Raw genomic sequence first — 60,948 nt, forward strand, 5'->3', positions numbered from 1 at the left:
TTATTTGCTGATAACACTGAAGAACACTAATCAAATTGTTATAAACTGGGTTTCTATGGTAGCTGGAAAGGCCGGCTGGAAAGGACCAGATAGGTGTTGAGTACAGGGCTGAACGTAATACTCTCCCAGCTTTCAATATGTGCACGGGGTACTGCAGGCATTATTCGTCAAGAAGTTATGAATATAGTCAGTAAACGTAATGTATTAAAAACACGATTGGAACTAATTTGGGATAACTGGGTGGTGAAGTAATGTTGATGTAATCTGCAAATGTAACCTCGTCTGTTTTTCTTTTTTAAGTTACACACTTGTTTCTATAAGTAATTTGTAATATCGCGACATTCAGCTATAGAGCACCTAAAACTTTTGAGAAATTTGAAAATTATAAAGATCCAATTATCCCAAATTAGCTAACAATGGTGTTTTAAACTTTTTTTTCATTATACAACGCGTTAGCAGCAGGTGCACCCAGCGAACAATGCACTTTTAAAGGGGTCCTTACTATGATAAGATATATTGTACATGACAAGTAATGTGAACTGACTAATTTTAAGTAAAAGGGTAATTAATTAGCTGTTCATAATTTGCCCTCCCACTGAAAATTTTTCGACCTACAAATATACCCTGCCGCACTCAAACTTATTTTTACCCGCTCCCCACATATTTTTGCCTGTTTCCCCTCCCACTGTGAATGTTTGAAGCTCCCCTGCCCTGTGGCGAAAAAAAATTTGCCGGTTTCCCCTGCCCTGGAAAAAATTACCCTCGAAATTTTGTCATTCCATTTCCCCTGCAGACATGAAGCTACCCTACGCTGTGATGAAAAATATTCTGTTGATTTTCCCCTGCCCTGAGAAAAAAATTCCCTGAAAATTAACATTCCCATGCAGAAACATACTGCAGTGGCCTTCTATTTGGTTTCCATCTCGCAGTACATAGAGTGAGATGTGGGGTCAATCGATAGGCTAAGTAGTCTGGGTAACCTTTAAAAGGTATAAGTACTTGCCCTGTGTCCCCATCCCCGGAAACACCATGGCTGAAATTCCCCTGTCCCCGTTTTTAAAGTAGCTTCCCCTCTCCTCGTTTTTCGCCAAGCCCTGTCCCCAGGACAATCAACCAATATCTGCCCTGCCCGACAAAAAAAACTAAAATTTGCTCCCCTGCCACCTAAAAATATGTCCCCTGCCCTAGTAAAATTAAAATTTACCCTGCCCTCAAAAAATGCTTCCGGAATAGCTTTTTCGATGAATTGCTCCGTTGGCTGCACCTGTAGCAGCTCATAAGGTGAAAGATGGATTCAGCCTGCTAACGAGTTATTTGATTAGGGCGATAAGCTCTCTCAGTGGTGATCGGCAGAACAAATTAATGAACGGGACCAGAATGGCTAGCGACGGTAAAGTAATACTAGTAGGTACACAAGCGACACAGGTAAGGCTTGTAGAAAGATAAAAAAGTACTAGTTTAAACTTAATATATGACATTTATTGATCGTATTAATGACTTCTGGACTTCTAGAGAAAATATGAAGGAGTGTAAATTTCGGCTGTGTACGCAACACCTTCCTGTTATTCAAAGCTATTTTGTTCTTCATTTTATAGATAACAACAACGACAGCAATAACAACCAGATAACTGTACTCGACTCAATTTGTACACAAACCATTGCACCTGATAAACTTCTTTGGTTTTGTTCTGTTCATATTCAACATTGGCATATAAGATTGCGATCTTTTTGAAAAAATAAAGGCCCATCAAGTGCCAGTCTAAAGTCAAGCTGACTCTGAATAGTTCGACTTCTCTGAGGGAGCCTTTACTTTTACGGGAAGGGAGGATGTTGGAAATCGGAGGGAGTGAGTTTTACAGAATATTTATGGAGGGGTCAAATTTTACAATCGACAGTTTGAGGGGGGATATTTTACAAATGATTTTTATAGAACTGTGATATTATAAAAAATTGAACCGAAAATTCAAAACAATTGGAATATGGTTATTTTTTATTTCACTTTATTTCGAACTAAATCAGTCCATATAATTCTTATTTCACATGTAGGAAATAAGTTTCTTAGAACATTACAAAAATATGTTTCCTTTGTATAATATTGTGTTGATAGAGAAAGACAAAATCAAAGGTACAGGAAATCGATCCACAATTTACAATTATCAGAGGTGAAATAAAGACCATATATTATATTTGCATGGAGTCTTGGAACAATAAAGATAGGATTCTATCAGTAACAATGCTGGCTGTAATGGTAAACAAACAACAAACTGCACAAATGCAGGCTTTTACTATAGTTAGGATGGTAAATACTGGCTTCTTGTGCCACTGTGATAGTTCTAGCTTGAAAAGGGGTAAATAGCCTACAATAGATGCAAATCAAGTCAGGTGCAGCCAACGAACAATGCACTTTTAAAGGGGTCCTTATTATGATAAGATATATTGTGCATGATAAGTAATGTAAACTGACTAATTTTAAGTCAAAAGGGTAATTAATTAGCAGTTCATAATTTGCCCTCCAACTGAAATTTTTTCGACTTACCCTCCCGCACTAAAACTACCCACTCCCCACTTATTTTTGCCTGCTTCCCCCACTATGAATTTTTGAAGCTCCCCTGCCCTGTGGCGAAAAAAAACTTGCCGATTTCCCCTGCCCTGGAAAAAATTCCCCTCAAAATTTTGTCATTCCATTTCCCCTGCATACATGAAAAGTTATAAGTACTTGCCCTGTGTCCCCATCGCCGGAAACACCATGGCTCAACTTCCCCTGTCCCCGTTTTAAAAGTAGCTTTCCCTCTCCTCGTTTTTCGCCAAGCCCTGTCCCCAGGATAATCAACCGATATCTGCCCTGCCCGACAAAAACCCTAAAATTTGCTCTCCTGCCACTTAAAAACATGTCCCCTGCCCTAGCAAAATTAAAATTTCCCCTGCCCTCAAAAATTGCTCCTGGGACAGCTTTTTCGAGCTCCGTTAGCTGCACCCGTAAGTTGTAAAACCTTAGCTGTTTACAATCTCATCATGGGTTCACGATTTACAGTCTATATCAAAGCAGCTGCAGCAGTTTACAAACTTTCCAGAAATGGGACTACATCAGCGTGAAAACTGACGAGAACAGTAGAATGGTGAAAAACGCATATAGTTCACCTACGATTCATCAGCTGGTTCTGATTAGTCACTTGGAGTGTCAAGTTCACGGAGGTCAACCGCATCTTGTACTCTGACAGGTAGTTGGTTCAAAATTAATTTGAACGCATACTTGTCAAAATCTTTTAACTTATACATAGATACTAGTAGTTTTAGTATCTGCTACAGTTAAAGTTTGGCATGGCGGGGTTAAAACAAAGGTGGCCGGTGCTGATGCTATACAGAATGGATTTCCGACGTTATGATTTTGTAGTAAACATGGTAAAGGGTCTCGTAACGCTTGAGTGTTTGCGTCCATATGGATGCCAGACTAGACTCCATGACAGCGCTGTAAAAATAAGCACATCGCTCAGTCGAATGCTCATTTACCTGTAAAGCTAGTTTTTCAGTATTTTGTGTTTTGAGTATTAGCTTTAGTTTCTCTATGGTTGTGCTATGAAATTCAAGCGCTACGTCTTCATGGCTACATTACAATTATTTTATTAATTGATCAGATCAATAGTTTTGACAAGTTGAGGGCGCATGTTTGAGAACGAATACTGTGAGAGAGTCAGTGTCAGTGAAGGAAATGTCCTCTTTTATGAAAAATGGTCAAAAAGTGGAATTTTAAGGCTTAGGGACATCTGGAATGATGACAGAAATGACTTGCTTCAACAATGGGAAATAATTGCAAAAATTAGAGGAGGTACCAATAGACATGTGCAAGAGGAAATCAAGACAGAGTATGAAACACTCCTCAATGCTATTCCAGATTCCTTGAAACAAATCATCTCTTCAAACATCCAAAATGAAGAAAACTATGATATTTTAGACTTAGAGAATTATGGTCTGACAAAAAGTGCTGTCAAAACCAAGTCACTCTATTGGAAATTAGCTGATAAGAAATGGCATGCAGTCAAAGGTCAGATTGGTCAAAAATGGGCTGAGAATCTAAGTCTCACTGACAGTTACAATGCTAATCTATTCAGCCGTCTTAATTCAACAGGAATTGTCAGCAATTCAGTATATGATTTAAATTGGAAGATTTTCCATCGAGGCCTAGTCACAGGAAGCTTGGCCAAAACTTTCAATTTAAGTGATGGGAAATGCCATATTGTGGCCAAGAAAAAACACTGGAACATATCTTGTTTGAGTGTAAATATGTTAAAGAAATCTGGCAGAAATGTATTTCTTTCTTTGTCAGAAAACATGTAAACAACTTTGATAATAATATCAATATCAAAAGATTAGCAATTGCAGGAATCGAAAATGATAATAATGCAACATCCGACATTATTTACTGTATTACTTCCTTTGTAAAATATACAGTTTGGAATATTCGAAATTCGGTTACTCTTGATGGGATTAAAGTCTCCCTTCAATCCTATGCCATGCAATTGAAATGTTATCTCTCCTCATGGATGAATACATTGTATTTCACTTATAAGATGATGAACAATACTGAGGATTTTATCACAAAGTTTTCAAGCCTTGTAAGACTTGAAGGAGGAGAATGCATCCTGAATGCATTCATATGATGATCTTTGTAATTAAACAGCTAATTATTTTGGTTTTTTGTTTTCAGACAAGACGCATTGTAATTTTAATGCATTCACAGTTATGTAGATTTGTTTTATTTGTGGAAATAAATTTATCTTTTTCAAAAAAAAAGAGAGGGTCAATGAATAATAAAGGTTCCCTATAAATATCAGAATTGCGTTTTATCGTCGTTACCAACACTGTCAAGAATCGGAGTAAATTTTCCGAGAGCTCAACAAAACAGGGATTACTTATATTTATTTATTTATTTATTTATTTATTTATTTATCTATCTGCTTATCTATCTGTCTGTCTGTCTGTCCCTCTGTCTGTCAGTTTGTTAAAGGGACATAAGCTGTAACTTGTGGCAAGTTTTTCAGTATTCTGCTTCTGTATATCAACTACCGTGTCTGACCCTAATTAGTTTGTCATGCTGAAATTTCGCGCATTCTTTTTACCAACACAGCTTGTATGTGAGTGGTGATCATTGTTTATTGTTTACGAATAATTCTAGTCCGGACTTGAATACAATTTTCAACAATAACAATGGAGATTATACTCATATACAGTAGGTTGCGTTGATATGCTAAATACTTGGCATTTGATTACAGTTTAGGGATTCAATGCAGAAAGTGTAGGGAAACAAGACAAAAGTTCTGAAAAAATAGCCAAAAGATACAACTTATGGAGCTTTAATCTATCTATCTTTCCATTTATCTAAGCTTATCTATTTGTCTATATATCCATCCGTTGCAAAACATTTTATGTGTCTTAGATCACAAAACAGATTACACTCGAAGAAGATATCAGACACTATTTTTGAAGAGTGACTGTGAATTTTGTACAAAGTTTTGAAGGCGTTTTAAGTTGTTTTCAGTAACAAGGGGGGAATTTGGGGAAATAATACTAGTATATAACAAAATACTTGCACCATTGGCCCCTCAACCGGGGTGAGGCACTGGGCTCTAAACAGGAAAGATGCATCCTTGGAAGTTGAAACGACAAAGTGCGGCATAAACTCCACAATTAAAATAGGGGTGTGTCACGAATCGTCATTTTTGGCCAAGTACTAATTTCACCACAGGGAACAGATGAAAGGACCCTGGGTGGGGAGGAGGTTTTTTTGTGCAACGGTTTACATTATTTGATTTTATTAATTTTGACTGTGATATTTCAAATAAAGAGTTCAACTCCACACCGTCTGACTGCTTTATAATATTACCGACAAGTCCTTATCTCCTCTTCAACTTGTGTATACACCACTGTACATAATTGCTCCGAAAACATTGCCAACTTGCAAATCCGCTGTCCGTATCAGCGGATTAAGTGATTGAGTCAACACCACAGCCGTCACACACGTAGTGAAATAAGGGGAGGGTTGAAAATCACAGACACAGTATCACAAGAAAACGCAAATCTGAGCAGATGTAGAAGTCAATCGAAATTTAACGACTATCAAAAGCATCGCTATACAGATGAACTGTTACATGCCAAAGTACGCCGTCTAAAATGGTCATCTTGAGCCAGAAAACCAACCTACATTTTTGAGTCGGTCATGGTCCGATGTCGTCCGTAAGAGCGGAAGTCGGAAGTAGAACCTTTTGACCTCAAACCTGTTTATTTCCAATCCAGAAGTAAACATATTTCCCATAATGCGTTTGGTGTTACATAATGTCAAAGTTAGTATATCATGCTCAAAACCACAGGCGTACGGAATGTTTCCTAGATCGTCGTGAAGGGAAGTGACGGACACTGCATGCACCGTGAGGCCGAAGGCCGAACCTCGGTACTGTATAACAATACCAAGGTATGTCACGGAAAATCGACCGGCGGCCCGAAACAAACGAAATAAAGCATCTACCTCAAAAAAAATATACATCGACCGGTCGGAAATACCTTCAAACTTTCAAATCTTTACTCTGGTTACAGAATTCTTTCAAATCTGCCAGTTATGGGCGATAATTGACTGTCCGGCGAATACTCGCACTTGCATTGCCACTCAGCCATTTTGAATAGCTGTTTTTACTCCCAAAAGCCTTTGCAAGTGGACGAGTGACCCCGTGACCCCACAACCACTAAATTCAACCGTTAACCGTTAGGTAAATTTCATACTGTCAGGGAATACAACTTCAGCTATCTGGCAACAAGGCAATCAACGCAAACCATTGCCTCGGCAGCGTGATGTTCAAATCCCGCCATCTGACATTTGTAAACAAACTCTTTACGGGGTCACTCGTCCACTCGCAAAGGCTTTTGGGAGTAAAACAGCTATTCAAAATGGCTGAGTGGCAATGCAAGTGCGAGTATTCGCCGGACAGTCAATTATCGCCCATAACTGGCAGATTTGAAAGAATTCTGTAACCAGAGTAAAGATTTGAAAGTTTGAAGGTATTTCCGACCGGTCGATGTAATTTTTTTTGAGGTAGATGCTTTATTTCGTTTGTTTCGGGCCGCCGGTCGATTTTCCGTGACATACCTTGGTATTGTTATACAGTACCGAGGTTCGGCCTTCGGCCTCACGGTGCATGCAGTGTCCGTCACTTCCCTTCACGACGATCTAGGAAACATTCCGTACGCCTGTGCTCAAAACGAGCAAAAGTTTTATAAGATCACGCTACACGACTGGTTTTAATCAATCCTACAAAATCAAAACAAGGATTCAATTTGTATAACGATGAGTTCGAGAATATAACCAAAACTTCTGTAAATCCTGCACGGAAAGAGCTGAAGGGCGAGGTATCACGTTTCCTGCCTCTGCATCTACACGAACCTCCTTGGTCAATCGAGGTGGTAGCTTCAACAGCCACAGACAAGGAGAATTTTTCTCCTTGTAGCGAGGCTCAGACAGCATCAACCGAACCGAACACCGCTGCAGGCAGCTCAATATAGATTGATGTCATCATGTATGCCAGTATTATACACTATCCATATTATTCGATGCCACCATCGATGCATCGTCACCGTACATCTATAGCGTCTATCGTAAACGTAGCACACCGTCATCGACTGTGACTGACTCGTTTGCCCGGCCTCCCCGCTAATACATCAGCGACTATCCATACCAATGAAGTTCTCACCTACAGGTACTCCAAAAGAACCTCCACAATGTGCAAATCGTATCAACAAAACATCTTGAATGGCAAGGAACACGATTAGACTTCCTAATATTAACCCCAGTTATTACCAGGATTACGAAAACTGACATTTTCTTGCCCGTTCTCGTTTTAAAATGTTATTGTGTTTTTCACTTCCGCGTCCATGTGTAGCGTAAGTTATAGTATTTTCCCCAAAGACGGACAGCCCTCGCTTCACTTTCCGAGAACAAGATGGATAAAATCATCAACTTTTTATTCAGTTTTTTGTTTGTGTGCTGGTACTGCAAGCACGCCTTTTCAATAAAAACGATTTCATGGTATTTGATACATTGTCTGTGTATTCTGTCTGTAAAAACGTCAGCGGCTGCGTTTAGGTTGTTGCGCGGCACAACAGAGAGTCCAAGCTGACTTTTATATATTTTCGCTGTATTATTATGCACTTTCCACCAGTATCATTCCTCAAACACGCAACTCAACGACGACAGTACATAATCTGAATGAACTGAAAGGATGGACTTAGCTTTTTAAAGTTCTAGGGTAAGAAAATGTAGTCAGGAACTTAACCTATGTCATCAAAAAATTTGTAACGTTACGTTGCCGTTCTCCTTCAGGCCGCCCAGATCATGTATTTTAATTTTTTCTGAGCTGTCTCTCCACATGGCTGTTGTTAGTGACTTTTTAACTTTTCTACATTTTCTCTCCTGATCGGTCGGACGGTAGCCTAGTTGATTTCATCACAGACAAGGAGCTTCAATATCCCTCCACGAGAATAGTTTAAGCGTCCACGGTCGTAGATTTCAGGTTTCCGATTTTTCCCAATGTTTTCTCTCCACAACGATCGCACCAGGTCGTGGCTGTAAAGTGTTGAATTTTCACGACATTTTTCTCAACGACCGTGACTTTCATGTATTCGACTTCATTTTCTGTCCACGACCGGTTGAAGTAGTGGCCGTAAAGTGTTAAATTTTTCCCGACATTTTCTCAACGATCGGTCATGAGGTTATGGCTTTCAAGCTTTGAATTTTTTCCCCGGTATTTTTTTTCAACGACCGGTCGTGGCTATAAAGTGTTGAATTTAGCCCGAAATTTTCTCAATGATCGGTCATGAGGTTATGGCTTTCAGGTTTTTCTTTTTTCCCCGGTAATTTTCTCCATGACCGATCGTGAGGTCGTGGCTGTAGGTATAAACTGTGGAATTTTGCCAACATTTGTCTACACGACCGGTCGCGAGGTTGTTGCTTTCAGTAATTTCTCTCAATGGCCGGTCACTAGGGAGCTCCTTTCGTTTATTTATGAATAATAAGTTGTGTACCTTCCTATTTATTTACGAATTCATGAATATTTTAAGCGTCCACTAGTTTTACGGACGACATCGTGACACTGTGTCTGAGATCTTCAACCCTTTCCTTATTTTAATGCGTGTGGGACGGCTTTGGTGTTGACTCAATCACTTAATCCGCTGATACGGACAGCGGATTAGCAAGTTGGCAATGTTTTCGGAGCAATTACAGTGGTGTATACACAAGTTGGAGAGGAGATAAGGACTTGTCGGTAATATATAAAGCTGTCAGACGGTGTGGAGTTGAACTCTTTATTTGAAATATCACAGTCAAAATTAATAAAATTACTTGTAGCAATAAAGGAAACAGTCAGACGGTTTGGAGTTGAACTCTTTATTTGAAATATCACAGTCAAAATTAATAAAATTACTTGTAGCAATAAAGGAAACAGTCAGACGGTTTGGAGTTGAACTCTTTATTTGAAATATCACAGTCAAAATCAATAAAATCAAATAAGGTAAACCGTTGCACAAAAAAACTCCCTCCCCACCCCATGGGACTGATTTCTTTCCCCTATAATTTCACAACTCTAGACTATGTCCGTTCAAAACTTCGTGCTAGGGGTCAAAAGTCTATTTTACCACATGTTTTCTGATCACAAGTGTGCGAAAAGAGGGTGTTCAAAGCCGCAGCACATTATGAATCTATGTGCATACCATGGACGGAGAAGCGAGACACATTCTATGGGTTTAGCATGCCCCACCCCCGCGCCAGTAGCCTAAATGTGCTCGTTCTATTTTTTTTATGTTTGCACCCTGTGTGTTGTGTTGCGTTGTACTACGACTGTTATCGCATTAACCTGAGACGATAATACATAAGTACACATCACACCACAGGCGGCCCAAAAACTATTACTGAGTTTTTCTCACTGTTTTCTCTATCATTTTCTCTCCTTTTCTTCATGCTCTGACTGATCGGAGTAAATAAAATAAATGGTTATATAACCTAACCTAGCCTCTGTGACTCTTTATCTATTTTACACTCCATTACAAGGACGTATATCTCTCATACCATGATGTTGTAATTAATTAGTCAACACAACTAATTATGCTAATCCGTGGACTTATCAGGGATTTTACGGGTTGGTCAACATCGCGAAAGATAGGAAAGGTTACTAAAATTGACTCCTTTTTCCTTTACATCTCTATCTTTGCAATGTTGACCAACCCTTGATAAGTCGACGGATTAGCATAATTAGTTGTGTTGACTAATTAATTACAAGATGTGTATATGAGAGATAAACGTCCTTGTACTGGGGTGTAAAATAAATAAAGATTCAAAAGGCTATAGGTTAGGCTATAAGCTTTAAAGTCGTTTATTTTATTTACTACGATCAGTCAGAGCATGAAGAAAAGGAGAGGGACTGACAGCGGCAGAGAAACTGAGAAAAACTCAATAATAAGCTTAATATTATATAGGGCTCAGCCCTTGGTGTCGCGCCAGGGGTTAAGATTGGCAATGTTATTTGTATTGATTCATGATAAACTGTAATTGTTACTTCATAAACGTTTATATGACAACTATGCCCAGTTTCCCTCTGATGAAAGCAGTTCACGTACGTACACGACGTCAAACCCTGCAGCAGGGCAGGTATAGATTTTCTGTAGCGTGTAAACATTTTGGACAAAAATTGGCAATTTTTACAATGATAACAGCCTATTGCGTTAAACAAGGGACGTATTATGCAATCATTATCATTGCAATGGTAACCGCACTGCCCACCTTCCACGTGCAAGCTGAAAACTATAGCGTCCGTCTAAAAACTGGCAATTTTTGAATCTAATTATTGACACAGGGGGCGCTCTTCTATGATTCCATCCCAGCATTCTTTGCGTATGCCACCGTTCATATGCACGACAGTTTTCTCCCTTTATCTATATTAACGATATTTTGTATCAGCGACAAGGTGCATAATAACATTTACTGGCTAATAAGAGAGGTATATTTTATAAAAGGCATGTTATATAGTAGTAATTTGTTTCGTATTTGTTTATTTACGAGTACTCAAAAAAAAAAACATGGCGGCGCCCATGAAAGAAGGGTACACTTCCGGTTACTCGCATAGTATATTATGAATAAGCGCATGCGTAGTCAGTAAGCCGCTGGCGCGACTAATATTATATAGGGCTCAGCCCTTGGTGTCGCGCCAGGGGTAGATTGGCAATGTTATTTGTATTGATTCATGATAAACTGTAATTGTTACTTCATAAACGTTTATATGACAACTATGCCCAGTTTCCCTCTGATGAAAGCAGTTCACGTACTTACACGACGTCAAACCCTGCAGCAGGGCAGTATAGATTTTCTGTAGCGTGTAAAATTTTGGACAAAAATTGGCAATTTTTACAATGATAACAGCCTATGGCGTTAAACAAGGGACGTATTATGCAATAATTATCATTGCAATGGTAACCGCACTGCCCACCTTCCACTTGCAAGCTGAAAACTATAGCGTTCCGTCTAAAAACTTGCAATTTTTGAATCTAATTATTGACACAGGGGGCGCTCTTCTATAATTCAATCCCAGCATTCTTTGCGTATGCCCCCGTTCATATGCACGACAGTTTTTCTCCGTTTATCTATATCAACGATACTTTGTATCAGCGACAAGGTGTATAATAACATTTACTGGCTAATAAAAGAGGTATATTTTATAAAAGGCATGTTATATCATAGTAATTTGTTTCGTATTTGTTTATTTACGAGTACTCAAAAAAAAAAACATGGCGGCGCCCAAGAAGAGAAAGAAGGGTACACTTCCGGTTACTCGCATAGTATATTATGAATAAGCGCATGCGTAGTCAGTAAGCCGCTGGCGCGACTATTAATAGTGATTGGGCCGCCTGTGATTACACTTCTCACTGATATACATGAATCGGCCATGCCAGTGAACCTGCGTCTGGTCGGCGACGGAAATTTTGGAGAATGGTAACAACGAACAAACTAATACTAAAACATGGCGGCTATCATAAGCAAGCATGATTTCATCGTGTGCGTTAGCCAGGAGCGTTTTAAAGTGTATCAAAAAGGGTAAGTAATGTTCTTAACGTGAAAACTATGCAAACAGTGTATTGCATTGTTCTTTAGCTTCATGGATGATAGCTCTGTGTGCTTGTCAGTGTGTTGTTCCCCGATCATACGCATGTATGCCGCGTCCGTTGCTACATTTGATATGTCAGATGAACAACAACAAACCGTGAACAGCAGTACCTTCAGGGTTTGGTGAAAGTGTACCGCCAACTCACCATCGCACAGTCGCTAGCGCTCGACTCGCTGATACACGAAGGCCATGTTTTACCATGAGGTAGCAAAATTTTGTTTAAGTACCGTAAAATAACCCATAAAGGTGCGGGATTGCTGGATAGCCAAAATAGCCAGCTTTGACATATTTAGCAGCTATTCAGCAAAGAGGGTTTACAGCTATGACACAAGGGATAATTAGCGGCTATTCAGCTATTAATGTTTGGGACCTAATGACGGAAACTTAATAGCTGCTTCGGGGTTGTTGAGCAGCTATTCTGCTATGATGATACTACCAGCAGAATTACACAGGAATTCAATCGCCTCCTGCAGCACGAAGTGAGACAGTAAGGACCTGATGTAGTGCTGGTTAAACACCAAGAGTTATCCTATACTCGAGGATTGTACGATGAAGATGGAGTGCACATCAACCAACGAGGAACAGGAAAGCTTGTTGAAGACATCAAAAATGCCCTGCGAAAAAGTCACTGCCAGGGTCAACAATCGGGTACAAAAACCCACTATACACACAATTTCCAAAACGCAAGAATGTCTCATCAGCGTGGATTTAATAGTCAATATCGTGGTAGACCACGCCAAAGTGCCAATAACACTAGAAATTACAGATTCAGTGACTATAAAAATAAAACCGCCTACCATCATGATAGGGTCCAGTAACAATCATACCCATCCATTGATTATACCGCACCAGAGATGTTCTCTAAATTCTTGAAATTTTGTTCACTATTCAGTAATCTGTGAACTGGACTTTGGATATTGCCATTGTTGAATGTGTTTGTTTTTTGTTTTGTTTTTTTCTAACTGCAGTATATGCACAACTAAAGATAGAAAGAAAGAAAAAAAAATGTATCGAAAAATATCTACTTATTATCACAGTCCGAAAAAGTTACTGTGTTTAAAAATTTTGGACTTTATTCCCTTTTACCAACTGAGTTTTCTGTATGCTCGCTTAATTACTTGGTTACTTTGTAATTTCTTTTTGATGGACAACCGAACCTCACATGTACCTGCCCTAAAGGTGGGAAGCTGGAACATTAACCCTTTTCCTGCCGAGCGCCCTTGTCCGTTATTCTCCCAAGTCAGTAGAAAACCGCCCCATAATATGTGCCTGCAAAAGATTGGCTCTATTGCATGTTATCCTGCCAGGCATTTGGCAGAAATCGCCCATTTTCAGGGTAGTTTTAGCCGTACTTATACGTGTTAGACTTCGATAATTTCTACATGCCCGTAGACAGGGGAAGGAGCTCAAGGGTTGCTGCAGAAAAAAATTGAGGTCACCGGCTTTGTTTGCCCCTGGAGTGCGTCATTTTATTGCCGTTTCATGTTCATTTTTTCGGAAATAAACTCCTTCAGTATTACGTACGTCCGCTAGGCACAAACATCACCTCACCGTCTGTTAGTCAGAGACCCTGAGGGTCGTGCTAGGGGTGCAGCAGCACCGTCAAACCTGTCCTGTTTCCCCAGGGTAGGGTCAATTGAATACGTACCTCCAACGACTTGGCAGTGTAGCACAAAAACTACGTTTTTGCCGTTGTATTAACGACATGGCTGAGCCATTGAAGCACAGCTTTACGTCGTTTTGCCAGCTCAGTTGGGAGTTGGCTTACGAGTGTTACCGTTCATCTACTGACTTAATCGAGTGGTCCTCAGTCAGGTACGGGTTTGTACCGACATGGCTTGGGCTGCAGCTAACCAGTGATAACCAGTCACTACCCCCAAGTCTTCAGTTCACTTTTGCGATGCACGGGTGCAACGCAATATGCTTCCATTGTTCTAGCCATCGACGTGTCCACATGCTGGCAGCCATATTGTACTGCTAGCTGGTTTGCATAACAAAAGCAGTCCCTGCTAAATGCAGACGGTATCCCCGTACATGTAGCATATTGACCTCATGTGCCCTTTTGAATTCTCTGTACGCAAACAGCGTACGTAGTTACCAATGCATCGGCAAGAGGATACGTTTGCCTGCAAACCAGAGCCAGTACTTCGGACGGTGGAATAAATAAAAAATCCAAAGCTACGTCCATTGAATGGCACGGCCAAGGCAGTGAAGGACATTGCCTGGCTTGAACTTGCAGAGCTGAAGCCCAGCTTAGTACGTCGGACACCAGTTTGTAATGGTATTTCCGAGTCGTTCATATCCGTTCCATGGGAGGAACAAGTCGAGCCGTCCCGTCAAAAATACGTTCTCATTTTCAGTCACGCACAACTGAATAAGTGACTTTCGTCTCGCACCATCGGCATATCTGCCAAGTCGTTTGCAAGAGGTAGCCTTCTAGATTAGCATTGCCGAGTTGGTCAAGTTCGGCAGCAATCTGTATAGTGCCAGGCAGCCAAGTACGTCCAACTCCGCCAGAAAACGTCACCATGCTATCCTGCCAAGTCCGCTAAAAAGCGGTAAAAAAAAAACAGCCCCCCTCGGGTGTGGGGGACTGGCGGACAGGTTTCTGCACCTTTCCCTGTCCTTGGACTCCCTGTGAACCCATTTCGAGAGCAAACGCCGTTCCTCGCCCAAAACCTGTCCTCGAACGACCCCTAGCGTGAGCAAGGGTTTGCTACACGTAGTTCCGTCGACTAGGCAGGAAAGGGGGTACCAAAAAGGAGCCCGATTTCCACCGCCTTAGGAGGATAACGGCCGTGGCTGCTCAGCTTCTAGCTACACCGAATTTCAAGCGGATTTTCACCGACTTGGCAGGAAAAGGGTTAATGGTCTGGCAAAAACATTGTCTGATCCAGTTTTTATTAATTTTGTGAAGACTTTTGATTTTATTTGTATTCAAGAGACTTGGCTTAACTGTGATATTATTATTAATCTTCCCACAGCTTTAGCTGATTTTGAAATCGTCCGTTTAGATAGAGCTACTAACAATCGTAGGAGTTCTCGTTGGGGGGGGGGGGGGGTCGCTGTCTTGTACAAGTCCATCTTTAAAAAATTTATTTCAAAAATTCCTGGTTACTCATCCCATTTTCTATGGTTGAAACTAGACAAAAGTCTGGTATCAAACACTAATGACCTGTTTATAGGATGCATTTATATAACCCTGGAAAATTCAAAAATTTACAGTAAAACAAATCAAAATATCTTCGATATTTTAGAAAAAGACATAATTACATTTTCAGCTGAGGGAAACATTTTACTTTTAGGGGACTTCAATACCAGAATAGAGAATTTGAATGACACAATTTGTGATGATGGTAGTCAGTATCTGCCTCTCCCGGCAAATTATTCGATAGACTGACAATTTCATAAAAAGATCAAATATGGACACTAATTCAAGTCACAGTGTAAACAAATTTAGAAGACAATTAACACAAATGTGTATTGATTGTAATTTGGTGATAGCAAATGGCAGAACAGTGGGAGATTCAGTTGGACAATATACTTTCCACTCCCCAAACTGTAGCAGTGCCATAGAATTTGCAATAAGTTCAAAGAACATTTATAAATCCATTCAGTATTTCAGAGTTCATGGCCTGACAGAACTTTCAGATCATTGTCCCATATCCATTTCTATGAAATAGTTAAAAATGTAAATTATATATTTCATAAACAGATAAACAATAATTTGGAGCCCCTTCCGAATAAGTATATATGGAATGACTCTGCAAAACTAAACTATAAACACATGTTAACACAAATAAAGGATTCTGAAATAAACCCATTTATTGCTCAAGATTATGATAATCCAGATAAAGCAATTGCAGATTTCCAGACATTACTAATTAATATTGCCGATCAAACAGCAACTAAAATAATTCCAAAGAGAAGAAGAAAAGAAGTAATTTAAAACAAAAAAGATGGTTTAATCAAAGCTGTTTTTCTTTAAGAAAGGAATTGAATAAATTAGCAAAATTAATGGTCAGATTCCCTGATTGCTCTCATATTAGAATATCATATTTTACCTTAAGAAAACAATATAAAAACTACTTAAAAACAAAAAGAAGGAATTTAAACCTAGACAGCTGCATGAAATAGAACAATTGATAGGTGACACTTTCCAGTTTTGGAACAAAATCAAAGAACTTGATGATGACTTAGTTTCACAGTCTACAGAAGAACTAATATCTGCTAATGAATGGGTTGAACATTTTCATGGGTTACTAAACCAGAATGAAGATGATAATACCTACTAATAATGGTGACATTAAACTTGAAGAATTTGAGAGAATATATTCCCAAACCAGTTCATTGAACCCTGAACTAAATGGTCCAATCCAAGCCAGTGAAATTAAAAAAGCGGTGATGCTTTTGAAAAATCGTAAATCCTCATCTGAGGATTTGGTCTGTAATGAAATGTTGAATGCGGAGATAGCATTATTGTACCTGCTTTAGAAAAACTTTTCAATTTAGTCTTTAATAATTGTAAATTCCCAACTTCATGGAACACCGGCTTAATTGTACCAATTCATAAATCAGGTTCTAAATCTAACCCTGCTAACTATAGAGGAATTGCAATTTCAAGTTGTCTTGGAAAATTATTCAACAGCATTTTGAACCAAAGATTAATTTCATATTTAGAAAGAAATAAAATATTGAACGATGAACAATTCAGGTTTAGAAGAGGTAGCTGTACAACCGACAACCTATTTATACTAAAGTCCATTATCAATAATCACCTGTACAGTAAAACTGACTGTAAATCTGAAAACCAAAAACACAACAGAAATCTAAACAATCAACCTAAAATTTATGCTTGTTTCATTGACCTAAACAAAGCGTTTGATAAAGTTTGGCTTGATGGCCTATTCGGTAAACTGTTAAAAAGTGAAGTCATCGGTAAAATGTATGAAATCATAAAAATTATGTATATGAATGTTAATTATAAAATGAAAACTAAGACCGGACTTATACAACGTTTCAACTCTACCGTAGGGGTTCAACAGGGGTGCAATTTAAGCCCAACCCTATTTAATATATTTATAAACGATTTGCCCACTATTTTTAATAACCAATCATGTAATGCCCCTTACATATGTATATCAATAATGTGCCAGTGAAATGTCTCCTTTATGCAGATGATATTGTTATTTTATCTACTTCCAAGACTAGCCTTCAAAATAGCCTTGATCGTTTTTATGAATATTCAAAAAAATGGCAACTAACTACCAATACTGAGAAAACTAAAGTTATGATTTTTAATAAAAGTAATAGATAACTTGATAAAAATACCTTCTATATTGGAGGAAAAGAAATTGAAACTACTAATAGATTTAATTATCTTGGATTAGTATTATGCCCTAATGGAAAATTTAAAGAAGCCATGAAAAACCTCAAATTAAAGGGACAAAAGGCAATGTTTTCTCTGAAAGGAAAATTAGCATCAAATTCAAATCTTAGTGTACCATTGATGCTGTCTTTATTTGATAAATTAATAAAACCTATTTTGACGTATGGCTGTGAGGTTTGGGGAGATGAATGTGACACCAACTCGCCCATTGAGGATGTACATCTGAGCTTCTGCCGCTATATTTTAGGTGTTCCTAGATCAACTCCCAAATTGGGTATTTACGGAGAACTGGGCCGCTACCCACCGGACACTTGTGTAAAAAATCAATTACCTAAATATTACAACCATATAGTAGAATCACACAACAATTTTTTGAGTGAATATTTATTTAATTCAAGTGTAAAAAGTAACCGGTATCAAACAACTGAGTCACTTGGCAAACTGTCTGGTATGGACATTCAAGATTGTCCTTCCACTAAATTATCAGCATCTATATTGAACAAGCAAGATACATTGTAACATAATAGACTTATTTATAACACAGTGGAAAAGTGACCTTAATAATGATTATAGATCAAACACTAAATCAAAAAATAAATTAAGGACATATAGATTATTCAAACAAAAGTTTGGTCTGGAAGAATATTTAATAAAGTTACAAAACTATGAATTAAGAAATATAATGAGCAAATTTAGACTTGGTTCACACAATTTAAAAATAGAGACAGGCACACATTCTAAAACCCCTGTGGAAAAAAGAATTTGTCCCACTTGTATAGACCAGTTAGACGACGAGAAACACTTTATTATGTATTGTAAATTACACCAAAAAGATAGATTCTGAATTTCTCCTCATTGGATGATGATACAAAATTTATAGAAATTATGAGCAAGAAATATGCACAATCAAACTTGTGCAGTTCATAAAAATTGGTCTTTTGACAAGACAGAAACCCCCCTAACTTGATTTTTTTTTTAAGTAAGATTTTCTTCTCTCTTCTTCTTTTGTTGTATGTTTTGTTTTGTAACCTTTTTTAATTCCCCAGGGAATTATTACGTGTTAATAAAGATGATGATGATACCAAAATCCTTGGCTATTCAGCTATTCAAGCTAATAGCCATTTTTAACCCCTATCAGCCAATGTTAAGGGCTATTAGCTAGCTAATCAGCTATTTTCTTATCAATATTATTCATGCAAATCACTGTCATGTTTTCCCGTATTAATTATTGCCTTGTCTGGAAACTTATACTCTCATCATTAACACGCCGAATGAGGTGACATACAATTCGTAGGTGTAACGGTGTATTTTCTGACTTCTTTATTACATTTTCAACATTTGCTTACAAACTTTTAAACTCGAGAAGTCTTGCAATGTCTTACAGTGCGATTACTCTTGAAATGCAGCACCTGCTTGTCAAGATCTTTCTTATTTAAACCAATTATTCCCACTGCCGATCTGAGTGATCTTGCAACTGTGCTTCTGCTTTTCCACATGAACTTACTGGTTGCAGTTCTTTGTCTGATTTAGAACCTGTGTAATTAGTCATTCATGTTTGATGCCGGGATTGGTATCTGTTAAAACCTGTAAAGTGGGCATAAACATTACCAATTCTCATGTACAGCGACTGCGTGATCATTTGGCATGATTCTACCTTTCGCTTATAACTTAAAGACAATAAACAAAATAATTACCACGTTCACCATTTCCTCCGTAGAGCTCCGCTCGACAAGAAATGCACAATGCAATTAGGTATTTCTAAAGTAGCCTGACATTTGATATTACTTTCTTGGTTCTACCCATATTCTTGCACATCTTTTATTCAATACACTGTACAGAGGTCAAGCCAAAACAACAGCTTATCATCCAAACGCTTGTGTAACTTCCTATGTAAGTACTTGTAAGTTGTGGAAAGTCTTCTACAAACAACTTTTCTGTTCCGCTGCAAACTGACATGTATATTTGATAAATCTTTGAACAAAAGACAATGCAAAACCCGTCACAGGTATTTGGTAAAGCCTCTGTTGGTACATGTAATCACATGAAACTTTTTCAGACACAAGCAATCACATGACACCTTTTCAAACAGAGACTAACTGACCATAACTATTCTACAGCTCAGCCAGCCATGTGACTCCTGATCATTTCGTTTTACAACAACTCTGCAATCTATACTTCCCTTGCGATCTATACTTCCCATTGTGATCCAAGCTTCTCAAACATATTTATTATTACCCGTTCAATATATAAATTTGATTTAAAGCTAAATCATACCAAAACAATTATCCGGGACATTTGATCGATCTTGATGTCACAAACCTCGCAAAATAGATTCACTGGCATGACCACAATAGCTGCCAGTGTTGATCGTAGGAAGTATATCTCGCAGCTAACTCTGCGAGCTATACTTCCCTAGCGATCTATACTTCCCACTGCTATCTATGCTTCTCCAACCTATTTTATTATTACCATTCAGTTGATCAATTCAATGTAGTATTAAATCATACCTAAACAATTATCCGGGATCGATTGTCGATGCCACAAGCCTCGCAACATATGATTCACTGGCATCACCACAATGGCAGCCAGTGTTGATCGCAGGAAGTATAGTAGCTCGCAGGTAACTCTGCGATCTATACTTCCCTTGCAATCTATACTTCCCTCTGCTATCTACGCTTCTCCAACGTATTTTAGTATTACCGTTCAATTTATAAATTTGATGGTAAGCCATGCAGTGTTGGTCTCAGGAAGTATACCTCGCCGATACCTTTTCGATCTATACCAAATACATTTTACTGATTCCATTCAATTTATAGACTCCAGTTAATACTAAGCCATTCTAAAACACTAATTAGGGGTTGGTTATCGATTCCAAAATACCTCACAACATACGAGTCACAGGTGTCACAGCTCTTCAGTGCAGCCAGTGTCAATGGTCGCCGGGGAAGTGTAGTTCGCAGGTATAGCTTGAGCTTGGCAACCTTAACACTTCCCTTGGAGACCACGCCAAAAGATAAAAATCTGAATTCTTTAAGTTTTTGGTGGGGTAGGGTTTTGTGGTGAAGGGGCGGGGGGTTTAACCCAAAAAAGTCTTTCATCCTACAAAAACTTGTTTGATTTGGTTGGGAATTCTTAAAAATAATGACGTAATTACATAGTTCCGCTACTCACATTGCTGTAGTAGCAACTCGAAAACTTTTTCTTCTGGTTTTGAAAGACATTTATATATTGACATGCTTATATTACACTGACTTATCTTACCGATAAGCCTTTTTATACAGAAATAAATGTTTTTTCATTAGAATATTGTCATTATTTGCAATTTTCCATCCTGGTAATGTTTAAGGAATGATTGGAATTATCACAGTAAAGATTACATGTAACGGTAAATGGGAACCTCTTATTATTGATATTCATCAATTAAATTTCAATGGAGGTGGGGGTTTGGGTGTTGGGTCAGAAATTTTGAACTTTTGACGTTGTCTCTTATGCAGGTCATCTATTTTCCCATTGTTGTCTATATTCCCATTGCCAGCTATCTTCCCTCTACTCAACCTATGATATGTTACAGCAATAGAAATATACAATTTTTTACCAGACATTGAACTTTTGATGTTGTCTCTTATACAGGTCATCTATTTTCCCATTGTTGTCTATATTCCCATTGCCAGCTATCTTCCCTCTACTCAACCTATGATATGTTACAGCAATAGAAATATACAATTTTTTACCAGACAATGAACTTTTGATGTTGTCTCTTATACAGGTCATATAGATGGCAACCCCACTGTCAACAAAATAAGACAAAATAATTTTAAAGTGTTTTATTTCCATGTCTTCACATGGGGTCGAGATTTGATCAAATAAAAAAGATAAAAAGTCTGAACGGGAAGAAAAATATATTCAGTTCCAATAAACTTGTAGTGCTTAATTACAATGTAAAATGTCCTCTACATAGTATATTTATCACATGTTAATTCATAGCTTGCAGATATATGGACTACATAAAGAAGAACATGACAGTCATTGAAGGAAATACACCTGACAGTTTGTAGAGATCTTCTACACTCTAACAGAAAATCATACAGCTGTGAGGGCCAAGATAGGGGCAACACAGAATTCACAAATGATTGAAAGAGATTTAGCTAGCATATGCATTTTCTGGTGAAATAGGATAGGCAAAAGTATCTATAACTTATGGGTGTATGTCAAACAGAACTCTTCTGATAACAACTGTTTAAAACAATTAGTCACAATATAAAACATTTGCTTACAGTTTTGCATTTCTAATCCTGACTATAAATGGAGAAACTAAATTATACCTTCCAAAAATCCTAAGGAGTGAGAGATATAGAATATTTATAAACACCAATGAAAGGTACAGTACAGAGGGATGCTCATCCAATTCAGTCCAATTCACATTTGGGATTTTGCCACCCTGTACAGAAACTGACTGATATAGGGGAAGAAGTATACAAGACAGAAAATGTATTTATTCCAATGATAATTCAGTAGAAGATGAAATACACCATTTATAGTTCTTTTACCGGTTCCATGATGCAGTGCGCGCCAGGGTATACAAAGCGTACGTTACGCATAGAACTCTATGGTAGATTACACCCTGACCTACATTGTATATTTTCGTCGCTGATGGTTAGATTATACACGGGGCATTATTTGGCATTGCAAATTTGTGTCATTCTTCCATAACAATCCGTTGTACAACACAAATCAGTATGTTTTCGCTGTTTTGAGCTTATATACGGTGTTTGATAAAGTCACTGCAATGCATTGTGGGATAACCGGGAAAAGGTCTATTGTACTGCTCTTTGAATAATGAGTATCACATAGGTTTATTTAATTCTGTGCACAGAAGCTGTAGAACATTTACAGAATAAGCTGATGTGTTATACTATAGTCTCAAATTGATATCTACCAAATGTGAGCTAACAAGAAACGTTAACATACCGGTACATTGAAAATTATCTGATTTGTATTACGGAAATAAGAATTTTTTTTTTTCATTTGAATTCTCCAGGAACAGTTCTCGTAAGTTATGTGTATCTATAGCCTGTTGAGCCCTGGTGTATGTTACTGGTCACTATACTAATTTATTAAACTCTACACTTGCTGCAAACAAAAATGTGATGTGGATCAGTCCACACAGTCTCTTGCACGTTTTCACATGTGCCATGGTACCATTCCCTACACTGGCTGCAGTGCACCATATCACCAACCTCTGTCTGTCTGCAGTGGCAATACACTAGCTGCAGTGCACCATATCACCAACATCTGTCTGTCTGCAGTGGCAATACACTTTCACTTGTTTACTTCTGTAGCTGCTGTTGGGGCGACGATGTCTTCAAAATGGAAAGTTACTCAGTTTGGTGTGTCTGAATGATTCAGCAAGGTGTTATCTCAACTGGTTCTGCTCCCACACATACTCTGAAGGGTCCCACCCGTGGCATAATGCAGTGGCGTTTGAGATTGCAAACAGCCCACAGTCATTACCACCAACTTGCTTGTGTGTGGTTGGCCATTGTACAGTAATCTTCTCTCCTCTATAGTGTAGCATCCAAGCAATTGCTCTCTCTGCATTTCTGTCAAGGGATGAGGCCATCGAGTCGTACATTTTCACCGTTGCTGGACAGCAACCAATATTGGAAACAGTGATCCAGTGGTTACTATTGATGTTTAACACCTGGACAAATGGCATATCTGGAGTTCCGACGAATACCACTTCCTGATACCACAACCTGCAATCCACCAATAGCTGGAAACTGTTCATGTAGAAGTGACTGCCCATGGTTAATCACTTTGTCTATCAGCCATTCACCTGGTGTCTCTATTTCTTCTAACATAGCTTGAAGACATTGGTCACTTCCACTTGGTGCCCTCTTCACCAGTAGCTTTTCTGAGGTGTGCTGCATTTGACTGGTTTTAATGTAGAGAACGTCTGACTCTGATTATCAACCTATCAGATGAGAAAGATTCATCAAATTATTAGATGAAAAGAATTCAGCATAGTAATAGAGGGGCAGAAAAATGACTGGATGTGGAACTATGGTTCTCAAGTTTTTACGTACATACTGGTACATAAATACATACATACACACATACACACATACATACACACATGCACACATACATACGGTACATACATACATGAATACATACAAATGTATGTACATATGTACATTAATACATACATACATATAAAGGGCTCGCATTAGCGTAGTTTGATTACATTTTCATGCAAGACTGAGATCATTGCACACAAAATCTTGTGTATTTGACGCAATTCTCCTTACTTTTACGCTCAAAAAATAAGCAATGCGTAAATCTGTATGCAATCATTGTAGCAAGACGTGACAGTCACTTTACTGCTAGTGACAAACAATGGCTTTAGCAAACTCAAAATATATAGTACAGTGAAACGTGGTCTTTTGTTCTAGACCGGCTACTACACATACAGAAGCTCATGTATAAATGAGTGACAGGTCAAAGTGATAGCCAATGAAAACTTCATCTAATCAAAGTATACAACTTTAGGTGATAATTAATGAGAGGTCAACTACATGTAATTTTCTATAACTGTATCCATACAAATGTATAATTGCACACATTTTGTTTCATGGCGTATGCAGTTTTTGTTACTGTTTATGCAAAAATAATTCCGAATGCCAATCAAAATACGCAAAACAAAAAATTCTAATGGAACCACTGAAAGATACATGCTGTTGCATGCACTGCACGCAGAAGTTTTTTCATTGTTTTGGCTATCACCTATCAACTGAACGTTAACACAGTGCTGAGTAGGGCTCAGCTGTAAATGGAAAGTAATATCACCAGCAGTTAACCAACCATGACTAGTACGTGGCGATTCAGCGGCCACAAATTGTTGCACAAGTTTACTTATTTGTTGCAAGGTTTACAATTGTCACTTTCCTCCCATGTGTACAAACCATGTAAACAAAAGTGTGACAATTCAAGTAACATATTAGATTTCGTACTGTACTCAAGAAATATGTTTATGAGGCCAAAGTACTGAAATAAACATAATAGTAAAAAAAATATGTTTATGCACGCAAATAAAATGTAGCTGCTGCGTGCAGTTCATGTAAATAATAATAAAAGATGAAACGCGAGCCATACATACATATAGATAGACAGACAGTTAGAAAAAATTTTCCTAGCCTGTAAGATAACCTCCGATTATCATACATGTACTTCACATGAAAAATAGGAGCTAAATATTAAAATCAATATTGTTGAAACGAGAAAACCAAAGGACAAGAAACATTTCATTTTCTGGCCTAATCTAGTACCTCATCAGTATTTAGAAAAAAGTTTAAATATAACATTATTATCAAAGCTCATTACCCGGTAAACACCGATTTGTTGGTTACACAGTTACACCAATTTATAACAACTTTCTGTATACTTACACATATGGTCCCAACCACTCTGCTTGCTGCCTTGCCTTCCTCTCTTTCTTGCATTTAGTCGTAGAACTGTATCTCCTTCTTTTAAGTGAAAACTCTTGACACCTCTCTTCCGTACGTTTCTTTCTTGGTTTTTTGCCCTGATGCAATGTTGGTTAGAACCTGAAAAACAAACACAATATTTTATTCAATTGACTATAAGGGTCCTTGATAGGAAATACCCCCTTTAAAACGAAGAATTCTCGTACAAATGCTGAGATAATACCCAAGACAAACTTAGACTGTGAGGCATAGGGCATAGCCATGTGCGGGCACTCCATACCTCCACCCCAACCACGACTGTGAGTAGTGTGTACAAATTTGACTGGTAATGTGAGAGAAATAAAGGCATGCCCATAGATGTCAAAGTATAGAAGATTTGCAAATTTCCATTCAACTCCATTGTTTACTCAGATATGTGATGCAAATGTTTGTGTTGCATGTTGCAGAGCCATGCTTATGGTTTAGACAAACAATAAAGAGTCACATGTCTGAATAGTGCAATGTGATTGATTCCAACAAATAATATTTTGAGCGGGCCGATCATACAAACTTCTCAGACATGGTTGTGGTGGAGGTACGGCCTGTCCATGCAAGACTGTGTCAAACAGTTTATGACAAACTTAGTAATTACCCGGTACAGCAGTTCTTGAGTTACAAATTTTTTACCATTTTCACATTTTATCAGCTCGTTTGCATAATTCTAGTAATGTCAACTTCATTTGAACAAACTTCCATCTACAGCCCAGGATGCATCCGCGATCTACACACCAAATACCATGCTGAAATGTGCAGCGGTTCTCAAGTTTTTACAGTGGGTTGACAGACGAACAGACATACATAAATACATACAAACATACAGACATACAAACAAACAGAGACAAACAGACAATGGATGCTGTCTTACACTACTAGCTCACACTGATATACCAAACGTGAGCTAAAACAGCTTTCAAAACACCCTGCTTCCTACATGTTAATGCTTTGACATTCTGACTGGAAAAAAGATGCGTTATGTCATTGCGTCTTAGATTTTTTGCAGACCTTCAATAAATTGTTGTGACAAAATATTTGTACAGTGTATGTCAGGCAAAAAAAATTAACATTCAATATTATTTAACCACTTTAACTCTCATACAATTCCATTTCAATTTCCATACATACCTTTTTATGTAGTTGCCAGCCACAAAATTAATTTATTATTAACACTAGTCACCTTGCAGCCGGGAAAGCTCTGCTTTAATGCATTGCTTAAAAATTGAAGATCAGGTTTTGTGTGTCAATAAACTTTGTAATACTGACACGTCTGCTTATGTTGATTTTAGGAAAACTGAACAAGGGCATGCCTAGACCTTGAAATGCACGTATTACAATGGTGAGCTCTTGTTTTAACCCCACCATAATTTTTTATTTAATAAAACTACAATTTGAACAAACTCAGTCAACCCTAGGAGCTTGCAAACTAAGTACTGTAGGGAAGAAAGTGTTATTGATGCAAACCTAAAAAATGCCCAAAAAGTTCAAATATCGTAAGAAAGTTTCGTCTTATTTGATAAACCTTACACAGGTCGTGTCTAGGAATCCACATACTAGTATCAAATTTAAAAATATTCAGACAGCACTTTAAGAAAAAGTGATTTTGAACATAAATGGGAAAAATTTCCCCAAGATACAAATATGCAAATTTGACCAATAGTAAAGAGACATGACTCTTGTCACCTATAGAAACCCACATACAGGATTTCCAAGCATTTGGATCAGTACCTTCTGAGACAATGATTTTATATATATCAGCACAATTTGATTACATCTTACTAATATCATCCCAAAAGACATGCATATCAAAGTGCAGAGCGATCTGACGACTGATTTCAGAGATAATAATTTTTGACAAAAAATGGCAAATTTGGCCAAAAAATACAATTGTACATATATCAGCACAACTTGATTATACTTACTAATATCATCCCTAAGAACCTGCATATAAAATTTCAAAGCGATCTGACGAGTGGTTTAAGAAAAAAAGATTTTTGACCAAAAATGGGCAAAATTGCTCCCAAATACTAATATTTAATCACATTTTGAATAATTACTTTATTATTGAGGTTAACCCTAGGAACCTGCATAAGAAATTTCAAAGCAATTAAACCATCTGTTTCAGAGAAGCTGACATTTGTTGACTGACTACAGATGAATGGACAATCCACCTAGCTGATAAGTTCAGAGTTGATGACAGTGGAGCTAAAAATCCAAGTTGTATGTTCTTTACCAATATCTGAAAACTTTGTGGCCACACATTGGGGAAGAACTTTGGCTTGAGTTACTATTCATTTGAAATTAAATGATGTTAAAAATAATTGGAAAAGATACAGCTAAGGCCAGAGAAAAAAAATGTTGTTCATCGGATTTTTTGGACCAAGGTTCAGGAGCGCCGAGCAACATTGTTTTTTTAATGTTTTTTTAGGCCAAAGGTAACTGCCGTCCTTCAGACATTTTTCCTGGGATGAGGACAAGGCAAAATAATCTTTTCCCCCTTTTATAATAATCTAACCAGAAATATCTCAGACAAGGTACACTGATACTGGTTATTAAATTCCACACTATATACATTTGTATTTCTCAACAATAACATAGGGAAATACATATACAGTCGATGTTTGCACAACATATTCTGAGTATTTCAACAAGCTCTCAGAATAAAACTGATATGCACAGCAAATCACTGAAATCCAACAATTCAGTATTGTCCTTCAATATCCTCCGGCTAGAACCTAGCATCTGAGGTTTTTCAATTTACTTTGGCCCTATGTCTTGGCCTCTTTACCGCTGTCCTGACACATTTCACACAGTGGTCTAACAACACTGTATTGTGATCTGAATGAAGTTATATAGTCATCGTTCAGAAGGTTCTCTTGTCCTTCACAAAAGAAACAGCAAGCTTCAAATAATACTGTTGTTGCACCTCAACATCGAACTTTAACATCAACGCAACCACATGTTTTTTCATTGTCATAAATTTTTAAACTTTCAATGCAATTTTCATTCCATCCAATGCACCGCCCATCGTCTGCTGTCACGATCTTGGTAAACAGATCACCAAACCTTTTATCAGAACAAACACTGAACAGCGTCTTTGGAACTAACTGTTTGCCAGCACATCGAATGCTAGCAATCAAATTAATTGTCATGGTGTAATAGCCTTGACAAAACGGAGAAATTTCAGCCAAAAATTGACCCACTTTGTGTCGTGATTTGCAAAATTCAGACATCGCAACAACGTGTTGACACAGCTCAGTGTAGACATGTCGGAAGTCTTATTCACAATCCCACATGCCCACGAAAAAACCTGACAAAGTATAGGGTGCTGCCAGCGGCTGTACTAAAGTATTTGCAATGCAGAAGTATGAATTTGCTGAAATCAAACAAAAATTTTCAAATCGGGCAAAGTAGAAGTGGCAATTCTAATGAACAATTTATTTTTTCTTTCTTGTACCTTTAATTATGTGTCCCCTATGCTAATGGATAATATCAGTATCAAATTGATACGGCACTGTGTCCAGCTCCATGGCTTGTAAATAATCAATAGCTAGTAAGATTATCCCTTTTATAATACATATTAACTTGCCATTTGTTCTCATTGGTTTGTGTTCCAATACAACATACAGTACATGAAACTGTGACATGACTCACCCATTGCTCAACTTCTGTTGACAAATTTCTCCAGTAGTATCGGTCGCTAATCTTCTTGATGGTTTCTTCTGTCCATCATAAGCACCAAGGCTGGAATCATGGGCTTCCTTAAACACTGCTCCTTTCTCTTCCACAGTGAAGAGCACACGTCGCTTCTGGTTTTGAGCCGGGCCAACATACCACAGGCAATCATCTCCTGTGATCAGAAAGAGAACATGTGTTAACTGCAATTTCTGCAAATAAGATACTGACAAAAATGCCCATTAAGGTATTGTTCTACAAAGAACATGGAGTAAAGCATGTGAAACTTGTCTCTTCCCAAAGGATATCATTGAGCATTGCTGAAAAAGCAACTACTACTATTGTCATTTTGATGACATTTTTTGCACATGGCTCAATAGAAAGCCAATGAATTATAGTGAGCTAACAAAATTGTATGGTCACTCAGCTTAAGTTTCAGATAAACATCAATGATTTTGTTGATCGAAAAAGCATAGGTTCAAAAATGCTGACATGGCAGTTTTTCTCATTATCTCATTATCTCAGTTGAGGAGTTGAGGGTTGGGGTAAAAGGCTATGTATGCAAAGGTAGAATCGAGAAAAACCTGATTGACATCATTATCATTCAATTACAAGCACAATATTTAGAAACAGTCCCTATCCCCTCTGTCCAACATTATCAAAACACTTTATAAAAGAGATTGAAACAATATCTATCTATCTATCTAGAAAATTTGTATAGCGCCTAAAATCCAAAGTTAAACAATGCTCAGTGGCGCTTAGAGTTACAATGAAAATGCTCTCTGGAAGATGTAAGTTTTTAAGCGTCTTTTGAAAATGTTGACATTAGGAGAGGTTTTTATGTCCAGGGGCAAAGAGTTCCAAAGGACAGGAGCTGCTACAGAGAAGGAGCGGCGACCATAGGTAGTCAGATTCCATCTAGGTGTGTGCAGAAGGCATTTATCAGATGAACGAAGAACACGTGATGAGGCACATGGTGTAATTAAATTCCTGAGATATTGTGGAGCTTGTCCATGTAGGGCTTTGTAAGTAACCAGCAAAAGTTTGTATACAATGCGATGGTGTACTGGAAGCCAGTGAAGTTGCATAAGTATGGGGGTAATGTGGTCGGATTCCTGGTCTTTGTAACAATTCTAGCTGCTGTGTTTTGGGCACGTTGTAACCGCTGTAATTGTGTATCGGGCAAGCCATATAATAGAGCATTGCAGTAGTCAAGCTTTGAAGATATAACGGCGTGGACAAGGGTGGCACAGGAATCTCTGGACAAGTACTTTCTGATACGACAAATTTTGCGAAGGAGGAAGTGAATAGCACTGCAAGTGGCACCAATATGTTGTTGGAATGTATGGTTGTCATCAAATATTACACCGATGTTCCTCGCAAATGAAGTGGTTTCAATAACACTGGAACAGATGTTGATGTCAGTGAAAGGCGCTGGTGAATGGTCAAATTTAGATCGAATTAAAATGACCTCCGTTTTAGAGTTGTTTAACTTCAGCTTGTTTTGTGTCATCCAGCTCATAATATCATTAACAGTTTCTTCAACAGAAGATACGGCAGACGTGGTATTGGATTTCTTGAAAGATAGGTACAGCTGATTGTCATCAGCGAATTGATGGAACTGGAGTTTGTGGCGGTGGATGAGCTGTCCGAGTGGTGATATGTAGATTAGAAACAAGAGAGGTCCAAGAACAGACCCCTGAGGAACTCCGTATCGCAGCATTTGAGGCAGTGATCTTTGTCCATTTAATGTAACTGACTGAGATCTGTCTGTGAGATATGAACGAAGCCATTGAAGAGGAGTAGATTTGATCCCAAGATTTGATAAACGCTGTAAAAGTATGTCGTGATCAATGGTATCAAAAGCTGCAGACAGATCCAATAGAACCAGTAAAACAATTTGTCCAGAGTCAAGAGCAGTGAGAATGTCGTTATGAACAAGGAGGAGTGCTGTTTCTGTACTATGATATTGTCTGTAGGCAGATTGAAGTGGATCGAGTAGATTGTTTTGGTTCAAGAAGTCTTTCAGCTGAGCAGCAACGACCTTTTCAATTACCTTCGACAGAAAAGGTAAATTGGAGATTGGACGGAAGTTTTTGAGAATTTCTGCATCCAGGTTGGTTTCTTTATGAGCGGCCTGACGACTGCAGACTTCAAAGAATGGGGTAAAAAGCCAGATTCCAGTGACAGATTAACAATCCATGTGATAATCAGGAGTAGCTTATCAAGACACAGCTTGACAAATTATGTTGGAAATGGATCCAAACTGCATGTTTTATTCGGCGAATCCTTGATGAGCACAGAGATTTTCTCCTCTGATATTAGACTTGGAAAACACCCGTGTTGAAAGTGGAGGGAAGAGATCATTTGATGCATAGGCTCAGCCAGCTGGTCCAACTGCGGCCAATTTTATCAACAAAATTGATGAGTGAAAAGTCAAACAGCTATAAAATTTGTCTGATTCATGCAAACTATTCGTACAATGTTGTCAACTTTGGTTGCTTTCCATATCTTGGACACAAAACTTCTAAAATGTGTCAAATTGAAAAAGTGCACCATCTTAAAATCATTGACAAACTCCACTGTCTTTGAAAGATTATAAATATGATAAAAAGATGCACTCTTACCTTCATCATAGACGAATGACTTTGTATACTGACGGAATGTTTTCTTCTTGTTCACTGTGACTGCATGTTCTGGATAACCTCCCTGTAAAAAAAAGATTTAACATCATCAACACTAAATGACTGCTTCATGGTGACCCTTTAAAAACTTACAAAAAATAGTTAACAAATTGGGTTTGCCGTGAAAAAAAATCACCCTTACTGGATAACTAAATCTAGAAACACAAGACAACTGTGATTGAAATGAATCAACGCTATCAGGTGTATCAATAGACTATCAAATCCTAAAATCTAAAACAGCCAACAGTTGATGAACACAGAATGAAACTAAAACGAGGGACAAGAAAGTTCAAGGTCTAGTAAGGGGTATAAATCAGGTTAAGAAGACTCGAATTATCTATAAGTTTGGCTGGCAGGACAGAATTTCGGAACTCAGCTTAAAGTACGTTGATACGAATGGACACAGCGTGCAACATGTAATACGTGGTGACAACTTGGTATCAGGTCTGGAAACAGAATGGCTTTGGGCGATGGTGGTAGGATATTTACATACTTTGCATCCATGCTATTAACACCAAGAAGATTTAAAAAAGATCATCGACCAATGAAATTTTAGTACTTACATTTTTTGACGTCTTTGATGACAGCTGTGTAACTTTTTAGCCTTGCCTCGCGTTGGCCTTATCATACCGGTACACTTTACCACTTTTCACCAGTCATACTTTGACAAGTTCCGTGCATTTGAAAGTCTTCACTCTGTACAGGAAAATAATAATGAGCAGCGGTACTTCAAAAACAAGAACACTTTTTGACATGAGCGACTGACAGTACTCTAATGAAGACCATCAGCGTTCACAAGTCGAACAGTTTCATCACATTCACACATTCTGTATTCCACCTGTTGATCAATCCAATCGACACTACACATCAATACACTAGCTCCATGATCAATATAATTGTGCCACACATTGACGATTTTGGCTTGTCATGTTGTGATGTTGTCTAGACTCAACATTTTCACATTCAGAAGACTTGGAAAAACATACCTGTCAGTTCAGCTTGGCCATGTATGGAGGTAATTAGACGAATATTACCTCTCTACGGCTTGACCTGCCTACGACACACATACGAGGCTTGACCTGCCTACGACACACATACGAGGACATCAATGATCAAGTCATAATGATACGCGGTGCAGTGTAACATACCGAGTAAAATAATAAAATTCTTCTCCTTCACAACATTGAAAAGGTTACTAAACATGGACAAGAAGTTCATCACATCCATAAGCATAACCTCTCTGTGATTACATGATCTTAACAACCACCTTTCTCCCATTCCATTTTCGTGTTTACCAGACTCCATTTTGAAATAGGCAGTGTAGTCTGAATAGAACTCGCTGTCATGCATAGGTAGCAATATTTGCATAAATCTAATTAATTTTTCATGAGTGGAAGAGTAGATAGCAGATAGGGTAGGTCGCAGATCACCGGCATTACACGCTTCCAATAAATCCCAAAATACACTTGGCATCGAACAAAATTAGCGTCATGCTTACATGATAATGATACTAGTTTGTCTACGTATTAACATTGAAGGAAAGGAATGGGGGTGGAAGCGACCAGGGTGGAAGTGACCAAGATGGAAGTTGAGATGACTAAAGGGGTTACTGAGGTTGAAACAAGAAGCCTCCCACACACTACCAGCACAGAGGTACTAGTAGGGAGGAACTATCTCCCTGGTAGTACAAGTCAAGCGCCAGCTATGATGACTGATGATTGACTGTACTTGACAACACCTGTAGCACATATGTGTACCTTGCATTGCAGGGCTCGAAGTTAACTTTTTTCCCTGGTAGTCCACTTGGACTACCATTTTCTGAAGCTAGTAGCCCAGTGAAAATGCCCATGCATGTTCTAATTAAACCCCGGCACAAAAAGGCCTGGGATCGGGATTAACTATCGTGTTAAGAAGATTATGACGTGTTTCTGTCTTTTGTTCTCCTTTGAAATATGTTGCTAATTTTTTTGGATTAAGTCCACTCCGGGCTTTAAGGAATTTGTATCTTTAACAAGAGAAATAAAGCTATTTTTCAAAATTCTACCCATGAAGTGAATTTGTTAGTCATTTGATTTGACTACTTGCACACCTTTTTTACCTGAAGGAAACTGGTATAATTGGCGACAGTGACACTAAAAAGTTTGATGACCAATCATTGTATTGACAACCCATTTCATTCTCAGAGTTGCATGCCAATTTTGATAGTCATCATGGTAATAACCACCTTCTCAGCAGGGCTAAAACAGACCATAGGCTTTCTGTAGTAGGGAGGAGTTTGTGATTGATACATTTTGATGAAAATGCAATGAGAATACATTTTCATTGGCCATCATTTTCTGTGCCTGTCATCCAAGTACGTCGGTTGAGATATTGAAACTTTGTTGCAAAGTTCCATCGCAAGGTTGTCTTTGCAATTTGCAAAACAAAATCATAGTCTGGCCTTACTGTCAAGCTGGGATTGACTGCATTTAGCTTGTCCAAAAGTGAAAAACGGGACCTGGCACGCAAAGTACTGACTGAATTTCATGTTCCAGACTTTGGTAGTCTGTGTGGGCTACCATTTCGTGGACTTTGGTAGCCCCAAGGAAAAGTTGGTAGTCTCTGGAAGCGGGACTACCACTAATTTCGAGCCCTGAATTGATACTGAATGGTTCATATTCATTGCATACCCAAGTACTTGCCACTTATTTTAAATCATTTTGTCCAGAGAAAACTCATCCCAAACTGTTAGTGACTATGCTTCTAAACACTGGCATTGCTGGTAACAGCAGGCTGACTTGCCCCATTACTTTTATGCCTGCACATAGGTGTGAGTATATGCAATGGCATAGAGGCAGCCTTGCTTCTTACTCCATGTTACAGGTGTGTTTATTGTTACTGTTTACACCCCATTGACATAGAATATCAGTGAAACTGCAGTCTATTCATCCAGCCATTTGTTGAACGACTGTGATGCATTTTGTATGCTTCGTGTAGTTTGTGATCACTTGTACTGTACAGTGTTTATGCCTTTTGTAGACGGTTCATAGTCACTTAGTGTGAACACCATTTGATTTCTGGGGGGGGGGGGGTATGGAGGATTTTGAGAAAAAAAAATTTGTCGCCAGGTGAGATAGAAGAAAAAAAAATTGATCCTGCCATGGCCTGAGAAAAAAAAAATTGTCATAACAGACAGAAGTGAAAAAAAAATTGTCACAATGCACCAGAAATTAGCAAAATTTGGAAACCCTATTCTCATGTATTCTTTGCCGGCGCGCCGCCATAGGCGGCGCAAATGTTTTTACCACAAGCAATTCTTATGTTTTTTTCCCAGCACTTATGATACAAACACCTCAGTGCACTCAATGTTTTCCTTCCCTTTCCTGACCCAAGAAATCATATTTCAGGATTTCTGTTGCAATATCTCAATGGCATAGGCACTATCTAAAGGGGACTTTTTGACTTCTGTAAATTGTGAAAATTTAAAACACAAGACAGGAGTCAATAAACTAGTGTTAAAATCAATATAGTATTCTCTCAATATAAATATATTAGGAAGATGTACAAGTTGACAATGAAAATTGAGGAACAACGAATATAATGAAATACAAGGGAGAGGGTCACTAAAAAAATTGAAAACTTCAGGGGGCGTTACTCAAAATGTGGAGAGGAAGAAGGGGGACGGGTTACTCAATTTTTTTGGGCGAAATAAATTGAAACACATCTCAGATTGCACCATTGCACACATCCATTTCTCAAAATTTAAATGCGAGAGGGGGGCACCCCCTCTCATGCTCTCCCCCCCTTGGCTCTTCTAACAGTGTTACTGGTAAAAGACAAATTTAAAATACCTATCGGATTGCACTACACTACACCGTGGCGCACATCAATTTCTCAAAATTTTCACAGGATCTAGGACAAAACTGAACTGTTGTGAATTCATCCTTTATTATCACAGAAACATGTTTTCATTTACCTCAGTTCAATGACCACTTTGACAGTTAACATACCATATTCATGCTTTTCATTAGAAGCTGGCAGCTGGAGAAATGACTCAAGAAGGTCACAAATTTTCCGTTCATGTATATTTATTAGAACTGTTTTTCACAAATTGTATTGTCATTGTTTGGTTGTTGAATATTGTGACACAAACACTGATCATGCATAAAATGTAAAAAAATATTGCAGTGTTCAATGTAATTTTCAAACAGTTTTACCAAATGCAAATAAACCTGAAACTCCTCTCAGATTGCACCATTAAACACATCAATTTCCCAAAATTTCCAATACGAGAGGGGAAACCCCCTCTCGTGCTCTCCCCCTTGGGGTTGTTCTAACAGTTTCACTTTGTAAAAAAAAAAATTAAAAAACACCTCTCAGATCGCACCAGACTGCACCATTGCACACATCAATATCTTAAACTTTCCATGCAAGATAGGGGAAAGCCCCTGTGACACTTTCCCCCTAAGCCTCTCACGTGTTCTCCCCCTGTACTTTCAAATTCTGCCCGTCAGATATCCTAGTGAAAACCTTGTCATAATATCCATCCGAATTAAACAATATACTATATGGTTAGATACTGCGTGAGCTTTTATATCTTTATTTTATTGTGACTTGCAATTTCATTTTGATGGGTTCACCTTTTTTGAACCATCATGAGATAACTGATGATAGTCTAGCAGAGTACATCAGGATTTCAAAGGTCTACTGTTAAATTGCTGTATTTTGTAAATTTTACAAATACATGTATTTGTATTTAACTTTTCTAAGTGGGGGGGGGATCAGTCAAAATTTCAGAGTTAGAGAGGGGAGTTACTCAAATTCATCATGGTTGACAGAGGGGGGGGGGTGTCACTCGAAATTTCTGAGTTTCAGGCCGTAAATAATGACGGCTCCCTTATATACAACGCATCACAAACTTGATGACAAAGAAAAAAAATTTGCATTGCTACTCCATTTGAAAAAAAAAATTGATGCAGCTCTAACAGTAGAAAAAAAAAATTGCTGTCACTGTGACAGGAAAAAAAATTTGCTCCCATACCCATTTCCTCCATACCCCCCCCAAAAAAAATCAAATGGTTCTTCACTTAGTATGAAAACCACTATGTTCACTGCAACTTTGTCCCCCACTGCTTCATCTCAGAGCAGTCTTATACCAAAATTCTCAAACCATTTCAGCACTTGGTCCCAAACTATTTCATTCCAAACCTAACTTCACCAAAACTTTGCAGATAGATGTAACTAACTGAAAGTCTGTTGGTGATCTGCTAAAAATCATGATGATTTCATGTAACTTTTTTGAAAATCAGTCCAGAGACCATGGTAGACTTCTCTGACAAGCAATAGCAATAATGCTGTTTTGATGTTGTAGGGTGGAGCCAGTGGTATACACAATGCAATGTACATTTACATTTACATGCATGTGAAGGCATACATGTAGGTATACAATAATTTCATCTGAAATGTTATTACTTATACAAGGAATCCTCATCCAGGTCAGAAAGATTTCTTTGAGACGTGATTGAAGGGCATCACTCTGGAATTTAAAAAATATGTTCAGTACTTCCTTGGCTACACTTAAGCCAATGAGAGGGCTACAGCAACATTTGAATGATTTAAAATTGGCATCAAGGAATATGATTTTGGGAGGATGAATTTGTGTCAGACAATCTTGAGAAGAACTGGTTTTGGATGAAGTGGCATGTGAAGTGAAAGAATGTTGAGTCAATGTAGTTTTGGAGTGTGACGAGATATTTTTGAATGAAGTGGACATGTCTTTAATTAATAAGTTGCAAAGCTGTCTGATCTAGAAATAGATTCTTCATTATGCAAGTGAATTTTAAGTTTTTTGCACCAAAGACCCCAAGTGGTCAAGATTTGTGACCATTTTTCCTCTTCCATTGTTTTGAACAGGGGCGCTCCTCAGGGTTGTGTCTTAAGTCCATTATTGTATTCACTAAATACACATACGACTGTACAAATATGTTTGAGGGAAATGTAATGGTAAAATTTGCAGATGATTGGTCGGCAGTTGGGTTGATTAGTAATAATGATGAGTCAAATTACAGAAAAGAAATCGTTAACTTAGTGGAATGATGTGATACAAATGATCTTGAACTCAATGTTAGTAAAACAAAAGAACTCACTATCGATTTTAGGAAGGTCAGTCAGCCAACTATTCCTATCGTTATTCAAGACAGCGAGGTTGAAATTGTGTCAGTTTTTAAATATCTTGGAATTCAACCCTCTAATACCTTGTCTTGGCAGACAAATACAGAGTCTTTAATTAAGAAAACTCAGCAACGCCTGTATTTTTTGAGACGCCTGAAGAAATTTGGCATGAGTCGTGTCATTTTGATCAACTTTTACCGCACTGCAATTGAGAGTATTTTAACATATGCTATAACAATGTGGTTTGGAAATATCACCACTGCAGAGTTGCATTCACCAGTAAATGTCGTTAGCACTGCAGAGAAGATCGATCATTGGTTCAGATTTACCTTCATTGCCATCAATTTATCGATCCAGGACCATTCGGAAAACCACATCTATCATTAATGACGAAAATCATCCAGCCCATAAATATTTTGAACTTTTACCTTCTGAGTGGCGCTATCCATACATCAGAACAAAATCTGAATGCTTTCGCAAGAGTCTTTATCCATCATCAGTTTGAATTTTAAATGAAATGTAATATATTTGTTTCACATTTCGTATTTTCAGCCTTTGTATTTTAACGTCTATTTATTTTTAGTATTTTTATTCCAGTTTATGATATTTTTAATTCTTTCACTGATGCGCACGTGAAAAATCAATTTCCATTGTATTTCAATGCATATGGCAATAAATTATTATTATTATTATTATTATTATTGGCCCCTACAGAACTCTTGTGTGGGATATTGTTCTTAATATGTACAACAAATATTGACATGACTGGAAATTCTACTCTTATCTGTTTGGTAGACTATTTGCAATTGTAGTTCAACTGTTGAAGAGTAAATCTAATTACATTAGATAGAAATGGTAAATATTATGTTGGTTTATGTTTTAATTTCATTCACAGAAGAAAAGAACCAGTATTTCATTGTTCAGTCAATTCTTCATCAGATAATAGTACAGAAGACAAAAAACCTAACAAGGACTCCAGGTAAGAAATGTTCAACATGGCATTGAGCATGCCAATAGTACTTGACAAGTTTTGCATCTACATTATTACTTATCAAAGTTTGTTTCAACATCGTCATACTATCACACCTTTTTCTTTCACATACAGTATGGCCTTGAACTTTATAATTGAAATATAATCATGTCGATTGAAACTAGATAAAAATATTTCCAAACTCTGATTTTTTGTTAAGCTTTTTGTCATATTCTTTGCCTTATGGAATGAAAAAGTTTGCAGACTGTAAGAAAATTTCCTGTACACTATAGCTTTATGACACTGGCATGAGAGCAATGCTACTATCAATTATATACCCTGGAGCTCCAGGGCCTATGCATCAATTGACAGTATGAATGAATTTTTCAAATGTTTGGTATTTCATGACAACAGACAAACTGCCACACTGTTATTTCAATAAAATGCTTAAATAAAAATGAGGAATCATCAAATATCTGTCTTTTGAAATGAATCAGCAACATACTGTATGTATACATCAGAGAATTAGAATGTAAAACTGTTTCTAATGACAATCAACTTCCATGTGCATGGTGCATGGAGCATGTATGTGTACTTCAATATATTGAATCTATGAAGTTTTACACTAGGGCCTAAAATTGGCCTATCCCAATGTCTAATCCCATTTTCCATCTGAGTACACCATATTTTAAAATAATTAGCTTTCATTTAGTGAACAGAACTACCTGTGTATAAACTTGATCAATTTAGTAAACAGGTATGAAAAGGAAAGGTTTTATTTTTCTGATGTATGAAGTTTTAAATCTTGTTGGACAAAAGTTGATCCTTACATGTATATGTATTTCAAAGAAAACTGTAAAGTAAGATTCATTTTGGGAGGTTCACTCACAGGTTTTGCAGTGTGAATTTCAAGTTGTTCTAGATTTAGTACATGTACATATTTAGGTTACGGTACTTTAAACTCTGTGTTAGTAGTGATATCCTCCTCTATGCCTGATTTTATGAAAAGTATTGTTTTACCGGCAATATTTCTGGAGTTCAGTAAAGACAAATGCTGTCAACGTATACATTCATGTACATTGTTCAGCGTGACGAGTGGCATATTAGTAACACTTTCCTCTAATAACACACTCTTTTCTTCATTTAAAAAATGACAATTATTTTCTGTGCTTACATTTTCAACCTGTAGTGATGACAATGGTAGTGGTCGTATCTTAGCATATGGCTTTTCAAGAAGTGGACAGTACTTTGCCTTGTGCAATGATTGCAAACAACTCAAGATATGGAACACACAGACAGACTGGAATCTTCATAGTGAAAGGTACAAAAGATTTTGGATTTCTAACTTGTGTTATTCAATGGAGTACTTGTGTCCGTGTGTCTGTGTATGTATGTGTGTATGTATGTGTGTGTGTGTGTGTCCAAAAGTAAAATAATTGTGCAGTTTCAAAATTTTAGAGGCAAGGGAGGATATCATTGTTTCTATAGAAACGGTGCATGAAAAGGACTATCCAGAAAATAAAAATGTGTATAACGCTCTACAGGCACTATGGACTATAGACAAATTGAATTATCAAAATTTATCTATTTTGACATTTATAATGCAGTCCTCATTTAGTATGGAATACTGATTTACACCAGACTTTGTCAAATACCGTACTCGTCCGAGTATAAGCCCCTGCTCGTGTATAAGCCCCCCTACTGATTTTAGAGGATTTTAGAAAATGCATTACATCCGTGTATAAGCCCCTACCCTAGTGCATGGATGTAAAAAATAGACATCCATGCCTAGTGTAACTCCAATACAGAAAGGTTAGGAGAGTATATTTGGTCATTTAACTTGGTAAAATTTATTTTAGATGATAAAGAAACCATTAAAAGATGTTAAAACAATGGGAAACTGGAGTTCCCTTGACAATATCGTAAGGAAAATGACACGTTTTTCCAGCATTATCTTGATTCTTTGACCCTACTCACCCCCGTCGCCTAAATAGAATAGTCTCACTCACGTCCGCCATTGTTTATTTTCATTCACGGCCACGATGTTTTCATGCTTGAAACATGCAGTTTCTTTTGTTTGAAGCAATTATCCTTTCATTTGTGAAGACTTTCCCTGGTGACTATAACAATTTTCACTGCTATGTTGTTGTTTTCACAAGATGTAGACAGTTTGATATTGGAATATTGAGTTGCCTTTCCGTGTGGGCAATGCATGCCTGTTGAAGCTGTTCACATTACTGTTGATCAGCAGCATACACATGACGTCTTTGTTTCAAGTTTGGGGGGTTTTTTGACGCTGAAATTTCACCAAAATGTCACTTCTGTATTCAGAGACTGTACAATCAATTTCTTTGGATGTGTAAGTCGATTTTGAAAGCGATAGAAAGATCGAGTGGTGTTGAAAAAAAATCGTGCATAAAATTAGCATAAATTAAGCGTCCATGCCAGATAACATGGGGTTGCTCGAGTATAAGCCCCTCCCCTAGTTTTACCGCTGTTTAGTGTTGCCGAACCGGGGGCTTATACTCGGACGAGTCAAGTAAATTTTATTGCCATGCTGATCACATCACCATATTTAAAGTGCAGTTCATCCCATGCTTGTCTTAAACTGAATAAGCTTTCTTGGGGTAAGAAAGCATTACTTAAATGTGCGCTGGTTGTTATCCGTAAAACCTGATTTTAAACAGCAGCGTCTTTTTCAATGTGAAAGGTGAATTTTAGGAATGTTGTGACTTCACTGCATTCAGTTTTAATAAGGCATGTCAAGTTGTAGCTAAATCAAACTTCCTTCTCATCTTAAAGGGACAAAGTCAGCCATTTTTCATGAATTTTGTTTGATGCAAGATATTTCTTATATTGTTTGACATGTTGAAAGATACTGAATAAATGGATGACTATACATATGTTCGACCCCGGTTTTAGACAAATGAAACCATCGCAAAAATGAATTAATGGTCATTCATTTTCACGATGGTTTCATGTATTGTGTCTAATCATGGTCGAATATATGCATGGTCATCCATTCATTCAGTATCTCTCAACATATCAAACAATATAAGTAGTATCTCCTATCAAACAAAATTCATGAAAAATGGCTGAATTTGGCCCTTTAAGATAGTATGTGCCTCGAAAGTGAAAGACTTAAAATTTTTGTTTAAATTTTCCACAAAGAATCTTCCAACCTTTCTCTTTCAAATCAAGAATGAAAATCAGGGGTCATCATGCAAATTTCAATCCTAGGGAAACAAATTACCCAAGATTTACTGATATTTGAAATTCAAAATGGCTGCTATCCCTGTGATGGGAAAAATACAATTTTCGATTTTCGAAAAACTAAGACAGTGAAAGTTTTTCTTCCTGCAAGGGCTTCAAAATTAGCCCCCCCAACTGGTAGATCAGAAAAGAATTGTAAAAATTTGAGAGTCCGATTGTCTGTTCTCGAGATGCATTCTACTTTACCCTTTCACCCCAGTTCCCTGTATACAGGTCCAACTTTGCCATAGAAAACAATGGATTTGGGACAAACCATGGTGGTGAAAGGTTTAAAACAGAAGATATACATGTGTCTTCCTATCCTGCGTCTCTATGACCAGACAGCTATTGCTAAAGGCACACATTTGTCAAATTTCTCATACTTCTACATATACATGATGTTGTTTTTCTGTGCTACAGGAGTGTTGCCAAGAGATGTACAGCCCTGGTGTTTACAAATAAAGAAGACAGCATACTTGTGGCAGACAAAGCAGGAGATGTTTATAACTTTTCAGTAACAGAGCCTGAGAAACCAGGAGAGCTGGTGCTGGGACATCTGTCAATGCTGCTTGATCTTGTAAGCTTTCAATTTTGACAATATCTCATGACAGGTATCGTCAATGAGATTCCACTGTAACTTGTCAATTACAGTTTTTCATTTTATTACATGCCTCGTATATCGAACGTCGCGCGCTCCATAGGATTCAATGGTAACTCGCCGATGACGTCGCGGGCCGCATAGTCATCACTGGACTGAAAGTGAACCGGAACTATTTTCAATTTGAAAACTTTTCGACATAAAGTCTTGAAATTGCATGTTTTGCACAGAAAATCCGGTTTATGGAAAATTTCGCATAAAAATATTGATAAACCGCATAACAGTAGTTTAAATATATCAATGCGCCATTCGATGATGAAAATCGTTCTATTTTTAACCGTTTTTCGTCTAAAATGAAAATAAAGCATTTCACTATGATTTGCCAATAAACGTAAATATTTTTGGTGCAAACTGAGTAAGAGAGGCATGTAATAAAAATATTATAGCCCAAACAAGGGACTATGTACCCTCGGGGCAGGAGACCATTTGCCCTCCTTACGTCGGGCAAATGGTCACCTACCCTCGGGCACATAGTCCCATGTTTGGGCTATAATATATACTACTCCCCCCTAGCATGTTGAGATACACAGTATACAGCTTATCAACTCAGCCTGTACATGTATAAACTGCATTGTTAATGTCCAGACTTGAATTCAAATGTAAATAACAGTGCATTTTACTCCTATAGCCACTGAGTTGACAAGCTGAATATTGTAATGGTGTTTCAACATACTATTGGCAATAGAACAAGAACTTGCAAAGGTGTAGGGCTGATGCAAGACATTACATGCACTGGTGTAGGGCTGATGCAAGAAAGTTCAAAATATTACATGCATTGGTGTAGGGCTGATGCAAGAAAGTTCAAAATATTACATGCACATGAGTAGGGCTAACTTACAGAAATTCCTAAATTGACCCAAACAATTATTATGTAGGGAACACGAAGGGGAATGGGGTTTTGGACATGGAAAGTGCTCTAAGTGACATGCTGCATGTATTGTTAGTGAATACCAAACAACATTTAAAGAAACTCTTAAAGCTGCATGTGTCAGTCAGAGCAAAAAGATGAAATGTGTGCACAGTACATGTGCATGGTTTGAAAGAATTCATCAAATGCTACATTGTGTACAAAAGTTTTGATGGAGGATGATCCTTTGTCCAGCAGTGTGCAAGCAGTTCATACTTGGTATGGATAAAAACACAGGAATCTTCTAAGTGAAGAAATGATGCAACAGCTCTGTTGAAGCATTTAAATGTACTAGCTTTATATCAAGGTGAAGTGCAGGAGTTAATTTTCAACTTGGGCACATAAGACCCAAGGGGAATCAGTAATAGCGCCCTCTAGTGTGCATCATTTTCAGGTTTTCAATAGTTTTGCCTGATATATCACCACAGCCAGATGAGTTTGTTCATATTGCAATTCATATGAATTAAAGGCCCAGTCACTGTAATCTTTGACGATAATTTAAGTATTTTTGTACCATATATCAACAATAGTTTCCTTATCAACTCTTTACTGCAAAACTTTACTGTAAAATACTTTACTGTAAAACAGCCCAGTATTTTAGAATAATGTCGCAATATACTCACACATGTACAGTAGTCCAGTATGATGCGGTCTTGAATCAATGTTGCAAGGTTTTCTGTATTTGCTATGCAGTGTACATTGCGTTGTTGTATTTGTTAGGATGCGATAATTGTGTTTTTCCTGAATGTTTGAAGAATTTCAGAGTACTGCTTTTATACTTTGACAATTGCAAATATTATTCCAGTCAGCACAGCCTGTTTACTTGTCGTCTTGTCATTGAATGAATAGGCTGACAGCAGCAAGCCATCTGTCACTGGAAGATCGTATTGTAGACACAACACCCATATGAACTGATACTATTCTAAATAATGACACATACCTTTTATTTCAGGCCGTGTCAAGGGATGACAAACTGATCATTACAGCTGATAGAGATGAGAAAATCCGAGTTAGTCTCAACCCAAATGGTTATAACATTCAAACATACTGCCTGGGTCACTCAGAGTGAGTGGGAAATTATTTTGTTTTATCTACACTTTGATATGCATTCAAACATCAGCACCTATTTTTCAATCCACATTTTGTCTTCAGTACATTTTTGAGAGAGAGAAAAAGTGCAATTTGTCAAAGCAGTGCTGATCATGATTGTATGTTAATCACTATATGTAATTGTATGCATAATATTTCAACTCACTGTGGAAATATGGACAAACTTTTCTGTTTTGCTGCTTTGTTCAGATAATCCAACTCCTGGTTGCACCCACTGTTATCATTGCTATGGTCTCTATGATATATTGTTGACAACAAAGTAACATTTTTGTTAATCTTGATGAATGCATAACTTCTTAAAGTCTTGTAAAAAATTCAGATACATATTTATTTTTGCATCTTAAAGCCCCACTGGCTTTATCTTTTTGCATTTTATTTTTCGATAAGATGGTTTGAAATAAAATACAACTTCGGCCGCCAAGTGTATATGTGTATAAGCACGTGGATTGTAATAATCAATCAAATTCAGCACCAAGGATTGGAAAAGTAACATTTTGAAAGACATTATCGTGTAATTATATGAATGCAAAACATCTCTCTAAAGATTGGATGATATTGTTTTTGGTAAATAAATGCAAAAAGGTACAGCTAATGGAGTTTTAATGATAAAGTATGACATGGTAAGGAAACAGCTGCACTGTTGAACTGTTACTGTATTCACCCCATTTTCCTGTAAGCAGGTCCTCCCTCATCATTGATAATAATAAAGAGATTGGTCAAACCATAGCAGTGATAGGATTAAATTATCTCTCTTATTCTTTGACAGATTTGTAAGCAGACTAACCATACTTCCATGGAAGGAAAACATTCTGTTATCAGGTTCAGGGGTGAGTATGTCCATGTGTACTCTTGTCCCTCATGACATGGTTAATCCTTTGAGAGCCAAAGTCAATTTTTGTCGCCATAAGAAAATATACCCCTGTCACTTTTTTCAGATTTTAGCAAAAATTTTGATAAAAAACTGTAGCCAATGAAATGTGATGTGATTTTGTTGAAAATTATCAAAAAAAATTCATTAAAATTGGTAAAATTTGCACTAAAATTTTGATGGGACACAATACAACACTTAAATGGGATCACTTGATCACTCAAATTTTTTGGTTTAAATACGATGGCACTTTCTTCTGTCAATGAAGTTGATTCAGATATTGATAAGTCATGGCAAGCAGGAGTGTAACTATTTACCGAGACATGTCAATATTCAATGGATCTGCTGCTATCAACCCTTGGATTTCACTTTTTTTGACTCACAATGTATATCTATGTCTGGTTTCTATCTGTCTTACCGTAGGATGGCACAGTAAGGGCATGGGACTACAATCAGGGTCAACTCTTACAAACTTACCACTTAGACAAAGACGATAAAGACCAATTGATGGCAGTGTCTTGCATCAGCTGTTCAGAGAAACACAATTTAGTAGCAGTGATGGCAGAGGGTGTCTCAGCTGTCTGGGTTCTACAAGTCCAGGAAATCAGTGATAAAATGGACATTTCATTGGTGTGTAAACTGAAGACAGAGATTCCTCCAGGACATGCACACTTTCATGAAGACAGTTTATTGATTCTGCAGGCAGATAGTGATCAGAAAGTCATGTCTTACCACTGTTGCAGTAACAATGGAAAACTTTCAGTAAGTTTGAAAATATACTTACATGGTACCCTGGGTATAATTATGACACTTTGCCATGTTTGGAAAAATGTTAACCACCTCACTGTGTCATTGAGTTCAGTCTCGGAGTTATAGTGGTTCAATTTAATATCACATCAAATGGGAGATATATTTTATCAAGTTTTGGATTGCACATCTAATATAATATCGAGCAACATATTCAGTATAATCGCACCTTATACATGTAGTTCATACTCCTCGTTTGTACCAGAATTGCCATAGTCAGCTATGATTATTAGTATTTTGTTGTGCTAATCAAGCAAATTTTCACGGGTGTCACTTCAGTAACTCAGCATTTCAATTTCCTCCTTTTCAGTGATAAAATAAATTTGTTCTTTGTATTTATTTCTGATGAGTTGATAGCAAAAGTAACTTGGATCAGATGAAGAAAATATTAATGAGCTATTTGTGCACTGAAGTTCCAGTTTGTACAATGCTGAAATAAAACCATTGTTCCATTTGATACTGATGTGTCGCAGAACTAGTCATGCCTCCAATCAAATTTCTGTTTTTGTTCATACAAAAGCACAATACATACGCCCTTTTTGGTAACTTGTGTATGTATGAAGAGACTTCAATGTTTTTGATAACCTTCTTTTGAGTGACCTCCACATTTCTCTTGTCGCTCCCTATCATTGATCCTTGGAAAAACCGCAGTTCAAATTGTTGATAAATTGTAGAATAGTGTAAATGGTTTGTTCAGCTGATTGTACATTCTTCAACTGATTTTTCAAACAGTTTGACTCCACTCTAATTAATAACCTTGCAAACTTTAAATACTTTACAACAAGACACAACAGGTTTTTTCAAAAAGTTAATCAGTTCATTCATATTTTTTCACTGTAAATGTTATTTCCCAGGTAACACCTCAGGACCAAGCAGGAATCCAGGATGACCTTCTCCAACACATCAAACAAGATGTGGATTTTTTCAAAGGTAGGATTGCAGTGACAAAAGTTTTCTGTTGTGTCCACTGTGAAGTTGAGTGACAGATTCAGTAAACATAATACCTCTACTATGTTAGGTGTGTTTGATATTCTGAAGGAATTTTTCATCAATTTGAAAAAGTTCAACTAACTTTCATCTATGTGTCAGTGGTTTGGTTGACGTAAACCTTATCTTCAGCATCGCAGGACTTTTAGCAGACTCATTGATACTTGACTCTGATTATCAGTATCAAAATCAAAATTCCACTGTCCTGATTATATCGGAAAGTTATGTTTTATCAATGGCAAACACCTGATCGAGAGTTTCAGTATAAAGTTATTGAAGTAGACCTTTAGACAGCCTCTGGGCACACATTGATCATGATGTGCAAAACTTCTCAGAATTTCTAAAAACCTGCTGAAAATGTGCATAGAGCAAGTACATGTCACAGATTGTGAAACACCATTGAACATCACTAATGGATACCAACTTCTGCAGTATACAAGTTACTCATGTTATATGCTGTCAGTGTAATATTATATCATGTCATGTTATATTCTGTCATATCATGTTACGTTAAATAATTCTGGTTTGCAGAAAACATTTAGTGTTGTGCTGCTATTTAATAATACTGTGCATGTGACAGATTCTAGTTTCTTACTCTCTCACTTGATGGGACTCTTTGCTTGCACATCAAGACAAAACAATGCATGTACATGTGTTGTATTTCAAGCACACATCACAATTTGTGTTTCCCTCATCGCAAATGAAATAATTTATGTATTAGCTTGTGCATAGATAAAATGATATATCATAACACCTAATGAAGTGAGTTTCTCAAGTTGGAACATGATGCCAAAATTTATTCTGATGAGTACAGCCTGTGATGTTCTTTCATCATTTCTCTGTAGCATAATACACATGTAATCAGATCCAATTCACAATTTGTCAAATCTTTCTTCACAGACGGAGTAAAGACGGAACCTTTCTATGCACATTTACACAAGAAATCCTTCGACAACATACAAGACTACCTCTCAAGGAAACGACAGAGAATTGAAGAAAAATCAGCCAAACAAAAACTCCAGGAATCAAAGACAACAGCCACTGCTAAGAGACAAAAAACTGATGATTTATGAAAATGCAGGAGTTTTACTCATAGTTTATCCACGATATGATGTTTTCATTTATAATGCAGTCTTTGTCTACTGGATTAAATAGAAGAGAAAATTTGATATTACATTAGTAAAATAAAGTGTCAACATTTTATGATATGTATATTTTTGTCTCATATGTGCAAAGTTAGTTGCCGCATTGCCATCCAGTCTACCATCATATGATCAAATTTGCATGATTGTCATTCTGTATTCACTTTATTGTAAAACCAAAATTGTGATGGCCTAGGTTCTTGCATGGCATGTAGGGATTGCACCACACTATGAATCGACAGACACAATACATCAGATCCCATGACTGACCACAGTCTATTCATGATAAAAGGTAAATCATTGACAACTCTGTCCAACCCCAGCATTTAGCAAAATTAGGTCAAGTATCCTTGGTTTACAAGCAGTTTTAGAAGGCAACTAGACTTGACAACTAACTCATGACATTTTGTCATAGTTGAAGTAGGTGTGAGTGAGTGTTGCACTGCTGTGGTTACCATGTCTCACGTCAGTGTGTGAAGTAAGTGAACATCTTGCTTTAAGGTACATAAATGCCTACACTGACATAATTATAATAAGGTCAAAACCAGATGAAAAGTCGTCTCCCTCCAAAAAAAGAAAAAGCATTTAAAAAGTGCACATCTGATTCGTTATGGTGGAGATTGCACTGTCGGGGGATGGTGAGTTCAAGACTCCAGCACAGTGTTGTGCCCCTGAGCAAGGCACTTTACTCCTCAGTGCTCCATTGGGGAGTTAGTGTGTTATGTGTACCTCATCCTGTAATTGGGCCAACGTCCGTTGGATGATAGACTGATAAAAAAAAAAATTATAAAAAATTTTATAAAATTTGGGTATAAATGAGTTGACCCAGAAAAACAAAAAAAATTGAACTGTGGCTAAACAAGAATTTGGTCATGCAGTCAAGTACAGGTAATATGTGTAAGGCCAATTTTGCATGATGATTTTGTAGCTCTCAAAAATTAATCATAAGGTTAAGAGTATTCTAATAAGTAGAGTTAGTTGGAGAAATGTCAAATTTTTCATTGTATTGCAAATTCCAAAGTACCTGTATCTGGTAAGTTGATTTGTCCTCCCACTGGTACTCTATTGCAGTGACCCGTTAGATTAGTCTACTGTTAACCCTAATGAGATCTACAAAATGGGATTCCAAAGTGTAAACTATTGCCCCACTTCTACAAGGCTATATGTTTGTAAACAGAAATGTAAACACTACACCTGTAATCTCACACTAACACTGTATTAAAACACAAATCCTATAAAAAGTGGGTCAATATAATCACGTACAAGCGTTGGCTATTCTTCTTGGAGATGTATTCTGTATCGTTGTGTTTTTAGGGTGGATTCGGTAAAGCGGTTGATTTTTTGAAAAGGAAAAAAGTTAATGTTAGGCTCTTTAAATAGCGGGGAGGATTTTGACCCAAAGGGGCACAGAGGTGGTCAGTGGTGTTCTTGTGCCAGCTTATCACAGCTCACCATCTGCAATTGGTTCGTTCCCTTCAAAGATGAAGAAATTCACACGGGTTTAAATATGGAAGGACAGTGCTAGTAGGAACATATAAGACAATAGATGTTAGGCATTTCTCACTTTTTTGTTTAGATTCACAATACAAGTCACACTTTGTAGTTTGGCATCTGCGTGTTGTTCTTTCACAGACTTTGACAAGACTCTTATTTGAATCAGACATCGATTTTGTTTGAATGAGAAAATAGACCGGAATATGCACACGTTCTCCAATCTTTAGGGTACTTGGACAGCTAATAGCAACCAGCCTATTTCCAACCAAAGAAATTCCAACCAAAGATGTTAAGTGTATATAGCATTTAAAGAATTTTGGACAAAAAATGTTCGTTTGGATATGAAAAAGCTGTTCACAACTGCCCTCCCATCACGATTTGAATTACTTCCCCTCTCAACCATAATTTTCCCCTCCCCACTGCCGAAAACTACCCACTGCCCTTTCCCCACAGCAGGAACTCCCCATTACTCTCTTCCCATAGCAAAGGTTCCCCCTCTCCCTCTCATCAACACTTGGTTTGTCTTTCCCGCTTCATTGTGCTTAAAATAAAACTTGCACGAAAATTACCATCACAGACATAAAACATTTCCTCTTCCCTGCCCCCGCATGGAATAAATATCTACCCTTCCGCAACTGAACCATTTGCGAACATCTTTCACACGACCAGCTTCATTGGCTGCCTCTGAGTGTATCTGAAGGACATATCGTAAAGTGCCCTTTCAAAATATATCACTCTGCAGTATACGTCCCTTTATGGTAGTTTGCGCCTCGAAAGTGAAAGTCTCAGGCTTAACTTTTACTCAAACTTTCCTCAAGGAAACTTTCAACCATTCTTTTTCAAAATTAAAAATATACATCGGGGGTCACCATGCAATGTTTGGTACAGAATCTACAGAAACAAATTACCTTGGATTTACCGATATGTGAAATTCAAAATGGCTGCCATCTCTGTGTTAACTCTATGGAGAAGAATAACATTTTCAATTTTCACAAATCTAAGACGGTGAAAACTTTTCTTACACCAAGGACTTAAAAACGAGCCCCCACAGGCGGTAGACCCACAGGCGTGCTGTTTACTGGGTAGTTTGTATGTGTAATAAACTACACTTAGGCCCTATACAAACTGCTCAGTAAACAGCACGCCAGTGGGTAGACCAGACAAGTATTGGGAATTTTGAGCGTCCAAATTTCTGTCCCTGAGGTGCATTCATCCTTTGACTGGATACTGAAAACCCAAGATAATTTGAGAATTTTATGGCAATATTTTTGTAAGAAATCTCAGGACATCGTGACCATACTTCAGTGCAATTATGGTCAGTGCAGTTTTTTCTCCCTGGCCCAATGAAAGAACTGAAATTCCTTCCCCGCCTACAGTAAATATCGTCTTTTTCTCCCCGCCCGCTGAAAAGCTGTTCACGAACACCTTTTTGCACGAACACTTCGTTGGCGGCAACTAAAAAAAACAGCAGCTACATTTAGATGTAGGTAACAACACCACTATTCTTACTCCATAAGGCAAGGTGATTCTGAAACAATTACTGAGTCTTCACGTCTTCTGCATTGAAAATGTTGTGTGGTTAGGTGTGATCACATTGTATGTTCAGCAGTGATGTGATACATTCATCTGTTTTCATTGACATTGTGTTTATATTGAAAAGAAACAGAGTCATTTAGCGCTGTCTGCAAGCTAATTATTTACAATTATATGTATCTGCTGCGTAAAGTCCGTTTCTAATTGTCTGATGGTTTATATATTCCTGTATACGACGACCCTTGTGATCAGAGGTCTCTCAACTACAACTGATATCCAACAGGTGTATTTCAGTACACACCGTTCGAACAAGCAAACACAATCCATTCTGACGAGGCATCTCCCAGCTGTCGTCATCCAAAATGTTTTGTAGGCTCTCCTTTGCAATATTGTTCCTGGGATTCACAAGTTCATCCTTGTCAGGTAATAACTTAAAATATTGTCTCCAATTATTTTTTTAATAATTCCCGTTTTGATCTTGCTCAGTAACTTTTATTCCAATCTACGTATACGTCAATGTGCCCTATGGATTCCTTGATTTTTTTTTCGTAATTTATCTCTTTTCAGCTGAGATTCCATGTGAGGAGCCTCTGGTAGTTGACCGGCCAAGCGTCTGGATAGGTATGTACGAGAGAGAGAGAGAGAGAGAGAGAGAGAGAGAGAGAGAGAGAGAGAGAGAGAGAGAGAGAGAGAGAGCAGGCATTGTGTCTAGAGATGTTAGTGTTATTGGCTATCAGTAGAGTTCAAATTTCATAAATGAGCTCTCCAGACACGGATTTGTTTCTTGTGACAATTTAAAATGGTTATTAACTCATCACACACCATATTTGCAACCCTTGCCGGTGTTAGAAATCGTTGTGTACAATTACATACCAAATTTTTATATACCTTGGGTGACATGCTAAGTAATTTCTCACTTATATCTCCCTCTGATTCTCATACTTCGGTCTTTCTGTAAACCGAAAAGAACGTATAGAAATGCTGTTAAACTTTCCTGAAAGCGATGCTCGTACGGTAAAAGTGGCATTTCTTTATTTTCTAAAAGTTGCACCATTTACCTAAAATACCGAACCATTTCATGGTTTATATAGGTTTCACAATAGTAAAAATCAGTATGTCGTCAACTTTGCCGTAAATAAATAAATCAGTCTGAACTTTGGTATTAATTAAGAAACGCTGCAAACAGAATGAATATACCGTCCCTCGTCACGCAGTGTTGTTTACAAAGCTGTGTGACCAGATTATATCTTAAGCATCTGTACAATATGGTAAAATGTCTGTAGTGCGTGTGGATTAGCGATTTGATGAATTCGAAATTCGTCATATATCCATGTAGGTTCACTACATTTACAATTTCTTCTTCATCTTTCTTGAGTAAAGTTTAAGTGTGAAGCATTAGTCTGCAGGCCATGTTATTGTCAACGATAGGCAAATTGAATGTTGTTTCAATGAATTCAAGTCCGGACTATAATTTAGTTGTGCAGCATAACATTTGGTATTAAAAACATACAGGCAACGTCAACAAGTCGAAAACTGGATATTTTGATACCAGTTTGGGAGTATGACTGTATTTTGAAAACAGGACAAAATTTCTTGAAAATACGTCACAAATACAGAAGTTCGGACGTCAAATTTTTAACATAGTTGGTGATGATAGATCCTGACAGAAGTTCCTCACCTGTCGAGTAAGCTGTCGAAATATACATCGTCGATAATTCTAAAAATCGTCCAACGTTTAAGCTAACCATGCGTTTTTATTTGATAGTACATTTAGCAAACCATCCAATAAATGTAAAAGAGATTATGCACTTTTCGATGGTAGTACAATTGCCAGGATGATTCCTAGACTACTCAAATCACACTGTTGAGATGACACGGTTTTCAAACAGAAACCCTGACCCGATCTATTTTTGTGTATTATTGTAATCATTTATAGCATATTCTAACTGTACCGAAAAAGAAATTCGTAACCGGTAAGATAAAGTTATTTCTAACAGATTGATATCAGCTGTTTGGATCCCTTATCAATTTACTTGATTTCGACCTTTCATCTGTCCTGAAAGTCGGCGAGCGCAAAGGGGTTCATATAAAACGGGTCGATATACTTTGCTATGATCTTAGTGGTAGATACGTTTTAGCGACTGAAAAGTGAGACTTGTACACTGCAGAAAGGTGTCATATCAGTCATAAAAGTTGAATTATGTTTTCACACATTACGCTGCATAAAGCTGGACTTCTCTGTACCAAACTATGTACAAATAGTTTAACATTATCTTCGACACCGTAATCTTTCACGTATATGCACAGTAGAGATGTTGAGATTCAGTGCACCTTGAAACTAAAAAGTTTCCCCACGGTTACTTTGAACTATTCTTTTTTAAATTCAAGAACAAATTACGTGAAATTTACCGTCCGATATTTGTAATTCAATATGGCCGCTATCCCTGTGGGGAAAATCAAATTTTCAATTTTCACGGAAACAAAACTGTAAAATCTCACCTACTCCAGACAGTGCAGCGAAAACCCTTCTTCAACTGCACTGTTTATGACTCAATGGCACAAGCTTCAGAACGAGTCCACACATAACAAAGTATTGTACTATTTAAATAGTCCAAATAGCTTTCCCCGAGAATTACTTTTTAATTTCCATGCTGATATTGTCAACAGAAAAAGACTCACCTTCCTTTAGGGTTTCCTAAAGTCTCTGCACTGGAAATTATACTTTTCCTTGCTCAACTCAATATACCCATTTCAATATTTCACAATCGGTTATTCTATTTCACATTCATGCAACTTTGTCACTTGTTAAACTGTTACTATTCAAGCCCATATTGCGTTGACAGGATACCTTGTAAATTTATTTAGATATCTTCACAGATGTGAGCATCACAGATTAACAACACTATACTATGGCACCAAGTAATTCTCGTCAACGTAAACCTTTATGATATCGTATCCTAATTGGGACTTTGATAAGGAAATAATAGGAGGGTCGCGAACAAAACAGACAAAATAATAATTATAGATTTTAAATAAATATATTGTCAACATACAGAACCATCCAATTTTTGCGACACCAATTCTCTGAAATCAACAGTCGCCAATTATCCGTTTTGTATATACCTTGAACGATTCTGATTTCTGTAGGTCTATAATCATGATGTGTTTGTTACCAATGTTACACAGCGTAACATCAGGTGTTGTCCACAGTGTTTGTTTTTTCCGTTTTGCATCCATTTTAATTTCTACTTTGGGTAGGAAACCCTTCACAAGGATGTGTTATTTCCACCATTATTAAGTTTATATGAAAACTATTAATACAGAAACCGTTCCTAATTAGTGATTACTTGACACCGAAACCATGCAACACAATCCAGACAATTGTTTGTTTTTTTCCACACTAACGATATAGCATAACCGTGAATTAATTCGGAATAACCCCCATACCGCAAATTTGAACTTCAACCGTCCCAGTTAAGTCTATTCAAAAGTGTTTTAATTATTCCGATAGTGTGTTTATCGTCCATGCCCACGATTTAGAGTTGACCCTGTGACCTAAGATGGGAAAGGGCAAGGTCTAAAGTGTGAATCATCAATTTATTCTAATTTTAAAGCAGATTGTAAAATCAATCTAGACAACAGCTGCATCAGATCACACTGTGTCCTGAGTAACTATCTGACATACAGTTGCTAATCACTAATTACTGTCTTGTTTTTCCTGCGTTGAATTCGCTCTAACGCCCGGACCGATCCTTCAAACATCTCTACAATTTCTTCAAATGCTACAAAATCATAATTGCATCGCTCATTTCTTTTCAAAATAATATTTTATATCTCATTTTTCAGGTTAGTATTCCGGTTCACAAAAATTCTTGATGTACTACATGCACCAAAATTCAAAGACTTAAACTTTGGTTCAAACTTTCCGCAAGAAACTTGAAATAACTAGTATTCCCTTTTGAAATCAAGAATCAAAATTAGGGTTCGCCATGAACTTGAAGAGAAACATTAGCAAATATTATCCGAAACTTGACGTTCAAAATGGCCGTCATTCCTGTGTTAACTCCATGGCGGGAAATGATTTTTTTTCGATTTTTCAGAACAACAAGCTGTTGAAAACGTTATTTACTCGCCCCGAGCTTCGAAATGAATGCCACGAGTGGCAGGCCCAAATAGAACTGTAAAAGTTTGAGAAACCGAGTATCTGTCGCCGAGGCACATTCCACCTCAATAACCAGGCCGTATCATTTGAAAGGCAATTAGTGACATCGCATTAGAGTCAGCACGCTAACATTTCTAGTGAGCCCGAGAAATGTCTTTTCTTGAACTTTTAAAACTAGTCTATCATTAGGTTATATGAGTCCCAAGAATTGCCGTGCCGTGCAGCCAGCTTCAACTCGCTTACTCTAAATGTTAAGAACTCTGTGAAGAAATTAAGGAATACAAAACGGCACAGTGTACAGGTGACAAAGAAACGACAGGTCCCATTAATAATCTCGCCATGGAGGTATCGCGTCTATCATGAAATTCCTGGAGAATGGCAAGATGGGAAGCATCCATCCCTAAAATTTAACAGTGAAAGGAATACAATCATTACATACCTCACTCTTTATTACCTATATGACTAGTAACAAAGACAGCAGCACATTTGCTAATCAACTAGAGACTCACTATATCTATCTATCTATCTATCTATCAACACATACAGATGGAAAGACACAGACTGAGACAGAGGCAGGCTTAAAATCTTATTATTAAATTTACTCAGGCTGTAACCACCATCTTTAATTGTTTTCCAGTGTTTTCCTCGCCTTCGGCTCGGGTATCATCGATATTACCGCCATGAGTAACATCCCTTGGGCGGACATCAAATCGTGATCTTTCTCCCTTGCTAGCGGATGTTGTTATTTAACTATCGCATATCCTGCACAATGCATTGTGTTTGCGATGCTAATACTTTATGTGTCACTCTGCAGAGGAATGAGAACGTGTTTTGTGGGATAAAATTACTATTGCAAACATTGGTAAAAGTTAAAAGCTGTGGACCTCTTAATGTTCATGAATTTTTCCGTTGTTTTTCGCAGACGATGTGCCTGATTGTGAAGCAACGGAAGAGCATTGTAGCTTGTTCGGACTGGAGTACGTCTGCAGCGCATCTATCGAACCCTCTGAGGAATCCACTGAAGAGCCAAGAATTCCGTTCCCATGGCCTCTGCCGTTTCCTCCACCAGAACCACCTGTGAGTGACCCGTTTTGTAAGAATGGCACGCAAGTTTTGTGTAAGGTAGAGCCAGCTGTCCAACTAACTGATTCCCAATCTGTAGATGAACTTAAAGTAATCGCATATAACATTTATGAACTCCGATATGCTTTTGTCCAAGATGGACAACGCGAGCGCTCATGTCGAGTTCTGTTCCGCACTTTAGAAACCACTCCCGATGTCGATGTAATAGTATTCAATGAAGTCTTCATGGGAGGGTGTTTTGCAGATTCAGGCAAGGACCTTGACCTCCGCGAACTCCTACGTTACCATGGTTTCATCTACTACACGGCCACAGTCGGTGAAGCCGACTGCCAGTTTCAGGTAGCGCCAAATGTTGAAAATGGAGGCGTCATCGTTGCGTCACGTTGGCCAATATTGTATGAGGAGGAAACTATATTTGAACATTTTGTCGATATCGATGGCATGTTTTTCTGCAAGGGAGTCATGTATGCAAAGATAGAAAAAACAGTAAACGAGGAAAGCAGACTTTATCATGTCTTTGGAACACACATGCAAGCTTACAGAGGAGAAGCAAATGATGAGACACGCGTGGAACAGGCAAAGGAAATCTACGAGTTCATGAACACTTTTGATATTCCTGAGAACGAGTCTGTGATATATGCAGGCGATTTTAACGCCGATGCAAAAGCCAATGCACAGAACGCAATCGATGTAATGGAAGCTATGCACGCAACAGTGCCAAGACTTATCGGTGATTATGACTACACTTTCGACCGCATCAACAACGACCTCCGTCTCGAAAACGATAGCTATGTCAGTTTTCTCGACTACGTAGTGTACAGTAATGAACATTTGCTGCCGGATGAAGAGACCGCGACACTTGAGGTGCTGCGAGTCCGAGATGACTGGTTTGACATGTGTGAACAAAGCCCTCGACGTAGACACGTCTATCCGAACTCGGAGGAGTGCATGCAAACTATCAGCGTTGGCGACCTGTCTGATCACTATGCTGTGAGAGGCATCTTGAACTATCCAAAGATCATACCCCCGGCCCCAGTAGACACTGGATCACTGACTACCATGAACACAGTATTGACATTGGCATTGATCCTACTGGTACAAGTGGTTGTTGGACTCAGATAATAATGTCACGAAAATTTACATTTCAGATTTTGAATCGCGTGTAATTTTAAAGGTATCAGTCCATTAACCATTATCAGTCCATTAGCCAGGGATGTGTCGATGTTGTTTTAAAATTTTCTTTGGTTTTAATTTCTACTCTATTACCGGCTTTCAGTTGATAACCCTTGGGATATACAACGCGCTGGATTTAAGCGTGCATTTTCCCTAATCAGAACTGATGACGTTGCACTCCTCTGACACGGGTGTCTTTCATAAGTCTTCATCCCAACACAAACTGGATAAAACCACGTCAGGATTGTCATCATGTCGAAACTTTATCATTTTTGAAGTTTGAAAAACAGACACACGTTTCATGTAGCCATTGCAAGTATCTCAATAATTTGCTAAACGCGATGTTAACTCATTTATAACAGTTCTTGTCAAACTGTGAGCTCTAATATTATAGTCATGTATCTGAGCAATAAAGTATCCCGTTGACAGGTATACGAGTAGTTTAATAATTTTACGATATATGGCAGAATGAAAGCGAGCGCGTATATGAAGCAGGCAGTACATTCGAGTGAAACTTTTGGAAAGTGAGAACAACGTTCTTTTCGCATAACGACCAATTAGATCGCTGTATTTCGTCATCAATATTCGAGTTGTAAAATAATAAATCCTATGTGACATCTCCATCAAAAACAGTAGGGCGTTTGCATTTTCGTTATCGACATTACTGTTACCGTCATAATGATAACTTTTAAATTAAAAACCAACGATAATTGTACTGCACACGTGTTATCATGAGTCAATTCGGAAGGGGCGTTTTTATTTCTGAACGCAACCAGCGACGGATCAGCTCGCCATTTGGTTACGATAGCATTTTAATGAACTTTGATAAACATGCATGCCCTAACAATCAATGAACCAATAAAATTCTAAATGAATTCAGAGCTGCAAAAACGCCAAAGCGCGAACTGCAGAGAATAAGAAGTTGGGGACTAGATTGACAATTCACCAACAGATTTAAACACCAAGCCCGAGAAAAAGATAACTGAATTTATTCATTCATTAACCCAGCTGTAAAATGAATAAAAGTCAGACATGCAAGCAATTCTTCAGTGTTAATCATGAGTAACTTTGCAAAAATACTCGTTTTCCGCTCCTTTATCGACGATTCATGTCATTATCGACCTGCCATGTCGTTCTGATGAATAATATTATGGTGGGGTCAAAAATCTTAGCGCGAATCAGAATTGTCCAAATACTTTGAATACCCGTCCATCTGTTCTGTCTTTCTCGCAATTATTTTTCTCATTCTCAGGTAAAGTTCGATTAAAAATTGAAATCTAAAATAATGTTCAACAGGGATACATACATACATATCTCCTGAAGACGTGCCCCTGGAACTTATTTTCTATTTCTGGGAAAAAATTCGCACTCTGATGTCTCTGCAAAATTCCAAATGCTATAGATGAACGTGTGTTCTCTGAACCTTTTCTCAGACTCGTACTGAAGCCCTCTCGGCCATTTTGCAATTTGAAACCTTTGTTCAAGGAATTTGTGGAATGAGCCATTCTACAATTTCATAAATTTTCCAATTATTTCGTGATCTTATTTCCTACCATCACCCAAATCATTACCCACTCCCACATTTTCAGTTCATCTATGAGACAGTTTTGGTAAAGCTATTTAAAATACATAGAATTCCAAGAAATAGACTCAGTCCAACTGCAACTATTGAAGTCATCAGGAAGAAGCAGGAGTACAGCAAAGTCTTCACACAGTGTGGAGAAATGAAAGGCGTACTCGATCAATTTCTTCAATCTTCAAACGATCTTTATTTATAAAACCGACGTTTCGGCAATGCACAGATTGCCTCAGGCCTCCTCAGGGTAAAAACTAATAGATAAAAGCGCATAAAATAGAACGTGTCAAAGGAAAGTGAACGAGTACAGAAAAGTAAAATCATGACAAAACCTAACAAAAACTTCAAAGGCGATTAAAAAATACAGTACTCAGAATACAGACGCCTAATTTATGTAAAATACAAGAATAAAAATGAGAATGTGAAAGTCAACATAGGTAAAATGGAGAAGGGACTGTACTTACCCACATCGTGTGAGGTCTAGATGGAAAATGAAATGTCATTGTCAGGGGAACCTTAGGTACAAGTTAAAGAGACGGATCAACAAGACTTGATCAACTTCAACTTGATCAACTTGAGAACAGAGAGGAGGGTTTAAAGAAATGCTGAAGTTAATCACCCTCCTTCTAGGGAGCGTTCAGTTATTATGGCCAGGGGTGGGCCGGCAAATTCTTCCTGCGGTCAAAATAAGTGAACCACCTACCCATTGCACCAAGATGACAAAAATTTCATGACCCCACCCCATTGTTTGAGTAAAGCTGCACACACAAACACCTCTGGAGGGGGGCACGATAGAATAAAAAAAAGATTCTCAGATTTGTTTAAATGACCCTCCTTACTGTGTGCCACTGTGGCAATGAAGTGACAACCCTTGAGTAATGTTAGGCTGTATTGAATTTGCAACGCACAGTATAGTTAGGCTGCAACGCACATGTATAGTTAGGCTGTATTGAATTTGCAACGCATAGTATAGTTAGGCTGCAACGCACATGTATAGTTAGGCTGTATTGAATTTTGCAGCGCATAGTATAGTAAGGCTGTATTGAATTTCGCAGCGCATACTTTGTTTTTTTTCTGCAAATACTATCAACAACAACAACAACAACAACAACAACAATAAAAACAACAACAACAACAACAAATTTACAGAGTCCAATATATTTAATCATTATTATCATCATCAATATCGCTGTATTGAATTTTGCAGCGCATGTGTATAGCATGGAGGTAGCTTACCTCCATGTGTACAGTGAGGCTGTATTGAATTTTGCAGCGCATAATTTGTCCTTTTCTGCAAATACTATCAACTACAACAACAACATCAATAACAACAACAACAACAACTTTACTGAGTCCAAGTATATTTTTATTTTTCTTCATTTTTAAATGTTTAATCATCATCATCATCGGAGCTTGAGGACCCTGTGGTGTCACCAGGTGTTGATTTTGGTTGTTGCTGGCAGGGGGACTTCAGAGGATTTTTCTCGGGAGAATATTCTGTTTACTTCGTTTGCCTGAATCTCGATCATCTCGGTATATGTGTGTAAGCATGGTGTAAGTCTGCGTTTTCTTTTAAATTCTGCAATGTCCGATATTAACTGTCTTCGGTGTGGGGCA

At 37.7% G+C, this 60,948-nt stretch overlaps 2 protein-coding genes across 3 annotated transcripts; both read left to right on the forward strand.

Moving 5' to 3' along the window:
- The first annotated feature begins 11,955 nt into the window (after positions 1 to 11,955).
- Positions 11,956 to 48,376, forward strand: LOC139139848 (tRNA (guanine-N(7)-)-methyltransferase non-catalytic subunit wdr4-like). Of its 2 annotated transcripts, none has more exons than XM_070708787.1 (9): positions 11,956 to 12,121; positions 38,505 to 38,588; positions 39,769 to 39,900; positions 42,252 to 42,408; positions 44,349 to 44,461; positions 45,273 to 45,333; positions 45,798 to 46,136; positions 47,036 to 47,111; positions 48,069 to 48,376. In XM_070708787.1, the coding sequence occupies exons 1-9, from the start codon at positions 12,048 to 12,050 to the stop codon at positions 48,239 to 48,241; spliced, it is 1,209 nt and encodes a 402-aa protein (XP_070564888.1). In that variant the 5' UTR covers positions 11,956 to 12,047; the 3' UTR covers positions 48,242 to 48,376. The 2 variants fall into 2 exon arrangements, with proteins under 2 accessions (XP_070564888.1, XP_070564889.1); XM_070708788.1 differs by having other exon boundaries at positions 46,077 to 46,136.
- A 3,208-nt stretch (positions 48,377 to 51,584) lies between these two features.
- LOC139139852 (sphingomyelinase C-like) lies at positions 51,585 to 58,187 on the forward strand. Its single transcript, XM_070708793.1, has 3 exons — positions 51,585 to 51,760; positions 51,905 to 51,958; positions 56,422 to 58,187. Exons 1-3 carry the CDS (start codon positions 51,700 to 51,702, stop codon positions 57,702 to 57,704), a joined length of 1,398 nt encoding a protein of 465 aa, XP_070564894.1. The 5' UTR covers positions 51,585 to 51,699; the 3' UTR covers positions 57,705 to 58,187.
- The last annotated feature ends 2,761 nt before the right edge of the window (positions 58,188 to 60,948 follow it).

Source organism: Ptychodera flava, chromosome 9 (genome assembly GCF_041260155.1).
Source record: "Ptychodera flava strain L36383 chromosome 9, AS_Pfla_20210202, whole genome shotgun sequence".
In the NCBI taxonomy this organism is placed as follows: Eukaryota; Metazoa; Hemichordata; class Enteropneusta; family Ptychoderidae; genus Ptychodera; species Ptychodera flava.

What these genes read in the sequence shown, in the direction of transcription:
- LOC139139848 (XM_070708787.1), top strand. Translation starts at nt 12,048, where the DNA reads ATGGCGGCTATCATAAGCAAGCATGATTTCATCGTGTGCGTTAGCCAG. An exon ending in TGGAATCTTCATAGTGAAAG is followed by an intron (nt 39,901 to 42,251) that starts GTACAAAAGATT and finishes TCTGTGCTACAG; the next exon opens with GAGTGTTGCCAAGAGATGTA. An exon ending in GTAACAATGGAAAACTTTCA is followed by an intron (nt 46,137 to 47,035) that starts GTAAGTTTGAAA and finishes GTTATTTCCCAG; the next exon opens with GTAACACCTCAGGACCAAGC.
- LOC139139852 (XM_070708793.1), top strand. Translation starts at nt 51,700, where the DNA reads ATGTTTTGTAGGCTCTCCTTTGCAATATTGTTCCTGGGATTCACAAGT. An exon ending in CACAAGTTCATCCTTGTCAG is followed by an intron (nt 51,761 to 51,904) that starts GTAATAACTTAA and finishes ATCTCTTTTCAG; the next exon opens with CTGAGATTCCATGTGAGGAG. An exon ending in CCGGCCAAGCGTCTGGATAG is followed by an intron (nt 51,959 to 56,421) that starts GTATGTACGAGA and finishes TGTTTTTCGCAG; the next exon opens with ACGATGTGCCTGATTGTGAA.